The sequence below is a fragment of the Lathamus discolor genome, chromosome 2 (genome assembly GCF_037157495.1).
Source record: "Lathamus discolor isolate bLatDis1 chromosome 2, bLatDis1.hap1, whole genome shotgun sequence".
NCBI classification, from domain to species: Eukaryota; Metazoa; Chordata; class Aves; order Psittaciformes; family Psittacidae; genus Lathamus; species Lathamus discolor.
In genome coordinates, this window is record NC_088885.1 from 107,597,928 (window position 1) to 107,652,525 (window position 54,598).

A 54,598-nucleotide genomic window follows, 5' to 3' on the forward strand; every position below is an offset into this window, starting at 1 on the left:
AAAAAAATGCAAGCAATCAGACCAGTTCTTGGAAGAAAAATCCATTGTGCTATTACAATTCATCAGCTCAGGGACAGCAGTTCACCATCAAGATTTCTTACCCAGCAGGGGAAAAATTGTATTTTCTTTAAATCCTTGTCTATTATAGGATGGCAGTAGGGAAAAAGCCTCTATTGATGTTTGCCTATGATCATGTGGGATTAAGTTAAAGGGGCCTGAGCAGCCCCTTCCACTTCTCTGTCCTTAAAAATTGAAACTGCAATGAAGCAAACAAAGCAATGCCCTAATGCAGAGGTCATCACTGGCTGCAGATGGATATTTTGGTCTCCTTTTTCTCCCAGTGGTTATCAGAGCTCTTCGGATTTTGTCCCTCCTGACATACCACTAGAAACCCCATTAGGGGCAGCTTGAAGTATCCTCCAAGAAGTGACCAAAGTCAGAAACCTGTAGCATAAAGTAAGTAAATACTTGACATCGCAGGTAACATATTTTGGTTGCCCTACTGCCTTCCCTCCCACTTTTCATGCAAGATTGGACAATTCCATAAAACCTGTGTTTACATTGCTACTGTGAATTTGCATCACTGTCCCTGAGAAAGAAAACTAACTGCTTTCTTCAGTATTAGCCAGCTTCTAGGGACCCCTAATTTCCTGCCAGCTAGGGAAGGTGTCTCTAGGATTGTACTTCAATGTAACACATTGAGATACACCTGGTAGACTTCATAACTCTTAAAGGCCACATGAGGAGGCTTTAGAGGATGTGGTAAGGAACTCCTGAGTTACAGAAAAACATAACGATTTTAGTCTAAAAAGCATCTTAATTCCCACATCACAATAAAAATCATAGCAAATACCAGATAGGATTCCTCCTGCTTGATTCCAGGACCAAAATCATCTACAAGAAATAAAAATTAAAAATTATAAATAAAACCTAAATGTTTCATTAAGTATTTGTTAGGATCTACAGAAAGATGGATTGTTTTGCAAAGGCTGGCACATACCCAGACTGACATAAAATTCTGTTTTAATAGCATTGCCTCTGTAACCCTCTGTGACAGACCAGCATCCTTGAAGAATAATTTATAGAACTGGACCTCTGAAATACCTAAAATTCAAACCAAAATTTTACCTTTACAATTTTAAGGAACAACATCCTTCCCCAGAGATAATGTGGCCACAGTCAGGAGGAAAAATAACTTTACTCAAGAACACCTAATCAAGTAAAAGTACAAAGAACAGATTTTAGGGGCAAATCTAAGAATTAGAAAAGACATTATGAGTCCTGATGGAAACACAGGTGATAAACCACACTGTTTGGCTGGGTTTTTTTTTACATTTTGATTCATTTATTAGGAAACGAAGAAGGCCCATCTGGATACTTAATGATGTCTGAATAGGTCATGGAAGGGGATCCTCAAGAAGTACAGCTAAAATAAATTGCATCTATCACACAGACCACTGGAAGTTAGATTAAAGTGTCCTTTCTGTCAGAAAAGATACTTAAGCAAACACAGCTTCACATACAGAAAGAGAAGTGTCTATTTTTAATCCTTCGCTACTTCATTCCTTGTATCAACACAACGCACTCGTGCATTTCTTTGGCTATAGTTTCATCGCCTACAGCTATTCACCGCTATTATACTTTAAGTTGCTGCTTTGGATAAAGCAGGAGTTTTGACAAAAGGGACGTTCAGTCGGTAGGAATCAGCGAACAGCAACTGCTAATCCAACGGGCCAGGTAATAGACTCTCACCGGCGGATCTTCAGTGACCCCTAATGGACATCTTCCATCGGTGCGCCTGCCCTTGCAGGACATTCAAGATAGGCCATGAAAACTCGCGGTACTCAAACCTTCTCGTTTCAGCCTAATATGAACTCTGGCACTTCGGCTTTTCATTATTTAGCATGAACATATTTATAGGTCACACTCAAGACGGCAGTACCTACTAGGCTGAAATGTTCTAAATCAGAAGGAAGAGAAAGGTGAGCAAACAGAACGTGTAATTCAGATACTCGGACAACTAGTTAGGACAAAGCAAATCAACCTTTTAAGAACTAGAGCCAACTGGTTTTACATCTTGCAACAAGAAATAAAAAATATCAAGGACCAATATCTCAAACTGATCCATTTAAACTGTTTGAAAAGGAAGATTTGCAATCAGGACAATCAAGAGTCTGTATAAATGACAGTAGTAAGTTGAAAGACACAGTCCAAGTATTTCTGCCTTTTCCCCCAAAGTGACACATACCTGCCATTAATTAGTACAGGTATGAGACATTGTCATTACAGCAAAAGGATTCTTTGCTTTAGCAGAACTACTACTGTTTCCACTGAATGAAAAACTGCCAACACAAGAAGGGAGAATGAATTCATGCTGGTTGGTGCAGTTTCTTTTTGTCTTTCACAAACTGCAGAGATGAACTCATGTGAATGAACTCTCACTACAGGACTGTGATCAAGCTGGAAATGGGCTACAGTCCCTACTCCCCTTTTAGAAAATGTTTTTGTTCATGTCCTTTCTTTAGTAGCTTGCTTGCTCTGTTCCCATTTTTTTACGTACCTTCCTTTCCTTCTCACCTCAAAAATGTACCTGTTACAAATTTTCCTATCTCAGTGAGATTCTGACACACAGAAAGGTAAATGTGTGGAGCAAAAGGGTCACAGAGCTGATGACAGCACTGACAGCTAGCAGAAGAGCCCCATTTAGACAACCGATAGCACTACCCTGTAAGACAACTGTTGGCTTCCAATAGTTCGAAAGACCTACCAAATTTCCAATTCTGCTTAAATCTAGCATTCTAAGTAATGATCAGCTTATGATATCACTTTCACAACAATAATGAGAAAAAGGCAAACTAATTAAGGCAAGCCCTTTGCTGCCAGAAATTCCTGATCCTTCAGTGTGGTAACAGTGAAGCAACAGATTAATTAAATTAATCACTTGTTGATAGAGTCCCTTGGAAGGCACTCCTGGAAGGGCAAATGAGTCCAGGAAGGCTGGGCATTCTTCAAGAAGGAAATCTTAGAGGTGCAGGAGCAGGAAGACATCACCATTTGCCAAAACATGAGCCAGCACTGGCCTGGCTGAAGAGAGAGCTTTGACTGGAACTTGGAGAAAATAAAGAAGAGTTTATGGCCTTTAGAAGAAGAGCCAGGCAATTCAGGACTACAAGGATGTTGTGAGGTTACACAGGGAGAAATTAGAAGGACCAGAGCCCAACTAGAACTTAATCTGGCTACTGCTGTAAAGGACAATCCAAAATGTTTTTTTCAATACATTAGCAACAAAAGGAGGGCTAAGGAGAATCTTCATCCTTTACTGAATGTTGGGGGAATGGAGTGACAAAGGATGAGGAAAAGGCTGAGTAACTTAATGCCTTTTTGACCTGAGTCTTTAACAGTAACACCAGTTGTTCTTTGGCTACCCAGCTTCCCCAAGCTGGAAGACAGGGAGCAGAATGAAGCCCCCATAATCCATCGGAAAATGGTCAGTGACCTGCTGCAACACTTAGACACACACAAGTCTATGGGCCAATGCGATCCACCCAAGAGTACTGAGGGAATTGTCAGAAGGGCTCACCAAGCCACTTTCAGTCATTTCTTAGCTGTCCTGGCTAACCAGGGAGGTCCCCACTGACTGGAAATGGGCAAATGTGACTACCATCTAGAAGAAGGGCCTGGAGGAGGATCTGAGGAACTACAGGCCTGTCAGTCTGACCTCAGTGCTGGGGAAGGTTATGGATCAGATTGTCTTGAGTGCCATCACACGGCATATACAGAACAATAAGGTGATCAGGCTCAGTCAACATAGGTTTGTGAAAGCCAGGTCCTGCTTGACTAACCCAACCTCCTTCTATGACAAGGTAACCCCCTTAGTGGATGAGGGAAGGGCTGTGGCTGTTGTCTACCTAGACTTTTTCAGTGGACCCTTTGACACTGTCTCCCACAGCATCCTCCTGGAGAAACTGACAGCTCATGGCTTGGATGGTTGTACTGCTTGCTGGGTAAAAAACTGGCTGGATGTCCAAGCTCAAAGAGCGGTGGCGAATGGAGTTCATTACAACTGTCGGTCAGCCACAAGTGATGCTCCCCAGGGCTCAGTACTGGGGCCAGTTCTGTTGAGTATCTTTATCAATGATCTGGATGAGGAGATTGAGTGCATCCTCACTAAGTTTGCAGACAACACCAAGTTGGGCAGGAGTGTTGATCTGCTTGAGGGTAGGAAAGCTCTGCAGAGAGACCTGCAGAGGCTGGATTGATGTGCTGAGGCTAATTGCATGAGGTTCAACAAGGCTCAGTGTCAGGTCCTGCACTTGGGTCACAACCCCCTGCAATGCTACAGGCTTGGGGAAAGCTGCCGGGCAGAAAGCGGCTTGGAAATGTTGGTCAACAGCCAGGTGAATATGAACCAGTTTGTGCCCAGGCAGCCAACAGCATCCTGGCCTGTATCAGAAATAGGGCCAGGGCAGTGATCATCTCCCTATACTCGGCACTGGTGAGGCCACACCTCAAATCCCGTGTTCAGTTCTGGGCCCCTTGCTACAAGAGAGACATTGAGGTGCTGGAGCGGTTCCAAAGAAAGGCAACAAAATCGGTGAAGGTTCTAGACCACAACTCTTATGAGGAGCAGCTGAGGAAACGGGTTGTTTAGTCAGGAGAAAAGGAGGCTCAGGAAAACTTACAGCTCCTTACAACTACCTGAAAGAAGGTTGTAGTGAAGTGGGTGTTGGTGTCTTCTGCGAAGTAACAAGAGATAGGACAGGATGAAACGGCCTCAAGTTGTGCCAGGGAGATTTAGATTGGATATTTAGAAAAATTTCTTCACCAGGAGAGTTGTCAACCATTGGAACTGCGCAGGCAAGTGATGGAGTTACCATCCCTGAATGTATTTCAAAGGTGTGCAGACATGGAGCTTAGGGATGTGGTTTAGTGGTGGACTTGGCAGCGTTAGGTTAACGTTTGGACTTGACCATCCTAAAGGTCTTTCCCAACCTAACCAATTCTATGATTCTATAAATGAGGGAATGCTGAAATCTCTAGCGAGGGCACAAACACACAGCCCTCAATTTGCTTTAGCAAGTTCCTGTATCCTCGCTTTTAACTCCCAGTCCTTCCCCCCACCCCGCCCCATTCTTCTCATCCTCCTTCATCAGAAGTACCAAATGTTGACATTAGCTGTGTATTTCTGCTCTGAAGAAGCAGAACATCTGGTGGAAGGAAGATGTGACTGTCACTATTCCTCTAGCACACAGTACCAGTATGTAATTCTAGATGTCCTGGTAAGCCAGCAGTTTTCAGCTTTTTCTGTATCAAGACTCACTATTACACAAAAGAGAAATTTCTTGTCTTCCTGCTTTCCTTCTGCTCACCTATGAAGAAGGGGTCTGTTAACCAGTGGTTGGATGTCCATTATAGGTAGATATAAAACTTTATGAACACAATCAAATACTGTAAGTCTTTTGATGGACATGAACTTTGGTTTTGGTACAAGACACACTGCTAACCAGATAAACCACTGAAATTGTGCAACTGCAGGAATTTAGTAGTTTAAAACCTAACCATGCTGAGATCGGTGGCAAACTACTGCTCAATGAGCATGACCTACCTAACATTAATTCATCAAAGTCAAGAAACCACCACTACTTTGGAGCTGACACTCCTGTGACTTCTGCTTGCCATGCTTGTTTATCAAAAGACACTCCTGTATATTTTTGTCAGCATGAAGAAACTGCCAGGGACTAGAGGACCTTCACAGCATCTGATGAGTGGTGATAAAGCAGACTAGGCTTGGTATCAGAAGAAAACAATCCCCACACACCCCCTGAAGACTGGGAATGGGCTACCCTTAACCAGGACTCCTAACGAACAGCCATCTGCTAACTTAAGTTAAAACAGACTTGAAGCTGCAGCTAATGGTCATCTTCCCTTTTCTTCAACCTGCGATCTCTCAGTGGTTGTGCAGACCATTCAGATGGTCCATCACTAGATGTCAACAAGGGTTAGGCTGGCTGCGGAACTTCCAGATGAGGCAACAGAGCAGCAAGAATAACCTTCTCCCCCACCCATCTTTCCATGGCACAATGCAAATGCCTACTCGGTAGAACAAGGACATAAATGAACTTTTTTTTGACTGATATAAAGTTGTAGAGATAAAAACCTCTTTGGTCTCAAAGTACAATGGGTGCAAAGCAAACAGGTTTCCTGAATGTTTTATGATTTCTAATGAATAATCAAACACATTCAAACACTCTTACATAAATATGTCTTTCTTAAATGCAATCATTTTTAATTTTTGGTACAAGAGACTGGGATCCCAATCTACCTATATACAAACAGCACAGAATTACAAAAAGAAAGTTTATCTAAGTCAAATTTCTCAATTTTTATTAAATTCAAAACTGCAGGAAAAAAATCACAAGTTTCTAAGTACAAATAAAAACAAATCGGCTAAAATAAAATACTTGTCAAATTAAAACTCATTTCCATAATTTTCCCCTTCTTGCTACTGCCCACAGTACCATCAGAAATCCTGTAAGCACTTCGGAAATTGATTTCATCTTATCAATATGATAGTAAACCGGAAGTTTACCATGTAAAAAAGCAAACCATTTAGGCACAAGGTGGCAGAAGACATAAGCACAAATATCAACCACGCTTCTTTACTTTGCCTGTTGAAATCCAGGTGTGCTAAGGACCTGCATGGTATTGTATTCAGAATGTCAGAGCCTACTCAGTGAAATATGGGCTCATCTTTTATTTATTTATTTATTAAAATGTTAACAGTTTGCTGTGTCTTTTTTCCTTCTAGAAAACAGAGAGAAGCTGTTTAAGTCAGTGGTATACTTCACTGGTCTATCCCAGTGTTCTGGCTAGAAGAGTGGCAAAAGTGACAAAATGGGTTCTAGCACCAGAGAATGAGAAGCAGAGAAGCTGTAGTGTGAAAAAGACTGGTTCATACTTGTGTTGCCAGTGTAATTAATAGTTTGGTGACCACCTGCTAAGACAGCATGACAAGCAGACACATGCTGTTTGAAGGTATCAGCTGGGCTAGGTCATCAGCTGCTCTCCCAATAGAGCAGTGATCAAGGTGAACAACTAACATCTGCTGCTTTTCTAACTACACCTAAAGGAACTGTCACACTGAAAATTAAATCATAACAAAATTAAAACAAGTGTTCCATAGTCCAGATTCTACCTTTTACCCATCATTTGATACTTGCAATTCTAATAACAGGTGCGGTTCCACTGTCATTCATAAATACAAAATTTTATTTGCACTTCATTAGTTTAGAAAGACCACAATGTTTTTCAATATCACAACATTCAGGACACACCAAGTTATTCAAATATGTAACTATTGATTTACCACAGCTAAACTAAACAGTGCATTTTAATAAAAGATATACCAAAGATATAATTCACAAATTCATTATCAGACCAAAACCTAACACAGTATTTGCTTGATGGGAATAATTTCCATCATTAGGAAAGAAAATAATTTTACCTTAGATTCCCTTCCCCCCCAACCCTACAGATGTCCAGACAAATACACATATATATTCCTTACCACAGGAAAATGCATCTTTTTTTTTTTTTCTCTTTTAAGAATTTGTCTAGGACAGCAGCATTGCTTTTTATACCTTCTTTTAAAACTTAAATATATCTCCATTCTTTTATTGAAACTTAATGATTCTTGCAACCAAGTTTATGCTTACGCAGAAAATTATATACGCTATCTCAGAGTGCAATCTTAGATCTGCACCAGATGTGATGTTTTGGTACACAAAGAAAGGGTGCAGCATTAAACAAAATAAATAAAAGACTGCCAAAATATTAAACTTAGCTTTTCAATAAATCCAGTCAGCAGAGGATGCTACAGCCAAAAGTGTTTTCACTACATTAAAAGGAAACATAATGCTGATTATGGAAGCTTTGTACATAAAGTCCTCTGTTTTTAAAAAATTTGTCTTTAAAATAGTTAGCAAAGCACCATATACTTATCTTCATACCAGAAGAGCTTCTGCCTGCCTGTTTATAATAACAAAGAACTATTACAACATTTATGTCAAGAATAGGTATAGATTTAATTTCTCCTCCTCCTCGGCCAGAAGTGTGGTAAACCCCCCACCGACTGTACAGTATATATAACACTGGGGCAATGAATGAAACATCATTGTGAGGGAGAGGGGTAATAATTAAATGTTATAGCTGAATCCTATATCGGATCACATATTTGCATATTTACAAGTTAGTGTGGAGCTCTGACTCGAATAACAAAGTGCAATGAGAAACTGCCGAATGATTGTAGTGCAGAGTAGTACAGATACTTTCTTTACCCTCCTGCTCCTATTTTTCACTCTGTATGGAGTAACAAGTCAACAGCAACGGACATGTGGCCTTGGAGGAGGCAGTTCTGGTGGGATTTCTGGCTCTGGTTGCAGGGACAGGATACTGTTGGACAACTCATTTCTTATAACATCCAGTGGCATCTTAAAGAAAAGAAAAATCACCTGTAAACAGTCATCTGCAAAGAACTTGGCACAAAGAACTCATTTCAAGAGTTCATTGTCAGCCAAAGCCTTAATTGAAGGATCTTTTGGTTTGTATGAGTGAACTACACTCAAGTAAGTTGTGTTAATAATTTCTTTCAGAAAAAAGTTACAAGACATGGGTGAAAATAAAGCCACTTCCTAAACTAATTACAACAAATCACAACAGAACTGCCCGCAAATGAAAGCGGGCAAACATACAGTCAGCTGCTGATATATATGGAAGTTGTAGCAAAGAGGAAGTATAGCAAATAGGAGATGTTTACCAAATTTGAAAGCAGTATTTATTAATAAAAGTGTTCAGCAGAGTCTGTGAACTACATCATGCCCATTATGTATTAACCAAAAATTTCACCTGACTGTGCACTCGCCCTCTATGTCCTCCCAACAACTATCAGTAGTCACTACTTAAACACTGACCATTTTTGTGGTCAGAGGTGCTAACACCTCTATGTATTTTACCTTTTTCAGAATGTCATCAACAAGTTTTAGAAATATTTCATCCACATTAAAATTATCCTTGGCACTTGCTTCACAGAACCGCATCCCAGTTATTTGCTGTGCAAACTGATGGAAAAGAAAACAACTACATGAAGATATGCACAAACAGCAACAAACAGCAAAACAAGCACTCCTCATAAAACCTTTAAGGAAAACAAACCCCACAACCTTCCTCAAATCTGTGACTAAAGTCTAATTCAATTAATAATTCTGAATCTCCAAGGTACAGCAAATATTGCCACATATAGATAATTTTCACTTTAAATCTGTTTACTGGAAAAGTGTGCTGCATTTTTCCAGACTTAAGTCCGAGAAACTCATGTCTTCAGTTCACATGGATTGCTGCAGATTGCCAAAGAGTAGGAACTTCTCATAAGAGTTAATCTCAACCTTATTATTAAAATTCAGAGAAGAGAAGTACAGATGTAAGAATTAGCCTTGACTCCAACAGCTGACAGGTAGCTGAAGGAAAACGGTTTGAGTGTGTCCATACTGATCACGTCCTGATGAAGATGGTACTATGGGGGTCACACTAAGACATATCCTTTTATCAGGTTCCTTACCACTTTGGGAGTTGGAAGAGAATGAAAGAAACATGAAAAGGTGAGCTAAATAATCAAGCAGGACTGTTGCCTGTCCTAAGATACTACTGAAAAGCAAATGTTTGGAAGATGTGCTGAGCATTTGTGAGTCAAGTCTCCACTATATAATCTTTCAGAGCCCAAAAATGAGTATCCCCTGAATGACTAGTACAGGTTGGGGGTTACCAGTACAGGTTGGGGGTTGACCTGCTGGAAAGTAGCGAAGGGGAAAGGGACCTGGGGGTCCTGGTGGATAGGAGGATGACCATGAGCCAGCAATGTGCTCTTGCGGCCAAGAAGGCAAATGGCATCTTAGGGTGCATTAGAAAGGGAGTGGTTAGTAGGTCAAGAGAGGTTCTCCTCCCCCTCTACTCAGCCTTGGTGAGGCCGCATCTGGAATATTGCGTCCAGTTCTGGGCCCCTCTGTTCAAGAAGGACAGGGAATTGCTTGAAGGAGTCCAGCGCAGAGCCACAAAGATGATTAAGGGAGTGGAACATCTCCCTTATGAGGAGAGGCTGAGGGAGCTGGGTCTCTTTAGCTTGGAGGAGACTGAGGGGTGACCTCATCAATGTTTACAAATATGTAAAGGGTAGGTGTCAGGATGATGGAGCTAGGCTTTTTTCAGTGATATCCAGTGATAGGACAAGGGGCAATGGGTGTAAACTGGAGCATAGGAAGTTCTACGTTAACATCAGGAAGAACTTCTTTACTGTAAGAGTGACAGAGCACTGGAACAGGTTGCCCAGGGGGGTTGTGGAGTCTCCTACACTGGAGATATTCAAGGCCCGCCTGGACAAGTTCCTGTGTGATGTACTGTAGGTTACCCTGCTCTTGTTGGGGGGTTGGACTAGATGATCTTTTGAGGTCCCTTCCAACCCTTGTGATTCTGTGATTCTGTGACTATGCAGTGCAAGCCAGCTTGTAGTTTACTCTTTCTTTAGATCAAAGACATGCTGCTTCAGTAGCAACACATATATCTGCACATTCCATAGAAGTAAATACCATATGGATTTTGACAGAATGCCACCACTCTCAATATGCTTCTCAGGTTTAACAGGCTGAACAAGACTAGCTATGGACCATCAGCAACAACTCCACAGCAGTTTTGCTTCTAATAGTAATGAAGAATTTGGTTAGACCTGCTCTTACCTTTTCTCCCTGCTGTCGAGTAATCTCTCGATCAACTTCACAGTCCAGTTTATTGCCAACTAACAGAAGCTCTGCATCTTCTGAAGCATACTGCAATTAGAACATTTTTAATGAACTAAATCTAGAAATGTAAAGATTTTGTAACGTAAACACAATATGAAAAAAGGGAATTTCCCTACTAAATAAGGAACCACATCTGTACAGTTTATACATAAACGTTCTTTCCAAAAGGTATTTCAAAAATCTTCAACTTCAATTTTTAAGTTCCATTTTTAAAACAAGACTTTAGAACTAGCTGTTCTAGTTTATCTAAGAATGAACAGAATGACCTTATTTCACAGACAGGAAACAAAACTCGCCCCCAGTGAACAGGTAAATGAGTAATGTTACATATTTCCACTGAGACTTACAACTGGGACAATTCTAGTTCAAGGAAATGGGAATGGACAATCATTTTGCAACATCAATGCATTAATGTTAACTCCTGGCTAAAAGAATCTGCTGAAAATTAGTCAGCATTAGTTTAACAATCCTGTATCAATGCTGTTACCAGTCTTACAGAGTACTTTTGAGTTAAAAATGGCTTCTTACAAAAACTACATAAAAAGAAAATACTTAAGGCCTACCTTATCAATCATTTTCATCCATTTTGGCAAATCGTCAAATGTTTCCTTCTTGGTGATATCATACACCAAAATAATTCCCTTGGCACTTCTGTAATAAGCTGAGGTAATGCTGTTGAATCTCTCCTGACCTGCTGTGTCCCTAAGAAGCAGCAGCAAACATTGGCACAAACATTTCACCAATTTGCAAAGTACAGAATGACTTGGTTTACATTTTAATAAAAACATCCCCACACTCATTAGACACTCTATCTCCAAGTTTGCCTTCTATATGTGGGAATTTCAAGCAAAAAAAAATATAATGGAGCAGCACTTTCAATCATAGAAAGTTTTGTATCCGGACTACTTATCCCATACTAACTTCACCAAGAAAGGCCACCAAACAGTACTACATGTGTCTGAGAATGGAGGTGTCCAGCAGATGAAGCTGGTTTTGTGTTGTTGGGGTTTGTTTGTGAGGTCTTTATGTTTGTTTGGGGTTTTTTGTTTGTTTTAATAGCTCTGAATAAATAAATAAATGAAAAAATAAATGGATACATGCTTAGCAAACACAGCCAGACACCCAATTATAAAATGAGCAATGCACTGATCACTATGATTTGAGCTTTCAGAGCCTTTCTGGATCAACCACAGCAATTCAACCACAGTTCTAAAACTAATGCTACTGGCAAAACTGAAAGAAAAGGGTGAGCAACCACTATGTCATATGGTTTTTGAAAGCAGATGCCTGGCTTTCATGCATGCATCTACTAATGCAGGTGTTCAAGTAACATTTCCTTTTAATTTTTATCACTGTAGGCATTTTGGACAAGGTGTATTTCCTTTAGAGGCTATTTTCCAGCAATGACACCATGTTGCCAGTACTAGCTATGGCTTATGTTCCAAAGAAGATGAGGCAGAAGGGCTATATTTTACTGAACCATGAAAACCAGTGAGCTGCTTTTAATCATCAAGCCTACTTATGGAAGACTTGGCAGTTGAACTAAAAAAAGTAGCTGGTGCATAATCCTAAATCTTAAAATGTGACTGGTATCATAACTGGAAAGTAAGATATAGGGTGCCCCAAAGAGATCAAGCATTTGCTGCTTGAGTTCGGCCTCCAGAGTCAATAGATAATTTTGAAATTTCACTGTTAGAACCAAGCCAAAAGATGGACCAAAATTAAGAGTGGGTGAGCGAAGAAGTTCATGCGTATTGGCACTCAAAAGCTTAAAAAGAACTCTCTTCAGCAGTCACATTTTAGACAAAAGGAGAAGGAGGATGAATTCAGGAATGAAATTAACAATGGAGACCTGAAACACTTGTTACCAAAAAAAAAAAAAAAAATGTTCACGACATGCCACACTGATTGTCCTGAAGAATTAATTCTTTTAAAGCCTATGCTCAACAAGCAGTAGAATTAAGTACCACAAACATATCTTGATCTTCAAAAAGTCTAAGAATTTCAACTAAGCAGGTTTGTAAGTGGAATACTTTCTTCTGAAATTGCCACAAGTGTACTCAATAGCAACAAACTTTCGCTAGTAATTTCACAAAGTAAAGCAGTGTCGATTAGAAACAGATTTGAAACCTCTGCTTCATAGTCTGTGGAAAAATATTGACTTATACTTCACTGCAAGCCAATGGCATTGCAGCAAGGGGCAGAAGAGAATGTATCATATCCATTTTTATTTTATTCAAATCCCATTCTCTACTCAGAACTTCTGAGTTACATTCATACAACGTTTTGGGACTCTACTGAAGGTGAAAACAGGCAGTCTGTTTCCGTAAGGTCAGACCAACTTTAGATGGTTAATTGGTTGCTTTCTTATCACTAATGAGGCATTTATATTAAAGCAATGCAAGTTCTGGCAGCTAAAATTACATATGTAAGTATTACTCAGAGCTAGTAACTCTACTTCTTCGCTATGGTCAGATTTAATTTTTGAAAGGTGTTTTGGATGCTCATTCCATTAAATATTTAGAAATTCTAGTATGAACCGTTGATTTTCCACATATGGATAACTTTGCTTTAGTACTTATGAGCGTACTACTCAGAATAAAGACCTTGTAGAGCAGCCCCTGCCATGTTTTGCTTATCCACCCTACTGGTCAAGCGTATTAAAGATGAGATCCCTTTAGTTCCATCATTCTGCACAGACATAACTAGATGGAAGGTGGAAGGGCATATCTAATGTGGAAGAATACATCAATCCCAGCTTTGGCGAGAATGATGGGAGAAGAAAAACGTTCCTCCCCCCTCCCCCAACCTCCTGACCAATCTTCCCGTTTTCTCTGTGCCCCTACCAGAACACAGAACTAAAGGGGCTATTTCACAGTCACCCGGCTGTGCCTTTGGGTCACTGCTAAGGACTTACAGCAACTCCATCTCTGAGAGACTACCAGATCACTCAGTTAATACATTAGAAAAACAGAGGAAATAAACATACCAATGTTAAACTACACTCCCTGCATAGAGTCATCATAACTGGATAAGCCTAGTGGTAAGCGACAGAGCCAATCATGTAACATTACTCTCTTCCACTCCAGCTATCTCCAACTTCACATTTCCCAATGCCTGCTGAGTGCTGTATCTCCAAGTCTACCTGGCACTATCAGCCTCTCCTCACCCCACAACACCCTCAAGCTCTTTAAGTTTATAGTATTCCCAGGCTGTTGCTCTTCTCAGCTGCTGTACCCCCAGGTACTGAACTCCCCTTTATGTAGGTTGCTCACACAAATATCACACAAAACTTGTAGGCTGGCTTGCTGGCTATTTGAGACACACCACATACTGTGGCCAGTTTAAAAACCCCATGGACAGACAGCCTGGCTAATTACAGTGTATTATGGCTGACTTTCTTGGCCTTACTTTAAGTTACTAACTTCCCCACACTTCACGCAACCAATGCCTCTACTGATGCAGCAAGTTTAAATGAAACCAGTCAACAGGTTTCTGACTGTAAGAACGATAATCCTTTCTTTGAAAAGTGGAAGAAACTAAGATGAATTTCTGGTCTCTATATAACATTGTATTAGCCTTCAAATAGTAAAGTGAAAATTGGAAAACTATTTCTGCAATAATTTTAGAATGCAACCCCAAGCTACGTAAATAAGTTGCTGTTTGAGAAGAGTATCAAGTTCATCCTTCATGTGGCAAATCTCATCTGCTAGCAGCTCCCATCTTATTTTTTCATGAAAATGTGCAGTAAATTCTTCTAATACTGAGGGAAAAATTACAATCCCTAATGCAGAGCTAGTATTAAAAGCATATCTGACTTAAAATGCCTTCTTTCCATTGCAGTGCTGGAGCAACTAAGTTGGTTACATCATTTTCGTCGATGTATTACACTCTTGCAGCTGGAATATTTTAGTAAGAATAGCTATTGAAGCATTAGTTGAACGCTGGAAAAAGAGTTGAGCACTATTTAACTGGGCTAACAGTATGCAACTTCATTAATTTCATAAGTGATATTAAGGGCTACTAGCTTTGGTCAAAATCAACATAACAGAATAAGACAGTTCAATTTAATTCAAACTCAAGAAGTCCAAATAATAAAATACTACAACTTGATCAATGCTTCTGACATCACTAAAAAAACCCCCAGACAACAGATTACCCCTTTTTTAATGCTAAAACCAGTTTTCTTTTATTGATTTTTTTTAAATAAACTGTTCTATTGGAAAAACACTGGTATTTCTAAATTGTAATCAGAAGCAGTGTATGACTCCTTGACTACCTATCATCTGCCATAATAAAATCCCACTGCATGACTGTTGTTCTGCTTCCAAAACAGAAACTAGACACCACTCCAAAAATACAAACATTACACCAAACAAAAGCAAATAAAGAAAACACACAAAGACCATTTTCAAGCGTTGACATGCCATATTCACACTATTTTAGACTGCATAAAGTACAATACAAATACAGTTGATCTTAATTAAAATAGGTCTGGATAATTTTTGCTTTACATAAATGTTCTCCCTAAACGAACACATGGACACACTCAAAACTGGAACAAACAAAACAAACACAAGGACAGACTCAAAACTGTCTTTGGCTCTGAAGATAAATCATTTTTTTATGACTGGTGGTGTGAAGTGGCAATAGAAAGGAGAGTTTTTAAAACACAGATAAAAATTTAAGACTAATTTAACACTTCCACATTCTCTGTGCTTTTATGGACCCTACAAGCAGTATTTCTTTAAAATGTTTTAAAGTTATTTTAGAGGTTGATTCTAGTTGTCAAGCTGAGCTTTCTTCTTCCCATAAAAATTAAGATTTTTTTTTTATATGAAATTATTTATTTCAGAAGACCTGAACAGAAGGAACTACATTCTGTTTTATTCCAGGATAGCTGATCTTTTCCTCAAACTACTCCTCACCCCAGAGATTTGCCAAGACAGTAACTGTCCATTAGAAAATGCCAAGCTGTCAGAATGCGAACATTTTATGAGAAGGAACCAATTTAAACAACCTTCAGAAGCAAATCAAAACTCTTTCCTTGCCAGGTCACCGGCTTCCTTGGCATTAAACCTGCAGAGGTACCAGAGAGCCCCTTTGGCTCCCCAGCATGGAGCTGAGTGTAGTGGTAGGGAACCACAGCTTCCAGCAACCACATCCTTTCACAGGGGAAGCCAAAAGTGACAGCTTCTTCTGTCAGCTAAGTGCCCAAAAGACCCAGGTAAGGGCACAGTCAGACACACTACTGTCCCGCTAGGCAACTGCCAGCACACCTATTCTTCAAAGCATGAAAGGGGGGTTCCTATTATTTGGTCTAGCAAGCTTTGGAAAAACACTGACTAATTCACAGATGCTCTTACTCACTTGGACACTTAAGCTATCCAATAGTTGTCATTACTTTAACCCACAGCCCGAGTTGCATGCATGCAAATTTCTTACAGAATATATGAGCTTGTTTCAGCCAAGAACTGTAATGTGAAAGCAAATATACTCTGTTTACGACTTCTGGCAGCCCAAGGTGCACTACTACTGTTCCACGTGGCATAGAAAATATGGACAGTACTCTGTGCTCTCAGTGCTGCTCTACCATTTCAGACTCTAAGGAGCAGGATTATGCTCCTATCATAATGTTTCCTGACTGAAACTCAGGGACCAGGTAGGAATAGTTACGCTAGAGGTGAAAGCAGACGCCTCTGCTATCCTCAGTGCACAGTATTCCATCAGCAAAGGGATACAGGAGACAAGACCAATTTGTATACTACTCTACTTACAGCAGCAGATGTGAAAGCTGCTTTCAAAAGGATACCTTGCACACCTAACTGCTTGATACATGTCTGACTTGGTGTAATTGTTTTACCTGGTAAATTGCTTTCCTCTTTCGATCTAACAATTGAAGGTACAATACGGAGCTGAGGGAACTGGGATTGGTTAGCATGGAGAACAAGGGGGCAGAGAGGGGACCTATTTGCTCTCTACAACTTCCTACAAGGAGGCTGTGGCGAGGTGCGTTTTGGTCGCTTCTCTCAAGTAACAAGCAATAGGACAAGAGGAAATGGCCTCAAGTTGCACCAGGGAGGTTTAGATTGCATATCTGGAAAAAATTTGCCCTGAGACAGTTGCCAAGCCTTGGAATAGGCAGTGGTCGAATCACCAACCCTGCAGGTATTTAGAAGACATGTAGACGTTGTGCATTTAATGGTAGACCTGGTAATTTTGGGTTTACAATTGGACTTAGTCTTTTTCAACCTAAATGGTTCTGTGATTCTATAACAAAAGGAGTTTATAAATAATCCCAAAAACATATACAACATAATTCAGGATAAATTAGCAAAACGAGTGCTTATCTAATTGCTTTTCCAAAAAATAAGTATGCCAAGACAGTTTTAAGGATAGGAACAGCATTTTAACAGGCAGTTTTAACAGCCACTGTTGGAAAGAAGGTGACACTTACTGGCAGAATTCTGTATTAATGCATTTAATCATATTCTAAAATACTACCTTTTTATATTCGATTTTCTCCACCATTTTAGCAGGGCTTCACACAGGAGTAATGGTCACATTTTAGCAACCTATCAATTTTCAGTTGTCAAAGTTTTCTATATCCTACCAGCATATTCTCTATATGTGGAAAATAATGGCTTAAACGTACCTTTTCCAACAAAACATCACTCCTACAACGTATTTATTCAACATGAAGAAATTGTTTGATAAGCTTAGCACATTTCATAGCAAGAATTCATACCAGGCATACAGTAGCATCTCCATATTGGAATTTTTTTGTTACCTCTGTTAGCTTCAGCAGACCCTGGCTAACAATTGCTGGCTCAACTGCCAGCCTTGTGGTCACAGGTTTCCAAACAGGGACAGATGATGGATGAAGACATGCCACTAACATTCAAGTATTAGGTGACTGATGATACCAAAGATGAAGCAGCAGTTAACTCAGAGGGAAGCAAGACAGACACATGGTGTGACAGAGTTGATGGTGACCTGCCAAGAGGAGTTAGTAAGCTGAATTTACTGCATCCATGTAATTAATGAGAAACCACCAGAATATCCCAAAAGTGTAACAATGAGTATATTTAGAGCTTCCTCCCTGCTATGAACTGTTAGCGACTTTAACAGTTTAACTACAATGCCAATTATGCATCACACACTGTTAATAAACCAAAGCTAAGCTTCTACACAGCAGTATGTAAGATTAATGTATAGAACATAGCTGGTTTATTCTCTCATAAAAATGTTCATGTATTGTATTACTTTGCATGACAAAGGAGCTCTTAAGCTCAATAATTTCTGAACTATAAAAACTATATTTTATCATTGACATGGAGAATCATTATCAGAAAACATGTAAACTACTCCAGAAAGGAAAACTTAACTCAGACTTTGAGCATTCTGCCATAGGACATCGGTATCAGTTAAGGTGTAGTTTTATTTCTATGGATCATTTTACTTCTCAGTGCTGTTTTGAGTGGATATAATTCACTTAGTCTTGAATGCCCTTCACTTTAAAGTTCTTTAATATAGCTCCAAAGAGACAGCACTAACTATACCAAGTTTTAGAAAAACAGTTTAGAAAACACTGTACAGTTGTTTTAGAATTGTTTTTACAATTAAAGTCAGTTTTAAACAGTCCAGAAAATAAATAAAACCCAGCAGCAGCAGTGAAGTGTTTTATATAGTGCCTATTTAACACAGTCACCTTTTGTTGTTTGTAGAGCTCCTAATTCTGTTTCTTATGTAGATGATATCATTCTTTTAGGAAAAGGAGCTTGAGACCTCTTTATCTCCCCTTCTTCCCCTTTCCCCTCATAAAATTCTGAGAACTATTTGGTTTTGCTTACGTCTTATGGGAATGGCAGAGAGGAGGAACAGGGTAAGAGCTAAACCAGCTTATTACAGTTAATAGTATTAGACAAGCATATTAATTCATGCTAGAACATAAAAATTAAAACATACTGCTGGTTGCACATTTGTTTTACTTACCAGATTTGTAATCTAATTTTCTTTCCTCTTAGCTCTACTGTTTTGATTTTAAAATCAACACCTATAAATAAAATACAGCAAACAGAAAAGGAGGAATAAGAAGCAAAACTAATGAGTGGTTTTTTTTTTTTTTAAATAATTTTAATATCAACTTATAACAGTAAGGGTTTGCACCACTATGGGTCACACCAGGAACATCATGGGGATTTGATAACCACGATATAGTCTGTGAGCCTTCCAATTTGGCAGCATCACACCATAAACCTTCCACTTTGTGCAACACTTCCAGCAGCAGGTAAACCCAAGGGAACAGTAAAACAACTGGCAGGGTATGTCTGTTTCCTCCCTATTCACCTTGACTGTAAAGTACAAGCTTGCTCTCCCTCCAACTGGCACAGATGCCCTGGAGCCGTGGAGTGAACCAATCCCTCCACATCAGCTTTGCTCTCTGTTAAAAGAGAACAATACACGTCTGGTTTCCAAGCTGGATGCTTAGCTTCTGTAAAGCACTTTAGCAGATGCGCTGGAATAGTGGCTGGTTTTTGAAGTTTGTCAGCACTGTCATTCTTAATTCCTGCAAATACATATTAGCAAACTGCTTAAGATTTAGAAAGGGTATTTAACTTTTATAATTTCTTTTATACCTGTAAGGTACTTTTATCCATCATCTCAAAACTCCAACTGTATTCTGAATGCATGCTAAATATAAATATAAGATAAAACCATGAAGACCTTGTTATACAGAAAAAAAATCCTTCTATTAAAAACAAAACAAAAACAAAACAACCCTAGGCTGGCAATCAACAAGTGAGACATACTATGATCAAACAGTACCTAGACACAAAAGATTACCACCTCAACTACAAGAATATTTCAGGTTATAAATGTCGTACAATATCATAGCGTTTGTAGATTGTGAACCTGTTGATTTTAGTATGTATGTGTATGAAGAGTTTTGCTTCAGTTCTTTCTGAACATCATCCTTCATAACAGTGATAAATCAAATAGGGGGAAATAAAAATACAAGAGAACATGGTACAGACTCATACACTTAAAACTCACACAAAAGTGCAGAAGCATAGTGTGAAACACTTTCACTACTTCACATACAATTGTATAGCAAGGACTGGGATGAAAGTAAAGAGGAAAGAGATTTTTATGTCCTCTAACTACACATTTTCCCAATGTCTGCCCTTGGTAAAAACTGAGTGCCCCTGCTGATGTTGTTAGAATCAAGACTGGATTGTAACTTTGAAAAAAAGGACTGAACTTGGCCCTTATGCAAAGCTTTTAAAAAATCCTAATAATTCAGGTATGGGGGAAAAAAAGTGCATTTTACATCCAGAAAACCAGCTACACATTGTTGACTTGGCATATATTTCAAAATGTTTTAAAGACAGTTACGTCTGTAAAGTTGTTGATATGAGACAATAAAACGGAGTAAGTTTTAAGAAACTAGATACACTTTACTGATTGAAATATAAAGGATACAGTCAATTCCATTTTTATCTCGCAAAACACGTTGCCACTATTCAGCTAGACTAAATAAATGGAAGGATCACTGATCTTCATTCTCCTTAACAAAAATCCCTTTGAACAGCTTGCATTTGCACATCACATTGTGATAAAAGTATTTGTTATCACCATAACATTTGTCCTCCTTCTCCATGTCCTTAAAAGCATCTAACACACTTATTCACCAGTTCTAGGAGAATTAATTATTCAGGACATATGATGCTTATACTTCACTTACTAAAATTTATCCCATTCAAATCCTAGTAAGGTTCTTCGCCAGTACAGCAACTAAAGAGTTAAACTTCTTTGTACTATGGCCTACAATTTTAATGGCAATTTTCAAGTATTCACATGCAAAATAATAAAAAAAAAAAAAAAGAAGAAAAATAGAATGATTATCATTTCAGGGCATTTATTAAACCTAACATTAATAAACAGTTTCCACACTTTTGAAAAACCACCATCTGTGTTAGTGTAACAGCAGAAGAGAGTGAAATGATCCAGCTATGCTGTACTATCCAAAATACGGGAAATAAGAAAAGCAGTATTTACAAGAATTCTATTAATGAGAGGGTTTTCTTATAAAGAGACACACAACCATTTCTACATGTCTTCTCTACATAAATGCATTCAGACTATGAAATACAATCATCTTAATTGTCATAGCTTTGTCTACAGCAAAGACAGGAACTTTACTTGCTAAGGATATAATAGGTATTCACTAAAATTGCTTCAAATCTCTCATTTCTTAAGGAAGTTTGAATTAACCACCCACGTCTCAACTCCAATTCTCAATCCTGCCATTAAGTCATATACAACATAGTATACAATATGCCTTTCATCTGAGAAGTTAGGTTAAAACAAAAAAAATAATCTTGCTCTTGTCTCCCACAGAAACGTAAGCAGAAAGAAGGTGGGTATACAGGTGGGTATACTTGTCTTAGGCTAAAAATTATACTGGTAGAGGAGCTTGATTTAAGCAGAGAGAGAATATAGCTCTGCTGTTTAAAGAACAAGCCCCACTGTCACACAGCAAAGGGAGTCCAAACCATGTCCAATCCAAAATTATGTAATAAAAACCTTCAAAGAAATTTCATGCAAGTTTCACTAACTCCACCAAAAAATATTTTTAGTTCTGTAGAAGTGGTTTATACAAACCAAGGAACAAAAAGGTTTTGTTGCATTTTTTTAAAAGGAAAAATAAATAATGAACTATAGAGAGAAAATTCACCTGTTATAATAAATTTTTAACTTGGGACTTCCTGGGACTAGCAAGTACAACATATGAAGTAGAAAACAGCCTACATATTGAAGAGACAGTTTTAAAAAATGTTAACAGCGTACTTACTTCAAAGGCAGATCTTTCTATTAATCATCTTAAAGTTAGACCATGAAACATTTCCCCTGTTAAATTTTGCAATGAGCAGTTTTGGAAAAGCAGATTCTTCTACAGAACTGTTTGAATTATTTAACACTTAAGTCAGATAGCTCGTCAGAACTAAACAAAGGTTGCTCAACTGCTTTTCATAATAAGTAATGCTCTGCAAGCATCAACACAATACCAAAAGCTTCATGTCTGCCAATATTGAAAGAAAAAACCTGGCAACTTTCCTTTTGCACAAGAAGAAACAAATTCCTAAACTTGTCAGGTTTCATTACCGTGTTTCACCATAACCCTGCCAAAGGTAGTGCTTCAAGTTTACGTACAAATTAGTAATTTAATTAAAACAGCAACACAGTAATTTGTTTTCCACTTCAATTTCGAGTATCATTTTGAGTTAAGAAAAAGTTCAATGAAACAAATTATTTAGCTTGATTAATGTCAGTGAAAATACCTCAATGAAAATTTTCTCTATCCATAAAATTACTCCAGCTATTAAAAACAAGATGAAAAACTGTTAATGTTCTCTGAAAGTCAGTCAGAAAACTAACACTTTCCATTATTACAGATAACAAATACTAGTCACACATGACATTCAGAGTTACACAACTGCACCTTTTCATTGTTTGTACTTGCAGTTGTAGAACAGAAGATTTGGACTAACTCCTGAAAACTCCCACTCTTCAGCAAAATAACTGAAAACAATTCTTTTAAGTATCTCTATTTGGCACAGGATATAGAAGGTACTATGTCTGCTCTTAGGAAATGGTGTTTGGGGTTTTTTTTCAATCAACACAGTGTTGATGCCAGCAATACTTGATAAATTCTTTAAAATCCTTGTTCAACAAACTCTTAATTTACAGTTGCTCTAAGCAAGATACATGTTTCTCAGTCTTGTTAAACCTGATTCTAAGACATGTTAAGTAGAGGCAAATTGTCAGAATTTTTTCAGGTTTCATGCTGTTTGTAATGATGGCTGTAGTCTTTGCACAGTTACTACTCCCATAAGCCAGATCCCAAAACACAACTAATACCCAAGGTTTAATAAAATTGTGCATTTGTTCTGTGTTCAGTCCCACCAGAGGCTACTTGAAGCTATACAGCTGCATGAACAGTGGTGTGCTAAGACACATGCACTGACAGACAGGACTGGTATAACACTCTACTAGCACAGTTACACCAACACGTTTCCCACCATGCGCCTCCAGTTATGGTGGGTATCACCTGAAAGAATGTCAACACCAGCTAACACAAGCCACTTAAGCATCCTGTGTCCTTAATTATGAAAATAGAACTGAGGGCATGGTTTTGTTTGTTTGTTCAACAAAACAGAGGAATCAGTAATTACTGTTGACAACTGCATCAAATCTTAACAGCATGTCTTATAAAAAGAAAGGATTTTAGAAGGCTCTCTTCAGCTTCTACAACACCATCAAACTATTGCTGGTTTGCATGCTACCTAGTTTGCATTTTAAGTGCCTGCTGGATAATTTATTGTTAATGAATAACCAACTCCGTGTCAGTGGAGCCAACAAGTTCATGTGCTTATGATCATACTGAAGTGTGCCCTTTGCCAGGTCACAGTGATGTGAGGGGAACCAAAAGGCTTATCACAATCTCCCCTGGAATTACAAATTCAGCCTCCTATCCGCATATCAGACTTGCATGGACCACAGGCAATCAACGTATTCAGTTGTTCTAAACTCATTACACTCACACCACTAGTAAATCCAGATCACCACCTCTCTTTGTATGATTTAAAGGTGTGCATTTCGGATGTCAGAATTTGACACCCATTTTTCTCTGGAAAAGGTTTGTTTTCTGTTGTTCCCCCCCCCCCCCCCCAACAATCCAGACAACCCAGACACATGTCAGAAGTAATGAAAAAGGCACAAAAATACAGATCTCAGCCCCCAGTTTGGGTTTCTGATTTTTTTGTACCTGTTAAGTGTTTCAAAGTATACTTCTTCAGCTTGCCCTACCACTAGGAACTACAAATGAGCTACTTCCCTTTCCCCGCAGGCTAGGTACACATCAAATAAGGCATTGAGTATAGTAACACTTATATGGTGTGTGTAAGGTAAGACTATTACGTAGGTATTTTCAAATTTTTATACAAAGCACATTGTCTTTGTTAACAGCACATGAACTTTAGATTAAAAATATGCTTCATGCAAATGAGAACATCTATTACAACAAGCACTCAATTGAAACTATGTTTTTTTTTTCCAGGGAAAATAAAGGGCTAGTAGAATAGAAGAGTTGTTTTTTGTTGTTTTGGGTTTTTTTTAAGTATATTAAACACCCTGTTACACAAACTGTCTGCACTCCTTTCAAAAATAAACAGCCTTAAAGGAAAGAAAATAGACACTCAAAATAGAAGTGCACTAATGAAGTTCTAGATAAGGGTAAGTCAGTAAGGGTGATTTATCTTCTCACTGAACCAAACTTGAGACCGTTCCAAACTTGAGACTGAAATCCAATAAAAATGGAGTCTAGCCCAGAAAAGACTATAGCATATTATTTTCTTGCCCCAAACAGGAAAGAAAAATTATCTATGAAAGCACAAACTGAAACATACACAACTGGGTCTAGCCTCTCTCTTTAAAGCAAAAAAAAAAAATTGTTTAGGAATAAAACAAATAGTGAAAAAACTTCTTAAAATGTATTTCGCATTTATGTTTTCAATACTTTTTTTTCCCCCTCCCCACTAAGTGCCAGAAAAAGGAAGTGGAAGCTGTTTTGCTTAATGCACACAGTGACCTTTCTGAGGCCAAGATTTCCTGATAATAAAGTTGAAGGAAGAACTGGGAAAACAGATGCAAACGGAGCACAAAAAAACCCCTCCAACTAAAATCAATTCCAACAGACTCAATTTGCATAGGCCTACTAGTGATTTGCATCAAAGCAATTCGATCAGTGAAAAATAATCAGACGGCATTTAAAGAAACACAGTCAGTTTAAACAATCAGAAGTTGTACATTAATTAACCATTAGAACAAACATATAATTCAAAGACCACAACAGTTTATTTAATTTGGACATCTGACAGCATTATATAGACAAATTTTCTTAATTTCTGCTACAACTGATGACTGAGGTCACATGCTTCTTGAGCTAAGAACCAGCTTCATTAGTGCTGGCCTGTAACTAAGTACCGTACAACACTTGGACTTACCCAGAAACTATTGAAGTCAATGAGAAAATGCTCAATAGCTTCGATACTGATTTGTACCATCTTTCTTGAGATGGGGGAAGCCAACAACAACAAACAGTACATGGTGGGGGGGGGGGGGAGGGCAGGAGAGGGGAAGATTACAAAAACTGTTTGGAGAAAAAACCAAATCCAAACACATTGTATCTTATTTTAACTTAAGCTGCAGGACATGCAGTTAATTTTAACACACACTAAAGCAGAAACACCTCTTTCAAACTGCATGTTATAAATTAAGGATTTGGAAGCATTATTAGTCAGATATGAGCCAGTCTGGATATTATTTTAGAGGCAGGTAAAGTACATTGTCCATAAAGCTCCAGCATGTAATCCTAGAATGACTGACACGCAGACATTTGAGAACTGCTTGCCTAAAATAAAAATGTACCCGTATCTCAACTGGCAACCGTGCTACAGACCAGAGTGGAACAGATAAACCAACACCCAGAAAAAAATAATTTATTAATGTATATGTCATGACTAAATTTTGAAGGTGTAATTTTAATGAGTTTTTGGGACACTATGGTGATTTTTGAATGTCCATCATACAGCCTTTAAACATCCCAGATCTTTAGTACTTCCAAACTCCATGAGAATGGAGAAAGTTACAACTTCTTTACGTTCTTGAGGACAGTAAATTCAACCTTTCATAAAACATAGGCTTTTGGCACTATTTATGGCACAAAGTTCAAAGTGTGCACTAAAATTTTGATAAACAGAATGAGGTGGAAAGGGAATTTGTAAGGAATAAGACTCAGTGTCTACCTGAACAAGAATTAATTTCAAAACTGATTACAGACAGGAAAACATAGTGAGCTACTGGTCTACCACTACATGACACGAACAGAAAATTGCATATGAAAAAAACCTAAATTATTTAATGAGCAGCACTATCCAGATTCTAAAAAGGTGGAATATATTTCAAAATAAGACTAAATTTAGTGTTTTGGTTTGGATATTAAGTTTTCCAATCCTTGGCATATCAGAAGAAATAAGTTATAAAGGTGTTGCTATATGCTGTTAAATAGTTGCAATTTTAACAACTGGAAATATTAACCCTCCTGTTTGAGGACAGCCTAGTGAAGATAGTTTACAAAGATTTCAGCATGTTTGTGATGAAAAGCACTCTAAAAATCCTGTCTCTTCCATTTTTTAGTATAGGTAAACTATAATTCTTCTGCATAGGGCTTGCACTATTTTTATTAAATGAACATTTAAGTTCCCAGAAAGAAATAAGAAAGTCCATAACCGAGACTCATAGGGCCTGACTGTATTTTTTTCCTTTGCTACTGACGTGCTCAGCTGTTCACAGCAGAGACTGAGTTTGACAGCTGCATTCCACTCTCCTTGCAAACTAAACTCAACATTCAACACCATTCAAGTGGTCTCTTCATTTTGCCTGTTGCTTTATTTGTACATTCTCATATATGTATTAACTAGGGGTCTAGAAGGTGCTCTGACAGTTCTGTAGTGTTGATATAAACCAGTACCTGCATATTTCTATCAGCTGAAGTTAACATCTAATTTACAAATGAAGAAAACAAAGTCAGTTTCATATTTGCTTTTCTTTGCAAGCTTTTGTTACCATTATGCATAGAAAACAATTGCTGACTACACCAAATGCTGTAAAATATGCTTAGTTGACACATAAGGCAAATCATGACTTGCCTGGTGCTTTAGGCTGCTGTAGTCTCTTGCGTCAGTCACAAGTGGCTACACTGCTCCTAAAGGTAAAATACAGCTTGCAGGCAACACAGGCTTCTACTGCAAGTTGCATTTCCTAAACTCATGGTTACAGAACTGAAAACAAACAAGACAAGTTCATAGGTACTCTCTAATTATCATAAGGTTTTGCGCAAGTCAAAATTGTTTTCTATGAGAGTTTCCAACCTCCTGCTCTCTTATATTTGTAGTTTGTCAAATAGTTGCAGCACCATTAATGAGACACTTGTTTACTTACACTATTCCTCCCTAGCCAAAAATCCAATATATAAGAAAATATATGTATTAACACCCTAGACATGCAAAGATAAGAATGGTTGATTCTCACAGAAATACTTATCACTGACCAGAATTTTCTTCCTTTGTTTGTACAACAGCAAAAATGTATCAGTCTGAGTTCACAGCTGATTTTGTGTTAAAAGCAAGAACATCTTTCTGCTATGTGGTAAAGCAAGAGACACTTATTTCTACCTTTTCTTCCCTTTCCCCACCCCAACTAAGTTTTCAGTGCCATCTTATGGAAGGGGAAAAACAAACTTTAAGGAAAAATTAAAATATACTTATCACAAAGAGCACACACACATACAAGCACAGAAAAAGATAAATGTTGTTCTAGTTGATACGGGATGTTTTTCGGAAAATTTTATATAGATAGTTCTTCATCTCAGATTACACGAAGTTACTAAACTTGTTTTTAAAAGAATTTTAATTATTATTTACAGAAAATTATTTTTCAAAACCACATGCCACATTTACAGCGCTTGTGAGAATAAACACTGAGTAGGTAAGTGAAAAACTGAGGAGCAACTTCAAGGGCAGCTCTGAAAAATGACTAATTAATACTTTTTAAATGAATAGGCTAATACTTTTAAGTGAATATAATTATATGACAAGCCTGTGGGAATGGAACTTAACATTTATGTTGTTAGTCCACATTCTTTAAGGATAAGGAGAACAAGGAAAGGGTTTGAATTGTGTCAGAACCCCCAAATATATGTATGCATATATGTATTTGTATATATGTATAACATATATACGCGTGCATGGATTAAAACCAGAAGCTGCCTTCCTTAAAATTATAAATATAAATATTATAAAATATAAACCTAAAGTTTTCACCACTGATATTGTTTATTTGATGGATGTTAGGCATTCTTCATGGACATGGGTATTTTAAAAAGAACTGACAGAGAAGACTGCTTGGAAGAAAAAGCTACGGAGTGCTGTAAATCTAATGAGTTTCCAACTTACATACCATCTCACACTAACATCAAAGTAAGGTGAAACAAGGTCAAAGAGTATTTCTGTGAGTCAAAGAAGTCTTACACTGCAGTATATTTACATGCCACTGATCTGGATCCCACAGGCTACTATTCAAAACAGATCACAGGTGGCCACATTTCCATCTTGATCCACAACAGATCTTTCCATTACAGACTTATTTGAGTAACTCCACCTGTGATTTTGCTTGTAAACCAGGACTGAAGAAACCTTCAGTGTTTACAAGTCCGACTGTAGTTTCCTGTGAATAGCTCTGTCCTTACCAAGGACAAGGCCTCTATCCTGGGATGCTTTCAGACTTGGTGGAAAAGAGCTGAAGGATAAGACTAGGCCTCAGAAACGTCACATACTAAGCCAGCATGTAAAAGAAAAGCCAAGGAGCTCAACTTGATTGGAGTGGGAGAGCCAGCCATCTCAGAGGTGAGTCAGTGCAAGGCCTCAGGGTCAGAGATTAAAACCCAGAGAGAAGGGTACTGCTTGCAGCAAAATTAGGTAGACAGGAAATACTGCTGAGTACAGGAATTTTTTGATCTGTCATGGAATAAAAACAGAGGAGAGAGACTGGGAATGAGCTAAAATTTGGTGTATGCAGGTAGGACAGACAACTGTGAGACTTGGACAGATCCTGGGAAGAGAACAGAGAACTCTGCTAAGTAAAGGGACTCTGATGAAAAAGAGGATGAGATAGCACCATAATATATATATATATATAAATTATAGCATCACCACTATGAAGATCTGAATTAAGATGAATTTCTTTCAGAATAATAACTACTTGGGGAAGGGTAAGGAGTGGGAAGAAGCAAAGGCAAGCATTCTTCCTTCACTTCCCATCTTTGAATCTTTTCACAAATGAGGCACTGAGTATTTATCCACTACTTTTGGAAAGATCATCCTTTTTCATGCCAAATTTGGCATTCCTATTTTTAATTGTCAAGTCTGAAAAACCTCCAAGTGACAGTTTTGGGTTCTGCTCCTGTATGAATAATGCAGGTGCATGGGAGTAAGGTAACAAATCATAAACAGAAACAAACTGTATTAAAAAAAAAAATGCATATTTATGTTTGTTGACAAAGCTAATATGATGTCAATATCACCCATGGACAAGTGTTAATCCATTACAGAAAAGAAGTTACCGTAACTCCTCTGGATTTAACACTGGCAAGAAGAGAGTAATTTTACATCATTGCAGATACAGAGGAACATATCTAAAAACAATTTCTTCACCCAAACAAGTAATAAAAATAGTTATAACCTAGTAGTAAGAACACACATTCAAACCCTAGCACATAAAATTGGAAACAGCAACATTATTTCTGTCAAGCACATGCTAAGATCAGTAAACATTTGAGCATATTGAGTATTCTCAGTACTATGTAAATAGCAGATTAAGTAGACACAATATTCTATGCAACTAACTTAAAGCCCAAAATAAATACATCAAAAGAATTTTAGATCAACCGCACACTGTGTGCCGTTACGAATAATGTGCTGAAATCTGCCAAGCTATTTTTGAACACTTTCAAAGAACTTCAGTGTTTGAGACAAGACTGAAGACACGTTGATGTGTTTTTATTACAGAATTTACTTTACCAATCTGGCAATGCAGTCTTCTTAAATTAGCATTAAAATATTGTATCTTTCTTAATTGAATCCACACTTTCCCCTTTTCAGCAGATACACTTTTCAAAGACACAGCATTATTATCCTAAACTGCACTTATTGGCAGGAGATGGCCAAAGATTTTGGACATATGCATTTCTTCCAGTCAGAGAAGACCTTCAAGTAGCCTGTACACTTTCATACAAAAGGTTAAGTGTTGAAAGTTGTTTTGTTTGGCCTATACTTCCATGGGTTTAGAATTAAATCAGAAAAGGTGGAAACCACAATAAAGGTAAGGGAGTAAATATGTATTCTAGCGTGGTATTTAAAATACAGCTTCACTAATATAAGGCAGATACAACAAATTTTAGTTGTTTGCTTGGTTACATCGCCCTTTCAAATTTGATGTTGAGGTATACTTGGTTTACAAAACTTCCCCTGGAATCAGATCAGCCACAGGGTTTCCAACAGCATTTCACAATATGTCACTTGTAACTCTTGAAAACCACTGCAGCAAGTGGTGGCAAAGAAAGGGCTTTATGATTTCAACTGTGTATCAAAGTCTGACCTCAGGTCATTTTGGAGTGTGGGTTATTTTCAGTTTACATGAAATGTTAATAGCAGAGGTTACTTTTTTTTACTCTGCAGTTTAAAAAAGTAGGGTGCAAGCTGTGAAAAGCTCTTTCACTTGGCAGTCAAAGGATCCGGGGGAATCTCAACAGCTCTCACTTTTAGTTGGAGGACCTTGAAAGAATGCCATTAGTGCAGGTCTTTCTAGATGTATTTTGGTACAAGCTGTTTCCCTATGGTGCTTTATGTTGGCACACTTTGCACATCAAACATTACGTAATCTTCTGTCTAGCAGCATACCACATTTCTTTCCTGTTTCTTTTCCAAAATAAGGAAGCTTCTCTGCTTCAATCACTGTCTGAACTATCTAGTAAATCAGTTTTGCTTACAAGGCACCAGCCTGGAAGTCTGAACTGGGGTCTAGAGAACCCACTCTCACTTCGCAACATTTGCATCAGGAAACTAACCCTAGGCTCCAGGCAGCAGCCCAACCTTGAAGGAACCCTTAATGCTGGTCAATCCAAAGAAGATGCATGTGAATTCAAAACAACATACAGACCTGCAGAATTCATAAATAACATGTTTCACTATTAGTTCTACTTCCTCAGCTGTACCATATCGTCAATGAAATCTGTCCATCTACAGAAGTCATCAGTATTTCTTAATTGCAACATATCACTTGAGAATTAATGCTTCTGATACATTACCACTGTCTAACTTCTACAAAGTTACCAGTTTCAAAACAAAATTATATAGACACTAACCATGCTAATATGCACTACCAGATTTTGATTTTTACAGGACCTAGAAAAGAGTGAAATAACTTATAAAATACACACTGAAATTAAAATAAAAGTAACTGTATATTGTTTTGCCACCAGAACACAGTTTTGGAGAGTAATAATTTGGTATCTAAAAGGCAATACTATCACTTTTCATCAGATGCCGTAAATTTCCTCACATTCCAAGCTACAATTAATCTAAGCATACATACTATCCAATGACACAGAGTTAACAAGCACTTTGCTGCAACACTCAAGAGTTCAACTCCAAGGACAGGACTCAAATAACAATGCAGACTAACTTGCTTGTTTTCCTTCTTTTACCCTTTTGCGTATATTAAAAGACAGCAGGCCTTAAATTACCCCCAAGATTCATACAGATGACTAAACCATAAATAAGACAGTGTATTACACAACTAGGTTGCTCTCTAGTTAGCTATGCGAAGAGTGCAACACGCACTGTGCTCAAGAGGCACTACTCTTCAAGAAACAAAACATAACTTCCTCAGATCTAACATCATGGGGGGCGGGGGGTTCTTGATGAAGGCATAACAGCAAACTGAAGTTAATCAGACTATGGTCTGGAAGAGTGTTTGAAGTCCCACTGACTACACTGAATGCACACTCTGCAACTTTTCAACTCAAGAAATACTTTTTTCTCTATATGCAACACCTAAGGCAATAACCCACAAACAAAACCCACAAAACCCCAATTTTACCAACCATCCCTAATTTACTATTTTTTTTTAACCTGTGCTCTTTGTCATCAGCAAGGCTGAAACTGAATACCCAACACCTTCTCAAAACTTGCAGTGATGTAACTAGGCTGTCCACGATGTTCCTGTCAAGAGATGGGAAGTTCGGCAGCAAGGGCTCGCTCCCCACACTGCCCATGAGGTTTCCACTGTGGAAGTTGGAGGAACCCACCCGGCTGGAGTAAACCTCGCTCCGCCGGGCGGAAGTGGGACGGGGACCACCACCACGCACCCTGAAGGGAACGAGGCCTGGGAGGCCCCGAGGGAACACCCTCAAGCCGGCATGCGGGGAGGGGGCCAAGCTTGGGGAAAGGCGGGCGAAGGGCCAGGGAAGGCGGCAGCCACACAGAGTCCCTCGTTCCCCCGGCCGGGCCCTGCAGCAGGGTGGGCACAGGGGGAGGACACCCCCCTCCCCCGGGACGGGAGGGGCGCGGCCAGGCGAGCTCCCTTACCCACAGTGGACTTGCAGGCCTCGCAGAAGGTGTCGTCGGTGAAGCGCTCCATGAGGCTGGTCTTGCCCACCCCCCGCGACCCGATGATGATCACCTGCAGCTTGAAGTCGGCCGGGCGCGGCGGCTGCTTCCTGCGGCGGGACTGCCCCCCGGAGAGAGCCGGCGACCCCGCCGCCGAGCCCGCCCCGAGGTCTAGCCCGCCGCCCCCCACCCTGCGCTGCGGCAGCCCCGAGCCCGGCTCCATCAGCGACGCATGCGGCGGCGCCGCGCTGGCGCCGCGCTCCCTCGCCGCGCCCCGCGCTCCCGCCCTCCCTGCCACCGGCGCCGACACTGCGAGGCAGCGGGCGGAGGGAGGACAGGAAGGACGAGAAACGGCCGCCACCCGGGCCGGCCCGAGGGGAACAGCAACACCGACACCGGCAGGAACGGGAACTGCGCCGCCGCCGGGAGCGGCGCACCCAGCCCTGCGCCAGGCCGCGCAGCGCCCCCTACAGTGCCGGAGCCGCGGCCCCGCGCCGCAGTGCCGGGGGCGGGGAGCGGCAGCGCTCCCGTGCCGCCCTTCCGCCGGCCTTGCGCCGGCCGCGCGTCCCCGTCGTTGTGCTGGAGCTGGCGGCCTGGTCGTTGCCGGTGTGGGCCGCGGCGCGGGTGGGGAGGGTGGCCTGGCGGCCTCCCGGAGCGGGCCTTAGCGCCGCGCTGTCTCGGCCTCTCCGGTGAGGTGATCTGTGGTGGGCTCCGGCCCGGCGTACCCGGAACCTGTGCAGTTAGGCCGCGCTTAGGAGCCCGGTAAAGGCTGTCCTTGCCCGGGCGGCGGGGTTTACCCTAAATTTGCCTTCAGGTAGTCAGAGAGCCCAGCCCGGGTGGAGGTCCTGCGTGCCGCAGCACTCGCGGTGCTGGTGTCGGCTGGGGAGGATTTCACTGTAAAATCCAAACCCAGTACTTGAGCATATGGATGACATCTTTGCTCCTGGACATGGGGCTTTCCCTAACCACTGCCTAGTCTAGCTGTTCACATTCCAAGCAAAAGGGGGAAATGGCATTAGAGGAAGTAGTGTCATAAATCACGTGAAGGAAAATGATCAGTATGAGCCTTGCTCACTGGGATTTCTGAGGAAATTTTAAGGGTTCACAGAATCCAGATTGTTAAGCAACATCAAAGGTTGACTTCCAGAGGTAGGAAGGATTCACAGTTTTAATTGAGATTTATGAGTAGACGCGGTATTCCTGTGAACATCAGAGTGAGAGCATCCAAAAAGAGTGGATGTCTGCCAAAATTTGTCCCATTTTCTAGATTCTCAGTACCGCTTGTAAGCTAAGGAAATGCCACAACGTCAAATTGGGCTTTACCCATAGGAAACCACTGGCATACAGGAATGATTTCTCAAGAGCTAATTTTATTGAAGAAACAAGAAACAGTTTGACAGCAAGGTTATGTTGTCAAGAACAAAACCCAACAGTAACAAACAAGATAACTAGAACTAGTTTAATATTTTTCTTAATGTCACTGATTTTCATCAGAAAATATTGCTGATTCTTCAAACAAGTAGAATGGTCTAAACCCTGAAAAAAACCCACAAACCAACCCCAACACTTCTTAGACATTGCTGTCCCTCCATCCTCTTATGACCTAAACCACTGTAATTAGGTATTTGAAAGAGCAGTCCATCACTGAGAGTGAAATAATCTAGCAAGCAGAAGAATCATAAGATAACCTTATTATTTAACCTAATTTATTTATTTTCCCCAGTAGCTGGTCTTGGATTTTCTTTAGAAAACAGACAACACCAGCAGTAGCTGCTGATGGAAAGGTTTTCAGATAAACTTTCAAAATGGTCTTCTGAGTTTTGCTTATTTATGTCAGACAATATCATTTACTGCTTGGAATGTAATTCATTTTCCAGGGTATTAGATATGGCACAGTATTAGTTTGAGAGTGTTACTTGCCGTCTCTGGGTCATCTGATTAGCATTTTAACCTCTCTGGCTGTGAGAGATGGTTGGGACTGATGCTTTCATCTAGATTTCTTCCTCTTGTACCCATGCAAGAAAGTGATCATTAGAGGAAGAGCCATTATCAAAAGCATGGAAAATGGATTCTTTTGCTCAGCTGGAAAGAGGTGATATTTGGGAACTGGAGATGATATTTAGGAACTGTAAAGTATGATCTATGGCATAAACAAATTATTCTGAATTAAGATTAAATACCATTTTAATTAGCTGTATTTCTCTCAGATGAGTTCAGCTTTTTTTTTGTTTTAAAAAAGTGTTTGATTTCAGGGATAGAAGGGGCTGGGATCTGAGCTACACAATTATAACATGGATCAGTTCATCTGAGGGCATGGGTTTTTTAAACCAAAATACTGTCACCGTTCATAAAAAGAATGCTGTTTTACTGTTACAAGGAGATATATATTGGTATGGTTCATACACTTTCCCTAAGTGAGAGTCTGTATGTATGATGTACTAATGAATGTGTGTCAGTAGATTAATACCTACACACGAAGGATGTGCTGATATCACTATATAAGAAAGTTTTGGTAGACCTATACAACTTCTATGGATACCATAGCCTACACTTCGACTCATTTTTGTACACAAACAAAAGATCAACACTGGAAAAAAAAAAAACCAATCAAAAACTAGCTCAAAAAATAGAGAAAGAGATGGGATTTTGATTTCCTTGTAATTGTTTAGCGAAAAATAATCAATATGTTAGTAAGTAGTGTAGTCTGACTTGCAATGTTTTCATGACAAATTAAATTGGTATTGGCCAGAGAAAAAAGCCTGGGGCAGTGCTCACAGGATTGGTACAGTAGCATGGTTGAAATGGAAAATGAGCTTCTGACCTCTTAAAAAGCAAAGAAACAAGCAAACAAAAAGTCCTCAAATATCTTGTTTTATTAATAAGCACTTGTAAGGGAAAAAGGGACTATTTTTTGTATGTTTTCAAGCTGTGTTCTTAAGGTAAATCGTAGTTAATATTTCCATCCCTCCTCTATATCCTAGAACTCTTAGGGCATCTAGTACATAGGTATATGTTTGGAAATGTGAAAGGAGACTTGTTTCAATGTGGTGAGCTGTTTGGAGTTGTCACTTTGTGTCTGTACTGTTGATTTCTGCTCTACAGCCTTTAACAGATATTCCCTATATGTTGTATGTTGTGCCCTAGACCTAAACTTTTTATTTTCATGCCATTTTTTTTTCTTGCCTTCCACTGTTCCTTGTACACCTTTAGTTTTGATCCAGGTTGTGTTTATTTCAAGACAAATATTTAAAAGAAAATACATGAAGTGTTCTTTTGGTGAGAGGGAGGAGAGCAGTGTTGATTGGGTAGATCAGCCTTCACGGCTATCAAACCCAGTTTCTTTAAGCTTAAAGGATATTGATGGAATATTGACAGACTGGCCATCATTCCAGTGGAAGGAACTCATGCTACTCAATTGAGTACAGTAGTTTAGTTAATTTACATGTCTCTTTAATCAATCTTTCTCACAGTCTGTTCTGCAATACTTATACCATAACATCTGAACTATGTTAGTGTTATAATTAATTTCTCTTTTCAGTACACATCTAAAAGGATGCCATTCTGCCCATATTACAAATGGGAAACTGAGGCCCTGATTGTTTTGGCTGTGTACTGTTTTAGACTGATTAGAAAAATTTTATGTGGTTATTTCAGGTGTTAAATCTTGAGGATTTCCTTTATAAACTGGTTAGAATTTACTGTTTTGGAGAGGGTGGCAAAATGGCAAAATAATTTTTAAAACAATGGCAGTCAAAATCAACACAAAATAGGGACTGCAAGCTTACATGCACACACTCCCAGAGTAGTCCAAAAGCTAGGTTTCAAGGCTTATGCTGTTGTATATTGGAAAAGTTGTAGCACCTCAAGAGCAATATAAGAAATAGTGGTCCAGCGCTACTTTTGTCAAAAATGTGAAGCATGGGGCTACAGCTAACCTCTGTCTTCTACACAGTTCAGAGTTTTGTACAGACTCTTCAAGGTGCATAGCAGAATGCAGATTCTCCCTCCCAGATTAGTATCCAAAGACAATCTCTTATCAAATATAAATGAACTCAGTGGGTCCCGTTAGCTTCATTGCTCTTTTTTCTACTCGCTATATTTGTGAAAAGATCAGTGCTGTGGATCTATATGCAACTTCTTTTCTTTGGTGGAAGTAAACAACTATCTTTTTTTCCTTATTTTCAGAAAATCCATCAGCTCTGAATATTTTTCCCTCTCTTTCCAGGGTGGTCAACTGTGATTCCCGTGTGAATTTTAGATACACTTTCTAAACTGCTTTTAATGTGGGCAATAAACCCCCTTTTTAACATGTTTTTTCCTTTCTAGACTTGAATATTTTATTTACTGTGTGAGTGAACTGAAAGAACGTTTTTCCTAGGCCATCAGAACCCATTCTCCGATTTGAAAGGATAGCAGTTTTGAGTGATACCACACCCTGTTTTAGTTCCTTAATATGTTTGTTCCCCCTGAAAATTCAATATTAACATTGTTGTATCCATATTGTTCTCACTGTTGACAAATCCCATACACACATGGGTTATTTATCATCCAGTATCAACATGTCAGATTGAGTAAGATCAACTAAAAGAAGAAAACAAACAAAAATTGGAAAAAGTCCTACTGTAAACAGCTCTGCAGATTCTTTATTATGCTATCGATTTTAAGCACGTCTCCTCATTGATTTCAGTGTGGAGTTAGGAAAAATCAATAGTATAAGATGGCCTCCTGATTGTACCTTAAAATTGTACAAAGACAATAAAATGATTTTATGTGAGGGAAGGACTTTTTATTAGTACCATTATTAGTGTGAGAGTTAATGGGCTGTATTCTGATCACTGTCACTGCTTCAATGAGTTTTCCTTTGACGCATTATGCAGATCATGCACATAGGAAAGAGGCTGTATATGTGTGTGTCCTGGGTTCAGCTGTGAGAGTAATTTTTCTCCTCCCTAGTGGCTGGTGTAGTGCTGTGTTTCAGCTTTAGTCTGAGAACAATGCTGATAACACACCGATTTTTTTAGTTGTTGCTAAGTAATGCTTACCCTGATCAAACACTTTTCAGTCTCTCATGCTCTGCCAGTGAGGAGAGGCACAAGAAGCCAGGAGGAAGCAGAGACAGGACACCTGACCCAAAGTAGCCAAAGGAGTATTCCATGCCATGGCACGTCCTGCCTAGTATATAAACTGGGGGGAGTCACCCATAAGGCCCATATCAGTCTAGGTATCGGTTGGCGGGTGTTGAGCAATTGTATTGTGCATCGCTTGTGTTCATTGTTTTTTTGTTCCCTTTTTTTTTAGTTTTATATTCTCTCCCCTTGTTATTTCCCTTATCATTATTATCATTAGTAGTAGTAGTTTTGTATTATACTTTAGTTATTGGACTGTTCTTATTTCAACCTGTAGGGTTTGCATTCTTTTGATTCTCCCCCTGAGTGGGTAGCAGGAAGGGGGAGAAAGGGAGGAGTGGGAGAGCGGCTGCATGGTTCTGAGTTGCTGGCTGGACTTAAAGCATGACAGCATGTAATCCATACTTTTCTTCATGCAGGAGCAAACAGCTTTCCATATCTCTCTGGGAGCAGGATTGATTTCTACATTTGCAGAGAACCTTGGGAGGACTGAGAAGAAATAAACAGGAGAAACAGGCTTGCCTAGCCCTCTTTTTTTAACAAATTTGGAGATACGGAACACCTAATACTCTTTAGCCATTGCCATGGATATGTGTGGTCTGCTGCGGGAACTGTGTTATGTCAGGGCAAGCACCTCCTCATCCCTAATGAAACAGTCTCTTAGAATTATATTTTGCTAAATTCCTTGGTTCACAAAAGAGCAACATCTTTCTTACTGACTTCAGTGGAGTAGCTTTGTAGCTACCTGGTGGCTTCAGATTTGGCCTTAGTTCTGTAGTCACGCTCCATATTAAGCTTTCCAGTTCTTTTATTTGTTTTAAATGTAGCAGGAGGTTCATTGTAAAAGAAGGTGGCAGTTTTGAAAGCTTCAGTACATGTATAAGGAATACAAAATGCATTCCATCCATCCCTCCATCATCCACGTAAAGCTGGCATACTCGAGGAGAACTGTTGGATGTACTGGCGAGGGGAACAGAGAGGTCCAGGCATGGGCAGTAAGTGGCTTGTTGCAGTTTCTGGTTACCAGTGTTTGAAGCAATTCTAACTCTTCTCTTGGTCCACCCATGTCACAGCCTTTTGTGATACCCAAAAATGGAAACAGAGACTGTGTTCATTGCCTTCTATGGACTCAAACTGGTGCATATGCAATACTTTTATTTCTTTGGATTGAAGTTTCCATTAAAGTTTGGAAGAATACTAAAAAATGCACAGAGTGTTTTTGCTGATGCAATCACATTTACTTCAGTCCTGTTTCTAGTGATGCTTCAAATAGTCTTAGATATATTTGCTTTTGAAGTGAGAAACTCAGTAGAGAGCAAAAACAAATCCTGCAGATAAATGGATATACAAACAAATTCTTAGAATAAAATCAAAGCTAATGATCCAATAATCTCTGACTGCTGTAATATGATAAAACATGAAACTTACCTTCAAGGTATGCATTCTTAAGGAGCTCGGGTTGTTATAATAAGCTTAACTGACCAAGTTTCCTTCTTACTTTTAGTGCTATGCTCTTCCTAGCAATTCTGGAGAGTTATTTGTCCGATAGGTTTAAAATTTTTGATTCATTTCAGCAGAAATGAAGACTCTGAGGTTTGATAATCAATATTGGTAATTATTATAGCTAGCTTGGGGGCTTTGAATTTAAAATTGAAGGGTTACAGTTAGATGGAGGCATTAAAGTATTTTATTCACTGTAAAGAATATCAGAATTTTTGTAAAATGTGGAGGCTTTGTATGGGTTGGCTTCATTGTAACCAATAGCTTTTAAAAACTCAAGAGTTTGTTTTCTTCCTTGTATTTGTCTGTGAAGTACTAAAGGATAAATTCCCTCCAGATGAAGATCTAGATCTCAGAGCAAGTCAGAAACTGAATGTTTTCTGTCCCATGCAAACACATACACACACGCTTGCACATGCGAACACGTGAAAACCAGTACTTGATTTTAGTTCATGAAATGTTTATTTCAAGAACTTGGAACTGTTAAGAACTAGAGCTGTTCATGCATTTCAAGACCACTAGGTGCTGCCTGTTCACTGCAGTAAATCTTACCGTCTCTTACAGTGAGTGAGAGGAAATACGTAAATTATTCATAGTATCAAAGTGAATTTGAGTATAACCTGAACAACTGAGAATAGAGCTAAAAATGTGGTAGAGGGCTTATGTTATGTAATTAGGAAAAGCATTTCCTTGGCCCCTTAGTTTTGAGCTCTCAGTTACTGACATGGTGAATAAAAGGTATCAAGAAAGTCCTGCAAAAAGCCTTTCCAGTGTTTTAGGAAAGGAAAACTCAAAAAGTCTGCGCATTCTGGTCTGGCTGGCATAGGAGGGATTTACTGTTAGGCAATTACTAAAAGTTGAAAAACAGAGTTTAGGTTCAGTTAAAAGTTTCTAATCTCATTTTAGCTCTGATGCCCAGTATAATCTTAAATGTGACGTCTGTTTTTTAAATCACACATGGAGAGCTGGGCTTTTACAGTTAACACTCAATCCTTCCTAATGTATTTCATTGCCAGCTAATTCTGTACATGCAACTGCAGATTAAGGACAGACAGGAACAGAAGAATAAAGTTTTTCTGCATGGCTACAATAGAAATAGTACAAATCTGTGGCTTTAAACAGCCTATCCATGATGGCTGTAAATATGCTTAAGAGTGAAATGCCAACAGCAGTCACAACATGTGAGTCACCTATCCACAGACAAATGGAAGCTCATGACAGCATGAAATGGCTTGGAAGCCTTTGTGGTTTTGCTGTGCTTAGCAAATCTCTATTCCGATGTACTAGAAGATGGATTGGCTTGAGAATAAACATGGGACAAGAAATTGGAGTAAAGTGCATGGATAGTGTGTCTATATTAGCATATTCTGATACATGAAACATTCAAATAAAATGTGCAATATGCAGAAAGCAGGGTTATCGCTGCAATGTATGTTTGATACCACCATTTTCTGATGAAGAAGAGATGATATTTCATTCTTCTCTTGACTCAAATAGAGCGTTTTTTTGGAAGGAATAATGACAGAGATATGAAACTAATTTTGAAAAGCAGACTAAGCATTATCAAAATTTTTTGCAAAGATTTAGATAAAAAGTCACAAGAGAACAAGTGTTCTCTCTCTGACAGTAAAATGACTCTAAGAATGAAGCTGTACCCACATTATTTTCAAAAACTGGAAAAAACCCACCACAAAACTGTGGAGTAAATAATGAAATATAGTAAATTAGTATTTAATATATAAAATTCGTAACCAAGATCAAGAGATTAATCACTTCCGTAAAATATTTGTATGTTAGTACCTCTTGTAAAGATAGTTTTAACAGGGTATGTAGTAATGGAGCAAGCTGATGGTAAGAGCATGGGTAAGATTCTGAAGCAAAGTTTAGAAACCATAAAACCCTGCATGTTCAGATTTTGGTTTTCCTTCTCTTTAATTGCAAGGTGCAAATTACATAAACCAGAATGATGTTATGATCCAGAAAATGTAATGTGAATCAAAATACACTCAATGTTATATTTGTCAGTGAGAAATCCGAATTCTATTTAAGCTAATGGGAGGTTATTTTTTTCACCTCCAATTTCAGTATAGTGAGGCCTCAACCATTAGCGCTTTCATTGTTGGTTCATGTTAAGTGATGGCTAGGAAGCGCAGGCTGCTACCAGTTGTAAGGAAAAGGCACAATATTCCTATCCATGTTTCTGAAACCCTTGTTTTTCACAGCCACTGCCAGGTTTAGGACCATGGAGTCACAGTGCTCTCTGTCGCAGATGTTCTCTCCCTTTGCAGAACAAGAGATTTGGCATCAACTGTTCATACTGGCAGTACTGTGTGGCGTTTATACAAATGTGGTCAAAACTGAAATGGTGTGTACTGGAGGTGGGAACAGTCAAGCTCATCTGGCCCTTGTCACTGCTTTATTGTAGTGCACGTTTTGTTTCTCAGCAGTAAAAATGAACCTGATTCAGAGAAAACTCTTAATTCTTTGCATCATTCGTTTATCCAGGAGGTCCACCAGAAAAACAGCTTAAATCATGTCTTAGGGTACTGAAGAGGTATGAGTGGCAGAGCCTGCTCCATTGAGCAGTGACCATCTATGTAGTGTCAAAACTTTAAATGCCAAATTCCTGAAAACCTATGAGCTATTTAAAAGTGTTATTTTCAGTTACACATGACAAACTTGACTAAAGGACATGCTTAGTGAGTGTCACTGTTCAGAGGTTAGTGTATAAATGCCGGCATGTGTCTGATCACACAGTTGCCCAAGTTACAAGGTGTAATGAAACTGGCTTCTTTATGACAGAGATGACAAGATCTCGTTTTCTGGATAGAACAGAATATTTACTTTACCTAAGACAAGTAGAAAGGAGAATATCTGGTAGCATCTTCTAAATTTAAATTATATTTATATCAGTAATTTATGTGCTGTTAAAGTTCTTCTTGGAATAATATTAAATAACCATAATTTTCAGATTATCTTGAAACCCGAGACATTCCAGTGAGGATTTCCGTCACTGTCCTAGAGAAAGTGAAGGAAACTCAGGGATCTACTTATTTGCTTGAATCCCATGCGAAGTAGCAAAGCAGTTAATTTTGTTTAAAATAAAATTATAAACTTAAACTGTCAATCGACATCATTTGTGGAAAATCTATCTTTCAAAACTCATTTATTTTATAGTGAGCTATGGATCTGATAGAACAAGGCAGTTGTACTGGATTTTTCCAGTTGGTTTGATATAATACTGTACATTCTGAATAAAATATGTGATTCATGTGGGACAACCTATGTGCACAGCATATAGATTTAAAACTGGATTACTGAGAGGCCTTGAAGTACAACTGACACCAGGCTGATAGAGCTGGGTGTCTCCAGCAGGCTCTGAAGGGGTTGTTAAAGTACTTGAACGCTCTTTTTAAAATCAATTGTGTAGATGATGATACAGAATCTTTGCCTGAATGGTTTAAAGATGACATAAAGATTGACCGGGAAGTAGATGATGAATACAAGTTGCTTTACAGAGAGGACTTAGTTACCTAATTAAATGCAATTACCCAGTCCAAAGAACTGTGATTCAGAAGAGCCTCATCTGTAACTAGGTGTCATTATAGGGCACAGCAAAATCTGAGACAGCACTGAGCACTCTTCAGGAGGGCTAGTTTGTCTTGGCATGTGCTTTTGGCTATGCTGTCCTTCCTATTAAAATTAACTCTTTCTGGGTCACCTCAGGTATGTCTATTCCATTGTGCAGACTTCCTATCTCTGTCTTGGTAAATGGGTGACTCAAAGAAGAGTTGACAGCTCACTGTAAGTGATCACCTCAAAATCAAACATTAATGCTACATTTTATGAAGAAGGAGTAAAGGGAAGCAGGGAGGAGACTTTGCCATTACATGTACCAATAGTAACAGCATTACTAGAATGCTGTCTTCATTTTTCACACCTATGCTATGAAAAGAATGGAGAGATAGAGTTGAAAGATATGAAAGGGTACAAACCGATGTCATGATGTCATCTGTAGATCTCTTTGCTTATATTGTTGGCTTCTGACTTTCAGGGACTTTGAAAGAAAGCAGAGCACCCTTCCACCAGTGGCTCATGTTCACAGCTTCACTTGGTTGGACTGTTTATTACTGGGTTAGAAAAGGTCTGAGCTACAAGTAATCACATTTTTCTAAGAATCACGTGTCTGCTGTCCAGTTGATGTCCCAAAGCAGTTCCTCTCTATGCAGCTGGACTAGATGATCATTGTAGGTCTCTTCCAACTGAAATAGTCTTGCCTAGGCTGGTTTAGTCTGTTCTTCAGGGTTCACCCCATTGTTGGTCCTCGCTCCTCGGGCTTTCCTCTCCCCATTTGATTCCTAAATGTTTTTTATCTTGTGATCTTTTTATGAAAGCCTGTTGCCCACCCTGGACAAATATCAGACAAGATGAGCAAAAGAGATTAACTAAGTTCAACAGAGGCAATTGCATACGACTGTGTTTTTGAAATTTTATACCTGATTTTTTAGAAAAGATGCTAATTATTGTATACTATTCTAAAGGCCCTCTATAATTACCTTTTCATTTTCATTGACTTCTCTGATAGCAGAGGATGGACCAGTAATGATCTTTGGCTACATAGTGCTTTTTTTCCTTTCAAGGAAAGGACAATAGATAATTATAGCTTATTAGTGGACAAGAGAACAGTTCTGTACATACAGGAAAAAAATGTTAGGGTCTCATTCAAAGCTGCAGAGGGAAACTTTCAATGTATATAGGCATTCTGTTTTATGGAAAGACTTGGGTTTTGTTTTGTTTGCTAAACACTGGTTCTTCAGAGGCCTGGTAATATTTTGCACCCTGCATTATTATTAAACACTGTGTGAGGGTTTGCATCCCATGGAAAGGGAAATATACCAAAATACAAAGCAGTTTCTGAATTGTTTTGTGAACCGTTAGTTCGTGTGTGTCTATCTTTTTCAGTTAACTACAGATTTGAAAGCAGGAATTTTAAGTGTGATGTAATATGTCCTTGCCACTGGAAAACTCTTGCAATCTGCAAGCGTCCCAAAGAACACTTCAACATGTACTTTTGCTATTTTTAAAGATAACACCCCAGTAACAACAGGTATTGTTTGAATTTAAATGGTTTCCAGGATATTTTGTAAATCTTGTGAATGCAAAAGCTATATATATCAAATTAATAAAGCCAGACCACCTGCTTCCTACCTTGATCAATACATCAGTTGTCAGGGAAGGGATAAAACTGTGCTGTAAATTGTAGCTATTTGTTTGCACTCCAAACCCTTTAAATTCAGTTTTTTAAAAAAGCACAGAGAAATATGTCCTCTTCCCCAGTCCCTAACAAATATTGCTGTGACTCAGAAGTGCAATTTGAGATTAGGTTATTTCCATTTCAAAAGGAGTTTTGAGAAGACCAGATACATGGAAGTTCAAACCCACCAGTCTTTGTGGACCACAGTTTCTGAAGTGTAATAGACTGGTTTTTACTATTTATCGTTAATAAGATGCACCACAAGATGGCTGTCTAACAACAAAAATAGTCACAAAATCCAGAGCTGATTCTAAAAATAGTTGTTGAGATTTGACTAGCATCAAGTTCACTAGCACAGACCTGTTGAAATAAAGAGGAAGAGTTTAACCACCTGGATGATACCACATGCATCACAGGGTTGTTTTTTCTCCTGCATGGCATTATTTGCTTACAGGAAGCAAGTAAAATATAATAGCACTTGCAGTAAATAGCCGTGCCCACCTGCCACAAGTTAACGGTGTATTAGTTAAGTGGCTGCTGAATGCGATTGCAGAAGAATTCGATGGCATTTTTAGATGGAGAATAATTTCAAAGTAGTTTATACCAAATTTTGAGTGAAAAAGTGAAGCATTTGTTCTTATTTTGTGCTATTTTGTTCTCTACTGTCCTGTTGAAAGGAAGAGAAGCGTGTCCCAAACTTCCATTTTCTTACAAAAACTATGCACATGGCTATTATTTGACCAAAGTACAGGTTTGCTTGCTGGAAACAAAGATTTGGATGCAAAAGTGTGGTGAGGGAATATTTATGTGAAGATACATACCCAATAAAATTACCAACTGCAACTTGTGTGCTGTAATAGTCTTCAACAGGTACAGTCAGAAGCGACTACTCGGAAAGGCCATCTCCTAGGAACTATGCACTGACTTTGCTGGAGATGAAGCACCAGTCTTTTGTATTTTTGACCTTCATCTCATAGGTTACTGTCAAAAAGCAGTTTCCCTGCCAGGAGCAAAAGCTAAATCAAACTTCAGCTCTTTTAAAGGCAGCAGCCATCCACTTTTGGAGTCACTGGGTAGGTCTACACAGTCCCAGCACAGGACATTTCATGTCCTGAACACCCAGGAGACAAAAAGACTAGTCTAAATTGTCCAGTTTAGCACATTTGAACACCCCTTGAAACTTAAGTCTGAATTAACAACATACTGGAAGAAACAGGGTCAGCAACTGAGTTCCTCATTCCTTCTGAGCAGACCAGAACACATGGAACTGAGAGGAGAAAGTCAGAAATTGTCCTTAACTGCTGCTCACCTGTTAGTCTTGGCTGATAGCTGTAATTCTGTACTTGTCCACGTGAGCACGTATGTTCCGTGTCAGGACAAAAATCAGATTAGGTAAAATTCACCTGTTTGAATTTTCCCCTAGATGGAGCAGAAGAGCCCTTGTAATCACTTACCAGCTCTTAGCTAAGTTATACACTATCCAATTCCTAGCAAAGCAAAATAACAGATTAGTTTGAACTGTCTTCAGTACCTTGTTAAGATAACATGCCCTGAAATGAAGTGCTCCGATAGCCAGACATAGCAGAGATGTGATGCTAGAATCTCTTTTCCTTCCCCCTCAGCTGCTAGCTGCTGCCTCAGACCCATACCTGACTGTGGAAAGGCTTAAGGAGTACTAATAAATCAAAGGCAGGCACAGATTTAATGTGTTAGCTGTTTTGCTGTGACTGAACTTGGGATAGAGAGCTTAGCTGCAACCCATTGTTATTATGGTTCTGATAGAGACCACTTCACAGAGGCTTGTGGTGCTAGTAATGAAATATAAGAGGATTACTGTTTTCGGCAAAGATTTATATCTAGTCTTCCCAGCTCTAATAAGAAATGGTCCTAAGCTGCATAAAATGGGATCTAGACTTTGCTAAAGTTTAGTGGCATTCTGAATGGGGACTTTAGTTCAGGGAAAGTATTTATGAACTTACAGATCCTGGTGCGTCTACTCTCTGAGATGCCCTCACCCTCCCTACAGCTCCCTGTGGAGCAGTCCAACAGAATTACTGTGATAAGAGTTCTGCCTTGCAGTTCCTCAATCCTATCCCTGTCCAGGTTTCTCATAAAGGGCTCCTGTTGCTGAGATCGCCTCTTTTGTTATTGAAAATCATGGAGTAGACTGTGTCTGTTGAATGACACCAAGAGAGATGACTTATTAGAAACTGAAATGGCTGGATTAAACTGAAAGTCATGGCTGATTCCTTCCCTACTACGTTTATAAGACCCTTATCACTCTTCATTGGAAGGGTAACCTCCAGTTACAATCTGTTGCAAAACTTAATCTGATTAAAATAGCCCATTTTAGGTGGTAGTGGAACAAGAAAAGGTCCTTAGATCTATGGAATGGACCAGTCAAACTATATCCGTTGTTACAGAATCACAGAACAGTTGAATTTAAAAGGGACTGTCTGGTCCAAACCCACTGCTCAAGCAGGGCCACCTAGAGCAGGTTTCTCAGGACCATGTCCAGTGAGGCTTTGAATAGCTCCACAGGTGGAGATGCCACAATTTCTTTGGGCAACCTGTGCCAGTGTTTGACCACCCTCACAGTAGAAAAGTGCTTTCTTGTGTTCAGATGGAATTTCATGTGTTTTAATTTGTGTCCTTTGCCTCTTGTCCTATCACTGAGCAACACTGATAGGAACCTGGCTCTGTCTTCTTCACTCCTTTCTGTAAGTTAATTCTATAAATTGATAAGATCCCCCTCATCCTTCTCCAGGCTTAGCAGTCCCAGCTCTCTCCACCTTTCCTCATATGAGACATGCTGCAGTCCCTTCATCATCTTAATGACCCTTAGCTGGACTTGCTCCAGTAAGTCCATATCTGTCTTGTACTAGGAAGCCCAGAAGTGGACTCAGCACTCCAGGTGTTGTCTCATCAGTGCTGAATACATAGGAGAGATCACCTTATCTGCAGGCAACACTCCTGCTAATGATATGACTAGATTGGTGTACAAGTGGAGAGCAGGAGAACAACCATCTGATGTATCAGTCACTCCGCCCTGTTTTGTATTGTCTGTTAACTTGCTGAGGGTGCCCTCTGTCCCATTGTCAAGGTCATTAGTAAAGATGTTGAACAGTATTGGCCCAATATTGAGCCCTGTGGCTTGTGCCACCAGTGACTGAAGTCCGTGGTTCACAACACTCTGGACCTGGTCATTCAGCTAGCTTTTAATCCATCTCACTGGCTACTTTTTTAACCCATATTTTGTCAGCTTCTCTATGATGATGTTGCAGGAGTTGATATCAAAAGCTTTACTAAAGTCAAGGTAAACAGTGTTGACTACTCTCCATTTGTCCACCAATCTAGTCTTATTGTAGAAGTCTATCAGGTTGGTCAAGCATGTTCTTCACTTTGTAAATCCTTGCTGACTGCTCCCTCTCACCTTCCTGTCTGTTCTTGTTTCCAGGTACTCAAAAATGCTTCCCAGAAAGATTTTCTCTATCACCTCCCAGAGACGGAGGTGAGACTGACTGGCCTGTAGTTCCCTTCATTTGTTTGTGCCTTCTTGAAGATGGGAGAGATATTTTCTCTCTTGCAGTCATCAGGAGCCTCTCCTGGTTACTATGGCTATTCAAAGATAATAAAAAAATGTCTTCGCTATATCATCCAGCTCCCTAATCACTTGTGAGTGCAGCCTGTCAGGCCCCATGCAGTTATGTACATTCAGTTTGTTTAAGTGCTCCCTGAACTGTTCCTCCTCCACCAAGTTGAGTCTTTCTTGTCCAAGATTTTCCCACTGTTCTCAGGTGCCTGGGATTCCTGAAGGATAGGTTTCCTTGTAAAGACTGAGGCAAGGAAGGCGCCGAGTACCTCAGCCTTCTCTGTATCATTTCTAACCAGTTCCTTGATTTATTCAGCAGGAGGCCCACATTTTCCGTGGTCATCCTTTTGCTGTTTATGAACTTGCAGAATTCCTTCTTGTTGTCCTTCGTATCCCTTGCCAGACTGAGCTTCAAGTCAGCTTTGGCTTTTTTAACTCTATCTCTGCATGATCAGACAGACTCCATACTTCCACTTTGTACATGTAACTGTCATAGACATGTACCTGCTGAAAATATTTAAGCAAACACAGAGAAGAGCAACTCTACCAACCTTTTGCAAGACAGACTGTGCTGGGTTTGTCAGCTTCTCATTTCATTTGGACCTAGGGACTTAGCATGGCTTTCACACCTAGCAGCTTCTGCTACATAGGGTACAGCATCACCAGTGCACCCAGGGGAAACACTCGAAAATCAGGATGTATTCCTACTGACCTGACTCAGAACTGAACTAGGTGGTACAGCGATGAAAACACTGCCAGTTCAGCAATGCCAGCCATGCAACATGCAATCTGCTGTATTGCTCTTTGGCAAGTGATGTTTTGGGATGCACAGGACAAATTATCATTACAGTTGGTGTACCATGGAGACAACTGGAAAAAGATACAACGAAGTAGAAATCTCATGATCTTATTCTAGGCTAAGATTCACAAATCTTTGTAGAATTAAATGGAGGAAAAAAAAAGTTTTTTTTTATTATTATTAAGCTATAGAATATTAATAATGAAAACAATAGCAATGCCTTGTAAATTAAAGTGTAACAGTATACTCTGTGCATGCTCAAAAGTTAGCAGTTTGAGTGAATTCAGTATAAATGAAAATAAAACAAAATTTAAACTGTGGTGTTCAAATATATCACTGCTATATTGTGAAATTTACTGTCTGTGACTCAGGTAACAGTACTTGAAAGTCTTAAGTAATAAAGCACAAAACAATGGCTCGTACAGAACACAGAAATGATATCAACACGAACTCAACAAATAAAGCCACAATAGGGAACATCAGGAAGGAAGATTATGGAGATGCCCTCACTGCTTTTAGAGACAATGTGGGGATGGGAGAGGCAGATACGTGTTTGAGAAAAATACTCACTTAAAAAAAATAATCTATCAATTTAGTCAGCAGTGAACAATAATCTCAGGGTATTAAAGCATCAGGCAATGCATTTGATCTTGTGAGATCTGTATCATTAATCTGTACGTGCCCCCAATGCGATACTAGGTTGTGTAGGTGCATGTGGTTTATCAAAGTGTACAATATTTTCTTAGATCTAGCAGTCCCTGGGAAGAAGTCACACTGCTAATCAGCATTAGAGAGGCAGCATTATTTCACCCCTCCATGTGGGGAGTCTGTGTTCCTAGACAGCTGCCACAGCACCAGAGACCTTTCTTTTGTCATTATTAAAGCTGAGGAGTGCCCCCAGCACATACCCAGTTTTAACTGGAAGGTGTTATTCAGATCTGATGTTGGTGAAGATGTTCCCTCAGGGGATACACTGAATGGACAGAGGCATCAATAAAAAGGTTAAGAGGCTGCAGAGGCAGCAATAAATAGGTTAACAAAATACGAAAAATCTCTTCATCCACCAACAAGATCTTTCAAACTTGTATGCTACCATGTACACTCATAGCAGGTCTTCCAGGGTCAGTCCTCTAAGCATGGGGGTGCATGAGTTCTTTCATGCAGATGAATAATCTGCAGCATAACTAATCCACTTGAAGGAGTTACTCACATGCCTTACTGCGTACAGGACTTGGCAATTCTGTATGTGCATTGTGCAAGTTACAGATGTCAAGTTGAATGGTATTTAAGTAGTTAAATTTTTGCATGAAAGAAATACCATAGCACTGTAGTAGACATTAGTTCAAGGCAGTGTTTTCTACAAAAGTCTGTACTAAATTACAATAATAATACTTTATTTGCTTAATATCAAGCTATCATCAATCCCATGCAAATTGTTTGTTAGCTTTGCAGCAAAACACCATGTAATTGTCTCTGCAATCTTAAGCCTCAGCAGTTTTGATTTTCAAAATACTAGTTCATCAATAAACCATTGTAGAGGCTTTAAGCTCCAACAGGAATGCAGTAAGGAAGCTCTTTTCATCTATGATGTCAATAATCTGAGATGAGACAAGAAACTAGATTCATACAAGTGACAAGTGGATATATATATTTTAGCAGTAATGAATAAATGACTTCCCTATTAATGATTTATCTCCTTTCAACTTTAACAAACAGTTCTAGTGATAATGACTAATTTTTTTTTGCATTAGGAAAGTAAACTGACACATACCTAACATAGTCAAATACAACCTAGTTCGATATTCATAAATGCTAGCTTTGTATATGGAACCCGAGTTGGTAATTACAACCAGAACTATTCATTTCCTTTTTTAAAAGTAGGTATCAGGGAATGCCATTTAGTCATTACTCAGAATTACTTGTTATCTTTGATGAACTTAGTCTGTGCTTTCATCTGGTACCAGACTGCATGCTAATGCCAATCAAGAGTGTAAATATGCAAAGAAAAGGTATTTGGGATGCGAATTTTAAATATGCTTGGCATCATTTTAATTCTGTTCCCATTTGAATCAGAGACTGCAGGGGCAGCAGCAGCCTCTTAAAAAATGCTACTAGTGGGGTAAAAGGGGATATCACCGTACTTAGAGAAATCCATCTTTATTCTTGTGACAAGAATGCACTGCAAATGGGCATTTTTCTTATCCCTCAGTCCATTCCATTTGTTCCTATTCTTATACCAATTTCAAGCCACTCACCCGTATCCTGCCCATTAGAGCCGGTTAGTACGTGCTGTTCATTTATCATATGGGAAATAGGCTGCTTTACCAGTCAGATGTTTTACAGGATGGTTTGTGTTTCAGCAGGGCCTTTTCTGAAGGCTTGAGAAGGAAGTCAGAAAACCCCCGTGCCCTAAGGCAGCCCTGCTATTGCCAGGAGTCACAAGCACAGGCATTGGATACTTAAAAACTGGTGCTTCAGTACAGCCCCGTTTTGTGCAAACAATGGAAATGGGTTGTTTTTCTCCTTGTAAGGAGTGAAAAACAGCAGCAACAATAAATGTCACAACCTGAAGAGCAGCCACAAAGCAGAAATGTCATCCTCCGGTCAACTTTTGGAGACATTTAGTCTGGAGATCTAACTCAGCATCTAAGACCGAAAACAAAAAAGAGGTGATGCAGCTGGTTTTCTGCACTTGGCTCCTATTTTTCTTTTTCCACATCCTTATAGTTAAAATACCTATTTTAAGTTTTCCTGTAGTGTCTGTCATTACCCACTTTAGGTACTGCAGGGGAAATTTTGAAACACAAATAATAATAATAAAGATAAAATCAATAACAATAAATATGAATGTCAGCAGGGCAATTACTCCTATTTTTACCTTTGAAAAGTTCTGCCACTGGATCATTACACATCTCCAGTGTTCTTTAACCTCAGTACATTCATCTGTAGGGAGATTAATGCTTTTTTGAAATTATAGGTCATTTTTCAAAATGTTGGTTTTCTGTTGTTTTCTGTTCATTTTTCTCAAGACGCTTCTACTCCACGGCAGGGCCGGTTAGTGAAAAGCTAATGCTTTTAACCTCTGAGGATCTGGATGAAGGATATTAGGCTTTCACACTTGTCCCTTACATTCACTCAGTCATAAACCATAGCACAGCTACCAGAAAAACAGGAGGAAACGTAGAGCAGAGCTGGAGCAGGAGGCACAGTGCAAGCTTGGAGAGGGGTAATGTTAGTATGACTGCAAGGGAAACACTTTTTAACATCAGCAGACCTAGTTAAACCTGAGTTAGGCTGTCAGCACTGAGGTCAATGCATCAGGTCAATGTATCAGATAGACCAAGGTGAAATGAGTATTTAACCCTTCTTTTTCTGCTGGTTGCAGGTTCAGTGTCTTGCAAGACTGCAAGAGCTCTCTCCCCACCTTCAGAGACCAGACAGTAACCCTGAAGGATCGCTATTTGCATAAAATATGTTGCAAATACTGGATTTCTGAACACAGGCTTCTGTTAACATATTTCTTTTATTTCAGTAAAAGCACATTAAAAAAAGATTGTTATTTGGAATTGTCATGCATTACAGCGACTACAAATACACTCTTTTAAATGAATAAAATGCGAAAGCTTCTTATGTTAGGATCTGTCACTCAGTCTCAGTGGAACTTTATCCTCTTCGTAAAGGCTTAAATTTTCTATTGAAATAAATATAAATCAGCACCTCATTCTAAGTCACTGAAATGGTGGTTTGCTTTGTTTTTCTTGACCAAAATCAGATGGGATCCAGTTGGCAAGCCTGTGGTAAATACCTTAGTGGTCAGAGTAATCACCTTTAATCATTTCAAGCCCTGAGCCATTCTGACATAAAATGGGAAAATCCAGGCATTGCTGTCTGCACCTTCCTGAGAAAAACAGTCTTTGGGAGCAAAGCCCAGTGCAGGTCATGGCCTGGATAAGATGGGGCAGAGGGAATAATAAAGTAAGTTCAGCATAGCCTGGAAATGTTCTTTGTCCCTGTGGGGACCCTCGCAAGGCTCAGGAGATTGCTTCTGTTGCCTCCGAGACATGCTTTAACCTAACTGAGGAGGTTCAGGGGAAGCACACAGATAGATAGTGCCTCTTGTCATGGTGTGCAATGAGCTGTGCAATTAAGCAGAGCGGTGCTATTCAGGAGCTTCAGAAAGCAAGTTCTGAGAAGGTGGCTGGCAGGAAGAAGCGAGTTGTTGTTTGTGATGGCTCCCTCCCAGCAAGAGAACTCTCAATCTCTTTCCATTGTGGATCTTTTGCAGAACGTCATAGCAAGCATCAGGCCAAGCATCAGCCTGTTCTGTGGCCCCAGTGTCCTCAGATTTCAGAAATAGTGCGTGCAGACCATTTTGTTATTTATACTGAAAATCACAGCTTCCTAGCAGAGACTGCAGAGGTTAAATGAGATTTGTTAAGATCTCTGGAATTCCTGCTGGGCTGAGGTCCATGGTCTGCATGCAGGTGTTGATAGTTTCTCTGTATGACAAGGAGACAGCATATAGAAATCAAAATGGTTGTTCAGCATGAATGTGATTTGCGACCACAGACTCTGCAGTACATATGAACCATCACTGATCTTATAATAACATATAGAGGAAAATTGCCTTTGGAAGAAAAAAAATGTTAACAAACAGAGCATTTCAAGTGAAGTTTCTACCATTTTGCCCAGCTTCTTTCAGTTATTATAAGAGTTGAGGAGTACATGTACTTGATTCTCCCCCCTCCCTCCCTCTTTCAGCTCTCTTTCTCTTCCAGTCACTAGCTGCTGTGAGGTGCTGTGCCTGAGGTGCTCTTTTGAAACTGACTAGTTTCCAACAACAACTAGGAAAAAACTTCTGGACTGGGACCAGAAAACAGCAAATGGAAAGGATGGGATAAGGTATGTGTTACAGACCATTTATTTTCAAACTGTTCTGTCCCCCACGGCATCATGCAATCAGTTCTTGATTATCCACACTAACAGAGACTTAAGATGGCTCATGTAAAGCAGAAATGTAGCTAATGCAAACCATATGGCAATTAGATTGTCGGAACATTCAGTGAAAAATATAATGGCGAAGGGAAATAAGGCAAGTAAAACTCCTGAGACTGGAGCATGACTGTCCCCAAGACAACACTGATTTGAGCTGGTAAGTCGACACTGCCCTGTGGCACCTGCTTCCAGACATGTTCAGGATCAGGACGAGCTGTAGAAATCTCCCTCTAAGAGTGGGTTACTTGTCTACACCTCAAACAATGTGTTGAAAAATAATCCAGAGGTAGTGACTCCAAAGATGTAGGGCCTCTTTCCTTCCTGCACTTCAAAATGGTCACAGTCCCCTGAAGTCTGTCCTAAGACTGAGTTAGTAAAGAGTCCTTAATAGTCATGTCCTCCTTTTTTAGCTGGTGGATTAACTTGGTACCAATTTGTTCTTTTTGACAAAATTAAAGACAAATTCAGAGTCCCTCGGTGTTCTCACCTCTTATCCGGCAGAGTTCAGAGCAAAATCCAATCTCTGGACTTATTTTTTGACACACGCAAAGCAAAGGTTGCGATCAACTCCTGTTCTTTAAAGCCGAAGTAAAACACAACCCTCAGCCTTCAATAACTGCATTTCACACCTGCCACTTGAATAAGCAGCCTTGAGAATTATACATCCCCTGTGGCTTCTCTTGGGGCTCCCAGGAGAAATCTTTGTCCATGCTCAGCAACCATCCACTGCAGGTTAACTTGCCCAGTGGTCAGCACAGAGGGACAGTCCGTGCAATCACAGCAGGTGAACACCAGTTAAAGCTTGAATGTCAGACATCCCAGCTGCTTAATGCCTAATGCCATGACCGAGAAATGAAGGGTTCAGGGTCAGAAAAGGTTCCCGTATGAAGAACTGAAATGGCAGCCTGTGAACAGTTCATTGTTTAGTTGCACCATCAGGCTTTATAGTGCTTTACTCACTGAGCAGATAAAGCTGAAGAAGTTGCTTGACCAGCATGTGTAAGAATATCTACTTCCTTTGCAAGTTTACCGTGTTTATCCTGTCCCAGTACACTCCAGTTCTCAGTGGGAGGAAACAAGAAATAATTCCTCTTAAAAATGTTTCTCTAAAAAACTGCTGCCTGCTTGATTGTTTGATTGAGATACAAACAGGCTTGGGAACATTGTGTGTTAGTCTGTGGGATAAAAACCAAAGGCT

General features: G+C 39.4%; 1 protein-coding gene across 1 annotated transcript; it reads right to left on the reverse strand.

The window, feature by feature from the left end:
* Window positions 1-6,261: 6,261 nt before the first annotated feature.
* Window positions 6,262-32,576, reverse strand: RAB12 (RAB12, member RAS oncogene family). The gene is made up of 6 exons (XM_065668012.1): window positions 32,114-32,576; window positions 18,840-18,900; window positions 11,408-11,546; window positions 10,782-10,871; window positions 9,012-9,116; window positions 6,262-8,489 (listed from the first exon to the last, which is right to left on the reverse strand). Exons 1-6 carry the CDS (start codon window positions 32,355-32,357, stop codon window positions 8,376-8,378), a joined length of 753 nt encoding a protein of 250 aa, XP_065524084.1. The 5' UTR covers window positions 32,358-32,576; the 3' UTR covers window positions 6,262-8,375.
* Between the last annotated feature and the right edge of the window lie 22,022 nt (window positions 32,577-54,598).

Bases quoted from the DNA above. Each gene is read 5' to 3' on its own strand.
- RAB12 (XM_065668012.1), bottom strand. From the start codon at position 32,357: ATGGAGCCGGGCTCGGGGCTGCCGCAGCGCAGGGTGGGGGGCGGCGGG. The intron at 10,872-11,407 runs GTAGGCCTTAAG...TTCTAATTGCAG, and splicing joins GGATGAAAATGATTGATAAG to TATGCTTCAGAAGATGCAGA. The intron at 8,490-9,011 runs GTAAAATACATA...CTTTTCTTTAAG, and splicing joins TTGATGACATTCTGAAAAAG to ATGCCACTGGATGTTATAAG.